Source organism: Bombina bombina, chromosome 11 (assembly GCF_027579735.1).
Source record: "Bombina bombina isolate aBomBom1 chromosome 11, aBomBom1.pri, whole genome shotgun sequence".
NCBI lineage: Eukaryota > Metazoa > Chordata > Amphibia > Anura > Bombinatoridae > Bombina > Bombina bombina.
Genome location: NC_069509.1, coordinates 37,632,270 through 37,704,358, shown reverse-complemented (window position 1 = coordinate 37,704,358; position 72,089 = coordinate 37,632,270). Strand labels below are relative to the sequence as shown.

Here is a 72,089-nt window from a genome sequence, read left to right as displayed (position 1 = left end):
GTATCAGACCCTAAATGAGACGCTATAGCCATGAGGTCCATGTCAGTCATATTTATGTATCTGACCCTAAATGAGACGCTATAGCCATGAGCTCCGTGTCAGTCATATTTATGTATCTGACCCTAAATGAGACCCTATAGCCGTGAAGTCCGTGTCAGTCATATTTATGTATATGACCCTAAATGAGACGCTATAGCCATGAAGTCTGTATCAGTCATATGTATAAAACCCTAATGCCCTAAAGCCAATGACAGCTATAAGACCTCAGATTAGATCCTTGGTACAGCAGCACTTCTATAAGCAAAATGCACACCAAATTAAACCTCATGGTTCTGCAACCCCTCTGTCAGGTGTATATTTTCACCAGACCACAGATCATGGTGCCAGAAAACAAAACAAAAATGCCTTGAGGGGAAGGCAAAAAAACAATAACAACCTATTCTGAATGACAAATGAGATAGAGGGGGGGGCATAGGTTAGTGCTATCAGCTGTGTGCACTGAAGACACTGAAATTTCATGCAAGTATCTGCCTAACTTAGCACCTGAGTTGGCAATTCTAGTATACATTTTAACTTGAGAAAAATAGGCATAATACCAGCATTTGCCACCTCTTGAATTCTCCTCTAGACACCAATGCCTCAGATCTGAATCCTAGTCCTGTATGCACTCTGTCAGCCACAGACACACATCAAACTTTAGCTCAGTCAGAAGGTTCTACAACACCTCTGCAAGCCACAGACTCACATGAGACCTCAGCTTTGTCCCAAGGTACTAGACCACATCTGTCAAACAGAGATCCACATCAGACCTCACCTAAGTTCAAAAGTCCTACTGCACTTCTGTCAGTCATAGACCCACATCAGACCTCACCTCAGTCCAAAGGTCCTATATCCCCCCTGTCAGTCACAAACCCATATCAGATCTTAGCTCAGTCCAAAGGTCCTAGACCATATCTGTCAACCACAGACCGAAAAAGACCTCACCTTAGTCCCAAAGTCCTACAGTACCTCTGTCATTCACAGACCTACATCAGACCTCAGCTCAGTCCAAAAGTCGTACTGCACTTCTGTCAGCCAGAGACCTACATCAGATCACACCTCAGTCCAAAAGTCCTACTGCACTTGTGTCAGACAGATGCCTACATCAGAACTCAGCTCAGTCAGAAGGTCCTATATCCCCTCTGTCAGCCACAAACCCACATCAGATCTCAGCTCAGTCCCAAGGTCCTAGACCACATCTGTCAACCACAGACCCACATCAGACCTCAGCTCAGTCCCAAGATCCTGCAGTTCTTCTGTCAGCCACAGCCCCACATTAGTTGTCAGCTCAGTCCCAAGTTCCTACTTCACCTATCAGCCACAGCCTTACATCAGAACTTAGCTCAGTCCCAAGGTCCTACAGGACCTCTGTCAGCCACAGACCCACATCAGACCTCAGCTCAGTCCCAAGGTCCAACAGCAACTCTGTCAAGCACAGATACACATCAGACGTCGGCTCAGTCCCAGGGTCCTAGGTGAACCTTGTTAGCCACAGACCACACAAGTGGATCAGTGGGTGACCGGGGGTGATCAGGGATTAGACCTCAGATCAGATTTCATAATACCACAGCCCTTATCAGTCATATTATCGCATCAGACCCCAAGCGAGACCCCATTATCATTTAGTCCATGTCAGTCATATTTATGTATCAGACCCTAAATGAGACGCTATAGCCATGAGGTCCATGTCAGTCATATTTATGTATCAGACCCTAAATAACACGCTATAGCCGTGAGGTCCATGTCAGTCATATTTATGTATCAGACCCTAAATGAGACGCTATAGCCATGAGGTCCATGTCAGTCCTATTTATGTATCAGACCCTAAATGAGACGCTATAGCCATGAGGTCCGTGTCAGTCATATTTATGTATCAGACCATAAATGAGACGCTATAGCCATGAGGTCCGTGTCAGTCATATTTATGTATCTGACCCTAAATGAGACGCTATAGCCATGAAGTTCATGTCAGTCATATTTATGTATCTGACTCTAAATGAGACACTATAGCTATGAGGTCCATGTCAGTCATATTTATGTATCAGACCCTAAATGAGATGCTATAGCCATGAGGTCCGTGTCAGTCATATTTATGTATCAGACCCTAAATGAGATGCTATAGCCATGAGGTCCATGTCAGTCATATTTATGTATCAGACCCTAAATGAGACGCTATAGCTATGAGGTCCATGTCAGTCATATTTATGTATCAGACCCTAAATGAGATGCTATAGCCATGGAGTCCGTGTCAGTCATATTTATGTATCTGACCCTAAATGAGACGCTATAGCCATGAGGTCCATGTCAGTCATATTTATGTATTAGACCCTAAATGAGACGCTATAGCTATGAGGTCCATGTCAGTCATATTTATGTATCAGACCCTAAATGAGACGCTATAGCCATGGAGTCCGTGTCAGTCATATTTATGTATCTGACCCTAAATGAGACGCTATAGCCATGAGGTCCATGTCAGTCATATTTATGTATCTGACCCTAAATGAGACGCTATAGCCATGAGATCCATGTCAGTCATATTTATGTATCTGACCCTAAATGAGACGCTATAGCCATGAGGTCCATGTCAGTCATATTTATGTATCTGACCCTAAATGACACTCTATAGCTATGAGGTCAATGTCAGTCATATTTATGTATCAGACCTTAAATGAGATGCTATAGCCATGAGGTCCATGTCAGTCATATTTATGTATCAGACCCTAAATGAGACGCTATAGCCATGAGGTCCATGTCAGCCATATTTATGTATCAGACCCTAAATGAGACGCTATAGCCATGAGGTCCATGTCAGCCATATTTATTTATCTGACCCTAAATGAGACGCTATAGCCATGAGGTCCATGTCAGTCATATTTATGTATCTGACCCTAAATGAGACGCTATAGCCATGAAGTCCGTGTCAGTCATATTTATGTATCAGACCCTAAATGAGACGCTATAGCCATGAAGTCCGTGTCAGTTATATTTATGTATCTGACCCTAAATGAGACGCTATAGCCATGAGGTCCATGTCAGTCATATTTATGTATCTGACCCTAAATAAGACGCTATAGCCATGAGGTCCATGTCAGTCATATTTATGTATCAGACCCTAAATGAGACGCTATAGCCATGAGGTCAATGTCAGTCATATTTATGTATCAGACCCTAAATGAGACGCTATAGCCATGAGGTCCATGTCAGCCATATTTATTTATCTGACCCTAAATGAGACGCTATAGCCATGAGGTCCATGTCAGTCATATTTATGTATCTGACCCTAAATGAGACGCTATAGCCATGAAGTCCGTGTCAGTCATATTTATGTATCAGACCCTAAATGAGACGCTATAGCCATGAAGTCCGTGTCAGTTATATTTATGTATCTGACCCTAAATGAGACGCTATAGCCATGAGGTCCATGTCAGTCATATTTATGTATCTGACCCTAAATAAGACGCTATAGCCATGAGGTCCATGTCAGTCATATTTATGTATCAGACCCTAAATGAGACGCTATAGCCATGAGGTCCATGTCAGTCATATTTATGTATCTGACCCTAAATGAGATGCTATAGCCATGAAGTCCATGTCAGTCATATTTATGTATCAGACCCTAAATGAGACGCTATAGCCATAAGGTCCATGTCAGTCATATTTATGTATCAGACCCTAAATGAGATGCTATAGCCATGAAGTCCATGTTAGTCATATTTATGTATCAGACCCTAAATGAGACGCTATAGCCATGAGGTCCATGTCAGTCATATTTATGTATCGGACCCTAAATGAGACGCTATAGCCATGAAGTCCATGTCAGTCATATTTATGTATCAGACCCTAAATGAGACGCTATAGCCATGAAGTCCGTGTCAGTCATATTTATGTATCTGACCCTAAATGAGACGCTATAGCCATGAAGTCCGTGTCAGTCATATTTATGTATCTGACCCTAAATGAGACGCTATAGCCATGAAGTCCGTGTCAGTCATATTTATGTATATGACCCTAAATGAGACGCTATAGCCATAAGGTCCATGTCAGTCATATTTATGTATCAGACCCTAAATGAGACGCTATAGCCATGAGGTCCATGTCAGTCATATTTATGTATCTGACCCTAAATAAGACGCTATAGCCATGAGGTCCATGTCAGTCATATTTATGTATCAGACCCTAAATGAGACGCTATAGCCATGAGGTCCATGTCAGTCATATTTATGTATCTGACCCTAAATGAGATGCTATAGCCATGAAGTCCATGTCAGTCATATTTATGTATCAGACCCTAAATGAGACGCTATAGCCATAAGGTCCATGTCAGTCATATTTATGTATCAGACCCTAAATGAGATGCTATAGCCATGAAGTCCATGTTAGTCATATTTATGTATCAGACCCTAAATGAGACGCTATAGCCATGAGGTCCATGTCAGTCATATTTATGTATCGGACCCTAAATGAGACGCTATAGCCATGAAGTCCATGTCAGTCATATTTATGTATCAGACCCTAAATGAGACGCTATAGCCATGAAGTCCGTGTCAGTCATATTTATGTATCTGACCCTAAATGAGACGCTATAGCCATGAAGTCCGTGTCAGTCATATTTATGTATCTGACCCTAAATGAGACGCTATAGCCATGAAGTCCGTGTCAGTCATATTTATGTATATGACCCTAAATGAGACGCTATAGCCATAAGGTCCATGTCAGTCATATTTATGTATCAGACCCTAAATGAGACGCTATAGCCATAAGGTCCATGTCAGTCATATTTATGTATCAGACCCTAAATGAGATGCTATAGCCATGAAGTCCATGTCAGTCATATTTATGTATCAGACCCTAAATGAGACGCTATAGCCATGAGGTCCATTTCAGTCATATTTATGTATCAGACCCTAAATGAGACGCTAAAGCCATGAAGTCCATGTCAGTCATATTTATGTATCAGACCCTAAATGAGACGCTATAGCCATGAAGTTCTGTGTCAGTCATATTTATGTATCTGACCCTAAATGAGACGCTATAGCCATGAAGTCCTTGTCAGTCATATTTATGTATATGACCCTAAATGAGACGCTATAGCCATAAGGTCCATGTCAGTCATATTTATGTATCAGACCCTAAATGAGACGCTATAGCCATGAAGTCCATGTCAGTCATATTTATGTATCTGACCCTAAATAAAACGCTATAGCCATAAGATCCATGACAGTCATATTTATGTATCAAACCCTAAATGAGATGCTATAGCCATGAAGTCCATGTCAGCCATATTTATGTATCAGACCCTAAATGAGACGCTATAGCCATGAGGTCCATGTCAGTCATATTTATGTATCAGACCCTAAATGAGACGCTATAGCCATGAAGTCCATGTCAGTCATATTTATGTATCAGACCCTAAATGAGACGCTATAGCCATAAGGTCCATGTCAGTCATATTTATGTATCAGACCCTAAATGAGACGCTATAGCCATGAAGTCCGTGTCAGTCATATTTATGTATATGACCCTAAATGAGACGCTATAGCCATGAAGTCCGTGTCAGTCATATTTATGTATATGACCCTAAATGAGACGCTATAGCCATGAAGTCTGTATCAGTCATATGTATAAAACCCTAATGCCCTAAAGCCAATGACAGCTATAAGACCTCAGATTAGATCCTTGGAACAGCAGCACTTCTATAAGCAAAATGCACACCAAATTAAACCTCATGGTTCTGCAACCCCTCTGTCAGGTGTATATTTTCACCAGACCACAGATCATGGTGCCAGAAAACAAAACAAAAATGCCTTGAGGGGAAGGCAAAAAAACAATAACAACCTATTCTGAATGACAAATGAGATAGAGGGGGGGGCATAGGTTAGTGCTATCAGCTGTGTGCACTGAAGACACTGAAATTTCATGCAAGTATCTGCCTAACTTAGCACCTGAGTTGGCAATTCTAGTATACATTTTAACTTGAGAAAAATAGGCATAATACCAGCATTTGCCACCTCTTGAATCCTCCTCTAGACACCAATGCCTCAGATCTGAATCCTAGTCCTGTATGCACTCTGTCAGCCACAGACACACATCAAACTTTAGCTCAGTCAGAAGGTTCTACAACACCTCTGCAAGCCACAGACTCACATGAGACCTCAGCTTTGTCCCAAGGTACTAGACCACATCTGTCAAACAGAGATCCACATCAGACCTCACCTAAGTTCAAAAGTCCTACTGCACTTCTGTCAGTCATAGACCCACATCAGACCTCACCTCAGTCCAAAGGTCCTATATCCCCCCTGTCAGTCACAAACCCATATCAGATCTTAGCTCAGTCCAAAGGTCCTAGACCATATCTGTCAACCACAGACCGAAAAAGACCTCACCTTAGTCCCAAAGTCCTACAGTACCTCTGTCAGTCACAGACCTACATCAGACCTCAGCTCAGTCCAAAAGTCGTACTGCACTTCTGTCAGCCAGAGACCTACATCAGAACTCAGCTCAGTCCAAAGGTCCTACTGCACTTGTGTCAGACAGAGACCTACAACAGACCGCACCTCAGTCCAAAAGTCCTACTGCACTTGTGTCAGACAGATGCCTACATCAGAACTCAGCTCAGTCAGAAGGTCCTATATCCCCTCTGTCAGCCACAAACCCACATCAGATCTCAGCTCAGTCCCAAGGTCCTAGACCACATCTGTCAACCACAGACCCACATCAGACCTCAGCTCAGTCCCAAGATCCTGCAGTTCTTCTGTCAGCCACAGCCCCACATTAGTTGTCAGCTCAGTCCCAAGTTCCTACTTCACCTATCAGCCACAGCTTTACATCAGACCTTAGCTCAGTCCCAAGGTCCTACAGGACCTCTGTCAGCCACAGACCCACATCAGACCTCAGCTCAGTCCCAAGGTCCAACAGCAACACTGTCAAATACAGATACACATCAGACGTCGGCTCAGTCCCAGGGTCCTAGGTGAACCTTGTCAGCCACAGACCACACAAGCCATCAGCTCAGTCCCAAGGTCATTCAGAACATGTCAGCCACAGATCCACATCAGACCCCAAGCTCAGTTTGAAGGTCCTACAGCACCTCTATCAGTCACAGATCCACATCAGTCCTCAGCTCAGTCCCAAGGTCCTAAAGCACATCTGTCTGCAACAGATCGTAACACCTCAAATAAGACTCCTGACCCTTAACACCATGTTGTCTACATCGGATCTCATCATTTACTCGGTTAAGGAACTAATTTTACAAAGCTGGCTAAAATATTAGACTTGAATTGGAATATGAGAGTTACCCTGAGCATAAGTGGTCAGGCCTCATATTTATATTTTGTCACATTACATTTGTATTATTGCCTTTGCACAAGATGCTCTTTACGTCTTTAGGAGCAAATAGATGTCTGGTCCAGGTATGCCTATTAAAAACAATTAAAATGCTTCCTGTAAAATATATTTCTGCAGTTTTATTTTTGATTATCACTAACATTAAAAAAGAGTCAAATATCTTCCTTTGTCACTGCATTATGTCTGTCTGCTAGGTATATAAGCGTTAATTATAACTATCTGCAGGTGCTGCAAAAGCTAAGGTGCCATTTCTGTTGGAAGTACACCCTCTAGTGTTTGAAAAATAGTATTGCATGTCTAGCAGTCCAATAAGAAGATAGCATTATGAATACAACTATCAACATTGCACATAGTGATTGTTACAAATGAACACAGCTACTATCATATTAGTATAGCGGCAACCTTTGTGCAGGAGAGCTTCCCAAGTGGGTGAGACTTCATACCAAATGGGACCTCTAATAAGTGTGATATGCAACCAGAGAGTAATGCCCAAATGGAAAGCAACAACAACATAGCCTTTTACTAACAAGGATGCTGATCTACAATATTTTACTAAAAACACATACTCTACCAAAAATAATAATATTCTATAAATTAAATATTCATCCAAGGAGAAAGTGCTTCCCAGCTATCAATACTGATCTTACATAGGCAGTAATAGTATGTTTATGGTTTTGACATAATGTGCCGCAATGATTCAATCCTTAAAACTTGCTGAAGTGATTAATACACTACTTGGTTTATTTCCCTGAGGTTCTACAATGATTCACTTTAGTTCCTATAAATGCTACTCGGTTCATATGAGTGACTTCAATCCCTCAGAGTAACACCAACAATGTCCTCAATAAGTGGTCACTAGAACTTACTCTGGTCACAGTGACACTGAGCTCAATAAGTGACAGTGATCACAGTAACTCGTGCTGACCTTAAGGAAGGACCTTAATAAGTAGCAGTATTCTCAGTGACTTACTCTTTCATGAGAAAAAAATATTTTTCAAATTAGTTTTCATTTCCATAATCACAATTGACCTCAATAACTAAAAGTAATGATAGTGACTTATGCTCATCACAATGAGCGACGCTGACTTTAATGAGTGACAGCAACACAGTAACTTACTCATTACAATGAGTGACTATGGCCCTAATACGTTGCAGCAATCACAGTAAGTTACCTTGATCACAATGAGTGGCACTGGTCTCAAATAGTCACGTTAAGTTACGCTTATCACAAGTGGCACTAAAATGATTTAGTGTCAGTACTCACAGTGACATACTCACAATAAGTTACATTGGGCTAAGTGTATAATACAAACTTACTGGAGCCAGTAATTGACACCAAGCCTAATTACTAACATTGATCCCTAATAAACTACCATGGTCACAAAAAAATGACAATGATCACAGTGACATTAAATTTCACTGAAAGGTATATGATGGTGCTGATTGCATTCAGGAGAGAATCTATTGATTTAAACACAATGTTCCTTGACATTTGTCACTAGGTAGTACTCTTGACAATGTGCACACTATGGCTACAACACAACATTTTGAACAGTCACCATTTAACCACTGCTCAGATGATTCTAGCTGCATTTTCACTGCACTGCAGCAATTGTATATACATCATGGAAATTGAAGCCTGTATATTTTCTGCCTCCAGAGAAAACATGATGTCAGACAAATGTTAGTTAATTTCCATGAGAGCATATTTATGTATGCTAATGAGTATGTCTTGAGCACTATATGTATAATATTGTTACAAATAATATTGTGAACACTACTGCCATAAAATGTTCAAAATAAGTGAGCTTACCTCAGTATGCTCTCATGGAAAGGAGCTACATTTCAACAAAGAATACCAATAGAAAATGGTAAATCTGACAACAGATACCAATTTGATTTTTTCTATATGTATTCTCTTTTAGAATTTTTAATTCTGACTTCCATGTTCCCTTGGGTCTAGGAAGCCTCTACAATGAGAAAAAATATTTTTAAAATTTGATTCCATTTTCTTAATCATATGATCTCTAAATGACCTTGAATCTTCCATAGAAAAAAAGAAAATTGGACATGCATCCTCTTTATGGGTATTATCTATAACTGCAGAAGCACTGTAGAAAACAGGGCATAGCTTGGTAAGCTTATTAAAAATCTGAAATTAATGCTTATCTAATTTCCTCTTATTTTATAGACATTAGTCAGAGTTGAGAATAAAGTAAAAATTTTATTTTCACTGCATAACAATATTTGTATGATTCATGTGTGATAAATGTGAAGCAAAAGGTTAGTGGGAGAATAGCCAAATCTACTCCTACCAACATTTTTGGTTTAAGGATTATTTCTGATGGTAAAGAAGCAGTAGAAGGCATGTTCAGCTTTTCTGTAGCTCATATATCTGTTTTCTCAGTTTCTGCATATGTAAATATATATTGTTTGTGAGTTTTAGCCCTGCAAATTCCAGTGTAGCACCTTATTTGAAGAGCATGGGCACCAGGGTCTAACAGATTTAAAGGGACACTGAACCCAATTTTTTTCTTTTGTGATTCAGATAGAGCAATTTTAAGCAACTTTCTAATTTACTCCTATTAACAAATTTTCTTCATTCTCTTGGTATCTTTATTTGAAATGCAGGAATGTAAGTTTAGATGCCGGCCCATTTTTGATGAACAACCTAGGTTGTTCTTGCTGATTGGTGGATAAATTCACCCACCAATAAACAAGCTCTGTCCAGCGTTCTGAACCAAAAAATTGCTTAGATTCCTTCTTTTTCAAATGAAGATAGCAAGAGAATGAAGAAAAATTGATAATAGGAGTAAATTAGAAAGTTTCTTAAAATTGCATGCTCTATCTGAATCACGAAAGAAAACAATTTGAGTTCAGTGTCCCTTTAAATGAAAGCTGACAGGCTGTTTACATGAGCCAACAACAATATAGGGGTTTATTCCAATGCATTAGCAAAGTTTTAAAAGTTAAGGCTATTCCAGTCCATATGAAAACACCATTTTTGCCTGTTTTTTTAATGGCTTCACATTCTGGTGAAAAAAATTAAATGTTCTATTTTCTTTTTAAACAAATTTCTAGCAAACTGCCCTTTTTTACGGTGTGTTTAAACCCTTTACACCATTAGGATGTTCCATGCCGTCCTAACAGCGCTGGGCTTTAATGCCGTTAGGACGGTATGAAACGTCCTACCATATACGGCGTCCTGCAGCTTCCCCCTTTGACATAGGCAAGGATCAGCCCCTTTGACGTAGGCAAGGATTGGCCTGGGGGCGTGTCTAGCAGCTTAGGCAGTCCCCCATGATCCGATCCCAGCCTTGAAATCAAGCGATTGTATTAACAATCGTGTGATTTCATTTTTAATAATAGTTTTTACATCAGAACTTCGTTCCGATGTGAACATTATAGTACTGCCACAATGGGGTTAAGTCCTTCTAAAGGGTTAAACATGTAGTCAAAGTTGTACTCCTTTTAAAGGGACAGTGTAAACCAATTTTCATATAACTGTATGTAATAGACATAGATACTGATCTAAACATCTAGTATAAAACCGTTTAAAAACGTAATTAGAAGCTCCCGATTTAGCTCTGCTGATGAGGTTAGGCTGGGACACCGCTGAGAAAGCAGGAAGAGAAGACCGTCCCCTGCATATGAAAAGAACCATTACACAAACAGGAGGAAGCAGGATTCTGTAGACATCAGTATGCATCTGATACTTTGGGGCTTGGTTAGGAGTCTTAAAATAAGCTTAAATGGACAGGCTATTCCAGAATTGTTATTGTTTAAAATGATAGATAATCCCTTTATTACCCATTCCCCAGTTTTGCTTAACCAACACGGTTATATTAATACACTTTTTACCTCTGTGATTACCTTGTGTCTAGGGCTCTGCAGACTGCCCCCTTATCTCAGTGCTTTTGACAGGCATGCAGTTTAGCCAATCAGTGCAGACTCTTAAATAACTCCACGGGAGTGAGCACAATATTATCTTTATGACACACATGGACTAGTACTGTCTAGCTATGAAAAACTTTCAAAATGCTCAGAGCCAAGATGTGGTTTTCAACGGTTTTAGAAATCAGTTTGAGCCTACCTAGGTTTAGCTTTTCAAAAATACCACCAAGGGAACAAAGCAAATTTGATGATAAAAGTAAATTGGAAAGTTGTTTAAAATTGCATGTCCTATCTGAATCATGAAAGTTTAGTTTTGACTTTACTGTCCCTTTAATGTTATTTAAAAATAAACAAAACTGTACATTGTTACAAAAACACATCCAGACGAGCTATAAAAATGAATCATCTACAAAACAATTATGCAAAGAAAAATCTTGTGTACAATGTCCCTTTAACTACATCTTCCAACTGTCCGTATTTGAGAGGAACAGTCTCTAATTCTGAGCTCTGTCCTGCTGTCCCTCTGAGACAGTATTTTCCGATTTGCAGAATTTCCCTAATCCTCGCCCGCAGACTGTCCCAGACATGCCCACGAACGCCTCCCACCCAAGACACACCCAGCCATGCCTATAGCATATAAGTACATAGTTAATGGGGGGGTATTTATAATTAGTTAACACCAAAACCAAGTGATAGAAATAGAAAGGCAGTTTACATTAATTACTGCCCCTTTAATTTCCAGACTGTCAATACCGACTGGAGAAGTTAAAAGCATAGTTGAGCTTCATTTGGGTGTTAGTCTGTTTCAACTAAAATTCATTCAGTTATAGGTTATATCCCATACTGTTAGGGGAGGTAAAGTAGTGGATACAATGCAATCACCATTTGAACCTAGGTGCTCAAAGGCAGCCTCCTACCTGCAAGCTTCCAGGTAAAATACTCTTGCAGATGATTTCTGGCTAAGATCCCTTATTTCTATAATCATTCATACCGACTGAGAATTCATCCGGTAGCACACTCAGTGATACTCGTATTATAGCTTGTATATCTTGTATGCTACTTAATTCAAATAGTAACAAGCTTAATCAACTGGCGTGCTACATTTAGCCACCAATCAGCCAGCGCTACCCAGGTGCTGAACCAAAGATGGGCCGGCTCGTAAGCTTACATTCCTGATTTTTCAAATAAAAATACCAAGAGAACAAAGAAAATTTAATAATAGGAGTAAATTAGAAAGTTGCTTAAAATTGCATGCTCTATCTGAATCACGAAAGAAAAAAAAAAAGTGGGTTCAGTATCCCTTAAAGGAGTGTACAGAACTTCACCCTATATATTCATTATATTTATGCCTATAGCATGCCTTGACCCCTCCCCTCCCACACTGGTTCCACATCCAAAACCCCAGTGGGCCACAGCCTGCATGTTCTCTGACCTCCCCCTTTCAGGAAAGACATATTTCTATGCTTCATGCAGTCTTTTAAATTCTTTAGTTCACACACATAAGGATTTCACATGATTCTTCCCTGGTTTAGTCAAAAGTTAATCAGTTTTAAACTATGAAAATTGTACTCAATTTAACTAACACAAGAATGGTAATCTATTATTACAATGAAGTATTTAGACATTTCTGTAACGTTCATATAATATTTTGTGCTATAAAATAATGTAAAAAAAAAATGATAACTAGACACAAGTCATGAATTGAACCTGCATGCAAACACATAAGCAATCAGTTAGTGACAGTGTCTCAGTGACAGTGCCCCATTTAGTGACAATGTCTCTGGTACAGTGGCCTAGTTAGTTACAGAGTCTCAGTGACAATGCACCAGTTAGTGAAAGAGTCTCAGTGACAGTGCCCTAGTGACAGTAACTCTGTGACAGTGGCCCAATTAGTGACAGTCTCAGTGACAGTGTCCCATTAAGTAGCAGTGTCTCTGGGACAGTGCCCCAGTTAGTGACTGTATCACTGTGACAATACCCCAGTTAGTGACAGTCTCAATAACAGTGTCCTATTTAGCGACAGTATCTCCGTGATAATGCCCCAGTTAGTTACAGGGTCTAAGGGACAGAGCCCCAGTTAGTGACAAAGTCTTAGGGACAGAGCCCCAGTTAGAGACGGTATCTCCATGACAGTGCCCCAGTTAGTGACAGTCTCAATAACAGTGTCTTATTTAGTGACAGTATCTCTGTGATAATGCCCCAGTGAGTGACAGACTCAGGGACAGTGCCCCAGTTAGTGATAGAATATGTGACAGTTCCCCAGTTAGTGACAGAGTCCCAGGTAGTGACAGAGCCCCAGTTAGTGACAGAGTCTCAGGGACAGTGCTTGGTACTGAAAGTCCCTCTATGACAGAGCCCCAGTAAGTAATAGAGTGTAAGGGAAAGTGCCCCGGGTTAGTGTCAGAATCTGTGACAGAGCCCCAATAAGTGATAGAGTCTCAGTTAGTGACTGTAGTCTCAGTGACAGAGCCCCAGTAAGTGACAGTCTCAGTGACAGTGCCGCAGTTAGTAAAACTGTCTCAATGACAGAGCCCCAGTTAGTGACAGAGTCTCAGGGAAAGTTTCATTGTCTCCATGACAGAGCCCCAGGTAGTGACAGAATCTCAGTGACAGAGCCCCAGGTAGTGACAGTGTCTCCATGACAGAGTCTCAGGGACATAGCCCCAATTAGTGATAGAGTCTCAGTGACAGTGCTTGTTAGTGAAAGTGTCTCCATGACAGAGCCCCAGTAAGTAATAGAGTCTAAGGGAAAGTGCCCCGGGTTAGTGTCAGAATCTGTGACAGAGCCCCAATAAGTGATAGAGTCTCAGTTAGTGACTGTAGTCTCAGTGACAGAGCCCCATTACTCAGTGACAGTGCCGCAGTTAGTAAAACTGTCTCAATGACAGAGCCCCAGTTAGTGATAGAGCATGCGACAAAGCCCCAATTTGTGACAGCGCCTCAGTGACAGAATCTGTGACAGAGCCAAGTTAGTGACAGTGTCTCAATGGCTCCAGCTAACAATAGTACATTAGTACCCCATGATAGTATTTAAGGTATTTACAAAGTCCAAGTTGCTGACAGTGTCACTCCCAAGTAATAAATGGTAAAGTATCGATTAGATATAGTTCCCCATTATAATGGGACCGACCCATGCAATACCAGTTATCCCCACAATGTGGAGCTCTCTCACGCTCAGTTTCCCGCCCCGGACTCCAAACAAGTTACTCACATCACATCTGTAAGAAACTACCGTCACGTTCAAACCTTATAGGGATTGGACCACCCCGGCTGCCGTACCACCTTCCTGTATTCTCGCGTCTCCATAGCAATGAGAGACGCAGCCCAAATATCGCGAGATGTGAGTGGTAGCTCAGCAGAAGATTGTAAATACTGCTGGGGTATTATGCCGAAGGTATTAGTGATTTCTGGTGTCTAATATGGGTATTAGTGATGTGTAATATGGGTATTAGTGATGTGTAATATGGGTATTAGTGATGTCTAATATGGGTATTAGTGATGTGTAATATGGGTATTAGTGATGTCTAATATGGGTATGTGATGTCTAATATGGGTATTAGTGATGTGTAATATGGGTATTAGTGATGTGTAATATGGGTATTAGTGATGTGTAATATGGGTATGTGATGTCTAATATGGGTATTAGTGATGTGTAATATGGGTATTAGTGATGTGTAATATGGGTATTAGTGATGTGTAATATGGGTATTAGTGATGTGTAATAGGGGTATTAGTGATGTGTAATATGGGTATTAGTGATGTGTAATATGGGTATTAGTGATGTCTAATATGGGTATTAGTGATGTGTAATATGGGTATTAGTGATGTCTAATATGGGTATTAGTGATGTGTAATATGGGTATTAGTGATGTCTAATATGGGTATTAGTGATGTCTAATATGGGTATTAGTGATGTGTAATATGGGTATTAGTGATGTCTAATATGGGTATGTGATGTGTAATATGGGTATTAGTGATGTGTAATATGGGTATTAGTGATGTGTAATATGGGTATTAGTGATGTGTAATATGGGTATGTGATGTCTAATATGGGTATTAGTGATGTGTAATAGGGGTATTAGTGATGTGTAATAGGGGTATTAGTGATGTGTAATATGGGTATTAGTAATATGGGTATTAGTGATGTGTAATATGGGTATTAGTGATGTGTAATATGGGTATTAGTAATAGGAGTGTTAGTGATGTGTACTAGGGGTATTAGTAATGTGTAATATGGGTAGTAGTGATGTGTAATATGGGTAGTAGTGATGTGTAATAGGGGTATTAGTGATGTGTAATATGGGTATTAGTGATGTGTAATATGGGTATTAGTGATGTGTAATATGGGTAGTAGTGATGTGTAATAGGGGTATTAGTGATGTGTAATATGGGTATTAGTGATGTGTAATATGGGTATTAGTGATGTGTAATATGGGTATTAGTGATGTCTAATATGGGTATTAGTGATGTGTAATATGGGTATTAGTGAGGTGTAATATGGGTATTAGTGATGTGTAATAGGGGTTTTAGTGATGTGTAATAGGGGTTTTAGTGATGTGTAATATGGGTATTAGTGATGTGTAATAGGAGTGTTAGTGATGTGTACTAGGGGTATTAGTAATGTGTAATATGGGTATTAGTGATGTGTAATATGGGTATTAGTGATGTGTAATATGGGTATTAGTAATGTGTAATAGGGGTATTAGTGATGTGTAATATGGGTATTAGTGATGTGTAATATGGGTATTAGTGATGTGTAATATGGGTAGTAGTGATGTGTAATAGGGGTATTAGTGATGTGTAATATGGGTATTAGTGATGTGTAATATGGGTATTAGTGATGTGTAATATGGGTATTAGTGATGTCTAATATGGGTATTATTGATGTGTAATATGGGTATTAGTGAGGTGTAATATGGGTATTAGTGATGTGTAATAGGGGTTTTAGTGATGTGTAATAGGGGTTTTAGTGATGTGTAATATGGGTATTAGTGATGTGTAATAGGAGTGTTAGTGATGTGTACTAGGGGTATTAGTAATGTGTAATATGGGTAGTAGTGATGTGTAATAGGGGTATTAGTGATGTGTAATATGGGTATTAGTGATGTGTAATATGGGTATTAGTGATGTCTAATATGGGTATTAGTGATGTCTAATATGGGTATTAGTGATGTCTAATATGGGTATTAGTGATGTCTAATATGGGTATTAGTGATGTCTAATATGGGTATTAGTGATGTGTAATATGGGTATTAGTGATGTCTAATATGGGTATTAGTGATGTCTAATATGGGTATTAGTGAGGTGTAATATGGGTATTAGTGATGTGTAATATGGGTAGTAGTGATGTGTAATAGGGGTATTAGTGATGTGTAATATGGGTATTAGTGATGTGTAATATGGGTATTAGTGATGTGTAATATGGGTATTAGTGATGTGTAATAGGGGTATTAGTGATGTCTAATATGGGTATGTGATGTCTAATATGGGTATTAGTGATGTCTAATATGGGTATGTGATATCTAATATGGGTATTAGTGATGTCTAATATGGGTATGTGATGTCTAATATGGGTATTAGTGATGTGTAATATGGGTATTAGTGATGTGTAATAGGGGTATTAGTGATGTGTAATAGGGGTTTTAGTGATGTGTAATAGGGGTTTTAGTGATGTGTAATAGGGGTTTTAGTGATGTGTAAAATGGGTTTTAGTGATGTGTAATAGGGGTATATTAGTGATCGTGTAATAGAGTGTTAGTGATGTGTAATAGGGGTGTTAGTGATGTGTAATATGGGTATTAGTGATGTGTAATATGGGTATTAGTAATATGGGTATTAGTGATGTGTAATATGGGTATTAGTGATGTGTAATAGGGGTTTTAGTGATGTGTAATAGGGGTATATTAGTGAGGTGTAATAGGGGTATTAGTTATCGTGTAATAGAGTGTTAGTGATGTGTAATAGGGGTGTTAGTGATGTGTAATATGGGTATTAGTAATATGGGTATTAGTGATGTGTAATATGGGTATTAGTAATATGGGTATTAGTAATATGGGTATTAGTAATATGGGTATTAGTGATGTGTAATATGGGTATTAGTAATATGGGTATTAGTGATGTGTAATATGGGTATTAGTGATGTGTAATAGGGGTTTTAGTGATGTGTAATAGGGGTATATTAGTGAGGTGTAATAGGGGTATATTAGTGAGGTGTAATAGGGGTATTAGTGATCGTGTAATAGGGGTGTTAGTGATGTGTAATAGGGGTGTTAGTGATGTGTAATATGGGTATTAGTGATGTGTAATATGGGTATTAGTGATTTGTAATATGGGTATTAGTGATGTGTAATAGGGGTTTTAGTGATGTGTAATAGGGGTTTTAGTGATGTGTAATAGGGATATTAGTGATCGTGTAATAGGGGTATTAGTGATGTGTAATAGGGGTATAAGTGATGTGTAATAGGGGTATTAGTAAAATGGGTATTAGTAATGTGTAATATGGGTATTAGTGATGTGTAATATCGGTATTAGTAATATGGGTATTAGTGATGTGTAATAGGAGTGTTAGTGATGTGTACTAGGGGTATTAGTGATGTGTAATATGGGTAGTAGTGATGTGTAATAGGGGTATTAGTGATGTGTATTATGGGTATTAGTGAGGTGTAATATGGGTATTAGAGATGTGTTATATGGGTATTAGTGATGTGTAAGATGGGTATTATTTATTTGTAATATGGGTGTTAGTGATGTGTAATAGGGGTATTAGTGATGTGTAATAGGGGTATTCATGGTGTGTTATATGGGCATTAGTGGTGGTGTGTAATATGGGTATTAATGATTCCTGTTGTGTAATATGGTTATTAGTGTATCAGAGCAGGGGTATTAGAGCTGGTATTAGGGATTGTATCGGAGCAGGGGTATTAGAGCTGGTATCAGGCATTGTATTAGAGCAGAGGCATCAGAGCAGGTATTAGGAATTATATTAGAGCAGGGGTATTAGAGCTGGTATTAGGGATTGTATCAGAGCAGGGGTATTAGAGCTGTTATTAGGGATTGTATCAGAGCAGGGGTATTAGAACTGGTTTTAGGGATTGTATTGGAGCAGGGGTATTAGAGACAGTATTAGGGATTGTATTAGAGCAGGGGTATTAGAGCTGTTATTAGGGATTGTATTAGATCAGGTAATAGGAATTGTATCAAAGCAGGGGTATTAGAGCTGGTATTAGGAATTGTATCTGAGCAGGGGTATTAGAGCTGGTATTAGGGATTGTATTAGAGCAGGTATTAGGGATTGTATCTGAGCAGGGGTATTAGAGCTGGTATTAGGGATTGTATCAGAGCAGGGGTATTCGAGCCGGTATTAGGGATTGTATTAGAGCAGGGGTATTAGAGCAGGTATTAGGGACTGTATCTGAGCAGGGGTATTAGAGCTGGTATTAGGGATTGTATCTGAGCAGGGGTATTAGAGCTGGTATTAGGGATTGTATCAGAGCAGGGGTATTAGAACTGGTTTTAGGGATTGTATTAGAGCAGGGGTACTAGAGCTGTTATTAGGGATTGTATTAGATCAGGTAATAGGGATTGTATCAAAGCAGGGGTATTAGAGCTGGTATTAGGAATTGTATCTGAGCAGGGGTATTAGAGCTGGTATTAGGGATTGTATTAGAGTAGGGGTATTAGAGCTGGTATTAGGGATTGTATCGGAGCAGGGGTATTAGAACTGGTTTTAGGGATTGTATTGGAGCAGGGGTATTAGAGCAGGTATTAGGGATTGTATCAGAGCAGGGGTATTAGAGCAGGTATTAGGGATTGTATCAGAGCAGGGGTATTAGAGCAGGTATTAGGGACTGTATCTGAGCAGTGGTATTAGAGCTGGTATTAGGGATTGTATCAGAGCAGGGGTATTAAAGCTGGTATTAGAGATTGTATCAGAGCAGGGGTATTAGAGCCGGTATTAGGGATTGGATTAGAGCAGGGGTATTAGAGCAGGTATTAAGGATTGTATCTGAGCAGGGGTATTAGAGCCAGTATTAGGGATTGTATCAGAGCAGGGGTATTAGAGCAGGTATTTGGGATTGTATTAGAGCAGGGGTATTAGAGCAGGTTTTCGGGATTGTATCAGAACAGGGGTATTAGAGCTGGTATTAGGGATTGTATCAGAGCAGGGGTATTAGAGCAGGAATTAGGGATTGTATCTGAGCAGGGGTATTAGAGCCGGTATTAGGGATTGTATTAGAGCAGGGGTATTAGCGCCTTATTAGGGATTGTATCTGAGCAGGGGTATTAGAGCAGGTATTAGGGATTGTATCTGAGCAGGAGTATTAGAGCTGGCATTAGGGATTGTATCAGAGCAGGGGTATTAGAGCCGGTATTAGGGATTGTATTAGAGCAGGGGTATTAGAGCAGGTATTAGGGATAGTATCTGAGCAGGGGTATTAGAGCCGGTATTAGGGATTGTATCAGAGCAGGGGTATTAGAGCTGGTATTAGGGATTGTATCAGAGCAGGGGTATTAGAGCAAGAATTAGGGATTGTATCTGAGCAGGGGTATTAGAGCCGGTATTAGGGATTGTATTAGAGCAGGGGTATTAGCACCGTATTAGGGATTGTATCTGAGCAGGGGTATTAGAGCAGGTATTAGGGATTGTATCTGAGCAGGGGTATTAGAGCTGGCATTAGGGATTTTATCTGAGCAGGGGTATTAGAGCTGGTATTAGGGATTGTATCAGAGCAGGGGTATTAGAGCAGGTATTAAGGATTGTATCTGAGCAGGGGTATTAGAGCAGGTTTTAGGGATTGTATCGGAGCAGGGGTATTAGAGCTGGTATTAGGGATGGTATTAGGTATTGTATCTGAGCTGGGGTATTAGAGCTGGTATTAGGGATTGTATCTGAGCAGGGGTATTAGAGCTGGTATTAGGGATTGTATCTGAGCAGGGGTATTAGCGCTGGTATTAGGGATTGTATCAGAGCAGGGGTATTAAAGCTGGTATTAGGGATTGTATCAGAGCAGGGGTATTAGAGCAGGTATTAGGGATTGTATCAGAGCAGGGGTATTAGAGCTGTTGTTAGGGATTGTATTAGATCAGGTAATAGGGATTGTATCAAAGCAGGGGTATTAGAGCTGGTATTAGGAATTGTATCTGAGCAGGGGTATTAGAGCTGGTATTAGGGATTGTATTAGAGTAGGGGTATTAGAGCAGGTATTAGGGAATGTATCTGAGAAGAGGTATTAGAGCTGGTCTTAGGGATTGTATCTGAGCAGGGGTATTAGAGCTGGTATTAGGGATCGTATCTGAGCAGTGGTATTAGAGCTGGTATTAGGGATTGTATCAGAGCAGGGGTATTAGAGCTGGTATTAGGGATTGTATTAGAGCAGGGTTATTAGAGCAGATATTAGAGATTGTATTAGGGCAGGGGTATTAGGGATTGTATCTGAGCAGGGGTATTAAAGCAGGTATTAGGGATTGTATTAGAGCAGGGGTATTAGAGCAGTTATTCGGGATTGTATCAGAGCAGGGGTATTAGGTATTGTATCAGAGCAGGGGTATTAGAGCAGGTATTAGGGATTGTATCAGAGCAGGGGTATTAGAGCAGGTATTGGGGATTGTATCGGAGCAGGGGTATTAGATCTGGTATTAGGGATTATATCAGAGCAGGGGTATTAAAGCTGGTATTAGGGATTGTATTGGAGTAACATACATAGTAACATAGTAGATAAGGTTGAAAAAAGTCCATCGAGTTCAACCTATACAAATTTATAATACTTACAAAAGCTCCAGTTAAGCTTAAATAACCCCACTAAAAGGTGACTCATTTAACACTAGCAATCATATCCATGAATCTTGTTTATATACAGAAATGTATCCAGACTATTTTTAAATGTATCTAGGGTATTGGCATTCACTACCTCCTTTGGTAATGAGTTCCACAATTTTATTGCTCTTACAGTGAAAAAACCTTTCTGTTGCAGGAGATTAAATCTCCTTTCCTCCAACCTTAAATTGTGACCTCTTGTCAGAAACATTTTTCTAGGAATAAACAGAGCTTCTGCCTTCTCTGAATTTGAGCCTTGAATATATTTATATAAAGTAATCATGTCACCTCTCAAGCGCCTTTTTTCTAAAGAAAACAGACTCAGTTTGGCTAGCCTCTCCTCATAGATTAATCAATCCCCTTGTTAGCTTTGTGGCCCTTCTCTGAACTTTTTCTAGTTCTGCAATATCTTTTGTTGCGATCGGTCCCCAGAACTGCACTCCATACTCAAGGGGAGGTCTTACCAGGGCTTTATATAGTGACAGAATTATGCTTTCCTCCCTTGAATCAATGCCTCTTTTAATACATGCTAGTATCTTATTAGCCTTTGAAGCCGCTGCCCTTCATTGTGCCCCCATCTTTAACTTGTTATCTATTATTACTCCCAAATCCCTTTCCTCCTCTGTTTGGCTAAGTCTTGTCCCATTTAAAAAATAAGTTGCCTGCTTATTTTTACTTCCAAAATGTAGAACCTTTCATTTTTCCGTATTAAATCTTATTTTCCATTTACTTGCCCATACTTATAATTTTTGCAGATCCCTTTGTAATGAAAGTTCATCCTGCTCTGACCTAATGACCTTACTTAACTTAGTATCATCTGCAAAAATAGAGATGTCGCTATTTAATCCTTGCTCCAAGTCATTTATAAAAATATTAAAAAGAACGGGGCCCAGTACTGATCCCTGGGGGACTCCACTGATTACCTTTATCCAATCTGAGTATGATCCATTTACTACTACTCGTTGCTTCCTATCTTTTATCCAGTTATTTATCCATGAGCTAACATTTTCAGCTATTCCCAGTCCCTTAATTTTGTGCATTAATCTCTCATGTGGCACTGTATCAAATGCCTTTGCAAAATCTAAGTATATCATATCAACTGATTCCTCTTTATCTATATTTTTACTTACTTCCTTGTAGAATCTAATTAGATTAGTTTGACATGATCTATTTCTCCTAAAGCCATGCTGATTAGAACTCATAATCTTGTTTACACGAATATGCTCATCAATATAATCCCTTATAATCCCTTCAAATATCTTCCCCACTATTGATGTCAGACTAACTGGTCTATAGCTTCCTGGATCATCCCTGCTTCCCTTTTTGAAGATTGGCACCACATCAGCTTTGCGCCAATCCTGGGGTACCATGCCTGAGGATAATGAGTCTTGAAAAATTAAAGGGACATGAAACCCACATTTTTTCTTTCATGATTTAGAAAGAGAATGCAATTTTAAACATCTTTCTAATTTACTTCTATTATCTAATTTGTTTTATTCTCTTGATGATCTTTGCTGAAAAGCATATCTAGATATGCTCAGCAGCAGCTGATTGGTTGCTGCACATAGAAGCCTCGTGTGATTGGCTCACCCATGCACATTGCTTTTTCATCAAATAAGGATATCTAAAAAATGAAGCAAAATAAATAATAGAAGTAAATTGTAATGTTGTTTAAATTTGTATGTTCTATCTTAATCATGAAAGAAAGATTTTGGGTTTAGTGGCCCTTTAAGAGTAGAGGTTTGTCTATAATAGTGCTAAGTTCCCTTAACACCCTTAAGTGTATTCCATCTGGGCCTGGAGTTTTATTTACCTTAATATTATCCAGTTTTTTCCTGATATCCTCTAGACATAACCCAGTTAATGGTATGGACTTAATGGTATTAGAGCCGGTATTAGGGATTGTATCAGAGCAGGGGTATTAGAGCTGGTATTAGGGATTGTATTAGAGCAGGGGTATTAGAGCTGGTATTAGGGATTGTATCGGAGCAGGGGTATTAGAGACGGTATTAGGGATTGTATCAGAGCAGGGGTATTAGAGCTGGTATTAGGGATTGTATCAGAGCAGGGGTATTAGAGCTGGTATTAGGGATTGTATTAGAGCAGGGTTATTAGAGCTGGTATTAGGGTTTGTATCAGAGCAGGGGTATTAGAGCTGGTATTAGGGATTGTATTAGAATAGGGGTATTAGAGCTGGTATTAGGGATTGTATCGGAGCAGGGGTATTAGAGCCGGTATTAGGGATTGTATCAGAGCAGGGGTATTAGAGCTGGTATTAGGGATTGTATTAGAGCTGGTATTAGGGATTGTATTAGAGCAGGGTTATTAGAGCTGGTATTAGGGATTGTATTAGAGCAGGGTTATTAGAGCTGGTATTAGGGTTTGTATCAGAGCAGGGGTATTAGAGCTGGTATTAGGGTTTGTATCAGAGCAGGGGTATTAGAGCTGGTATTAGGGATTGTATTAGAGCTGGTATTAGGGATTGTATTATAGCAAGTGATTAGAGCTGGTATTAGGGATTGTATCTGAGCAGGGGTATTAGAGCTGGTGAGGGTTTGTATCATAGCAGGGTATGAAGTTTCATGGGGAAGGGGTATTGGTGTTGTGAGTAACAGGGTACCAGTATGAGGTTATGGAAGTATTTCTACCCAGTGTGTGTAAGTGCTGGTGTATTTGGGAAGTGGTTGCATAGAGTATAAATGCTGTAACCCACCACTCTGTGTGTATTAGTTCTATTAATGTATATTCTGTCTTCTTCCCCAGGATCCAAGAGGTCGCAGAGCAGATGGCTGTGAGTGTTATTAACATTTATTGCCCTCTGGGACGTATCTACAGTGTGTGTTTTGTCTTATCCCTCCCTCAGTTCCTTCTACTACTGATTGTCCCATCACCCCTTTTATGTAATTGCTGTTTTTTTGCTGTTCTGCAGGCGCTCACGTTCCCAGCAGTCTCACCAAGAGCCACGGCAGTCTCTGAACTGAGCATCCCGCTACCAGCCGTCATCTTACTGGCGGTCTCGCTGTACCTTATTGTGCTGTTCTTTCTTCTCCTGATACACCAGTGCCTGCAGGTGACGCCTGATGTGCTCTGTAACATATGTACCTTATTGTCATAAGCCTAAATACCAACCATGCTACATAGTGTTACTAACTGTATAAAACTGGCAGGGATATAATATGTGAACTAAACCTGTTAGTATTGAGTCATCTCTATCTCTCTATCTCTATATCTCTCTCTATCTCTATCTCTCTCTCCATCTCTCTCTCTCTCCATCTCCACACTTGTTCCGATGTAGGCACTTTAGCCCTGACACGAAAGGGTTAAAACAACAAATATTACCTTTCTGATTACTGTACTATTTTTCAGAAATCCAAACCTTTTCCGCTCCCAAGCCGTTTGGCTAAAGGGTTTCCTACCTGTATTATGAATTGTACTATTTATTTGTTCTTTTTAATTAAACGAGATGAAAGTGTTTCATTTTTATGTTTGCAAACGGATTTCCTTGTCCATTTAGATCCACTTACTTTCAATAGCAATTTAAATAGCTTTCACTTTTTCTTTATTTTTATTTTTTTAGTGCTAGTAAAAGATTTGTAACATATCTAAATGATGCTGATGTAAAACAAATCAACTTTGTTTTACTAATGATGATCAAATGTTTGCTTTTTCCTGCACATAGTTTATTTAACTTAGATGGCATTTTAATAGCAGTCACCTAACAGCAAGCAATAGCCCTGGGTGCTGGCACCTCCTAGTGGTAGACTGACAGCACTGCCAATGAGAGGGATATGTTGTGTCACAAAATGTAAAATGTTGCTGGTTTGGGGTTCCTAGTGAAAATGTATTTGTCTTAACACGCTGACCTCCATCTTTCTCTGCAGGCACGTGATTGTTGTCCTTCCTGTTTCGGTTGGCAGAAGGTGGGAGAACTGGGTTTGTGTGACATGTGCATTAGCTGCGCCCAAACGTGTGATTGTAGGATGCCCTCCCCCGCACATGTCATGGACTCTTGTTGCCCCTCCAATCCAGTGAGTGCCTGGCTGCTTATCCATATGGTTGCCAGTGAGATTCACACACATCTTCATAGCCGTTTTGTTCTCTCATTCTACTGTCAGTCTGTCCTCTTATTCTACTGTCAGTCTGTCCTCTCATTCTACTGTCAGTCTGTCCTCTTATTCTACTGTCAGTCTGTTCTCTCATTCTACTGTCAGTCTGTCCTCTCATTCTACTGTCAGTCTGTCCTCTCATTCTACTGTCAGTCTGTCCTCTCATTCTACTGTCAGTCTGTCCTCTCATTCTACTGTCAGTCTGTCCTCTTATTCTACTGTCAGTCTGTTCTCTCATTCTACTGTCAGTCTGTCCTCTCATTCTACTGTCAGTCTGTTCTCTTATTCTACTGTCAGTCTGTCCTCTCATTCTACTGTCAGTCTGTCCTCTCATTCTACTGTCAGTCTGTCCTCTCATTCTACTGTCAGTCTGTCCTCTCATTCTACTGTCAGTCTGTCCTCTCATTCTACTGTCAGTCTGTCCTCTCATTCTACTGTCAGTCTGTCCTCTCATTCTACTGTCAGTCTGTCCTCTCATTCTACTGACAGTCTGTCCTCTCATTCTACTGTCAGTCTGTTCTCTCATTCTACTGACAGTCTGTCCTCTCATTCTACTGTCAGTCTGTTCTCTCATTCTACTGTCAGTCTGTCTTCTTATTCTACTGTCAGTCTGTCCTCTCATTCTACTGTCAGTCTGTCCTCTCATTCTACTGTCAGTCTGTTCTCTTATTCTACTGTCAGTCTGTCCTCTTATTCTACTGTCAGTCTGTTCTCTCATTCTACTGTCAGTCTGTTCTCTCATTCTACTGACAGTCTGTCCTCTCATTCTACTGTCAGTCTGTTCTCTCATTCTACTGACAGTCTGTCCTCTCATTCTTTTGTACTTTTTCTCCATTATGCTGTTTCTCTCTTCTTCAACCTGTGCTGTCTGGCACTCTTGATTTCTCTCTCCCTCTCTCTCTCTCTCTCTCTCTCTCTCTCTCTCTCTCTCTCTCTCTCTCTCCTTGCTTTCTCTCTTCCTTTCTCTCTCTCTCTCTGTTCTTTGCTGTCTCTCTTTTTCTTTTTGTGCTTGCTGTCTCTCCTGCTTACTACCCTCTCTGTACTTCTTGTCTCTCTTGCTTTCTCTATTAATGCATGCTATCATTCTTGCTTCTTCTTTTCTCTATTACACACTTTTTTGTCTTCAATGCTCTCTGTCTCTCTTGCTATCTTGATTCTCACAGTCTCTGTCTCTTGCATTTTGGCAGCTCCTCTCTCAGGTCTGCTTTACATGATTTCTGTCTCTATTAATTTCTCTCTCCTTGCTGTCTCATTGTCTCCTTGCCATAGTCTCTTAGTCTCTTAGTCTCACAGAGTCACTAATGCTCACTGTCTCTCTTAGTCTCACAGAGTCTCTAATGCTCTCATTCTCACGGCTTACTAATGCTCACTGTCTCTCTTAGTCTCACAGAGTCTCTAATGCTCTCATTCTCACGGCTTACTAATGCTCACTGTCTCTCTTAGTCTCACGGAGTCTCTCATTCTCACGGCTTACTAATGCTCACTGTCTCTCTTAGTCTCACAGACTCTCTAATGCTCTCATTCTCACAGCTTACTAATGCTCACTGTCTCTCTTAGTCTCACAGACTCTCTAATGCTCTCATTCTCACAGCTTACTAATGCTCACTGTCTCTCTTAGTCTCACGGAGTCTCTCATTCTCACGGCTTACTAATGCTCACTGTCTCTCTTAGTCTCACAGAATCTCTCATTCTCACGGCTTACTAATGCTCACTGTCTCTCTTAGTCTCACGGAGTCTCTCATTCTCACGGCTTACTAATGCTCACTGTCTCTCTTAGTCTCACGGAGTCTCTCATTCTCACGGCTTACTAATGCTCACTGTCTCTCTTAGTCTCACGGAGTCTCTCATTCTCACGGCTTACTAATGCTCACTGTCTCTCTTAGTCTCACAGAATCTCTCATTCTCACGGCTTACTAATGCTCACTGTCTCTCTTAGTCTCACAGAATCTCTCATTCTCACGGCTTACTAATGCTCACTGTCTCTCTTAGTCTCACAGAATCTCTCATTCTCACGGCTTACTAATGCTCACTGTCTCTCTTAGTCTCACAGAGTCTCTCATTCTCACGGCTTACTAATGCTCACTGTCTCTCTTAGTCTCACAGAGTCTCTCATTCTCACGGCTTACTAATGCTCACTGTCTCTCTTGCTCTCATTCTCACGGCTTACTAATGCTCACTGTCTCTCTTGCTCTCATTCTCACGGCTTACTAATGCTCACTGTCTCTCTTGCTCTCATTCTCACAGCTTACTAATGCTCACTGTCTCTCTTGCTCTCATTCTCACGGCTTACTAATGCTCACTGTCTCTCTTAGTCTCACAGAGTCTCTCATTCTCACGGCTTACTAATGCTCACTGTCTCTCTTGCTCTCATTCTCACGGCTTACTAATGCTCACTGTCTCTCTTGCTCTCATTCTCACAGCTTACTAATGCTCACTGTCTCTCATGCTCTCATTCTCACAGCTTACTAATGCTCACTGTCTCTCTTGCTCTCATTCTCACAGCTTACTAATGCTCACTGTCTCTCTTGCTTTCATTCTCACAGCTTACTAATGCTCACTCTCTCTCTTGCTCTCATTCTCACAGCTTACTAATGCTCACTCTCTCTCTTGCTCTCATTCTCACAGCTTACTAATGCTCACTCTCTCTCTTGCTCTCATTCTCACAGCTTACTAATGCTCACTGTCTCTCTTGCTCTCATTCTCACAGCTTACTAATGCTCACTGTCTCTCTTGCTCTCATTCTCACAGCTTACTAATGCTCACTGTCTCTCTTGCTCTCATTCTCACAGCTTACTAATGCTCACTGTCTCTCTTGCTCTCATTCTCACAGCTTACTAATGCTCACTGTCTCTCATGCTTTCATTCTCACAGCTTACTAATGCTCACTGTCTCTCTTGCTCTCATTCTCACAGCTTACTAATGCTCACTGTCTCTCTTGCTCTCATTGTCACAGCTTACTAATGCTCACTGTCTCTCTTGCTCTCATTCTCACAGCTTACTAATGCTCACTGTCTCTCTTTGTCTCATGGAGTCTCTCATTCTCACAGCTTACTAATGCTCACTGTCTCTCTTGCTCTCATTCTCACAGCTTACTAATGCTCACTGTCTCTCTTAGTCTCACAGAGTCTCTCATTCTCACAGCTTACTAATGCTCACTGTCTCTCTTGCTTTCATTCTCACAGCTTACTAATGCTCACTGTCTCTCTTGCTTTCATTCTCACAGCTTACTAATGCTCACTGTCTCTCTTGCTCTCATTCTCACAGCTTACTAATGCTCACTCTCTCTCTTGCTCTCATTCTCACAGCTTACTAATGCTCACTGTCTCTCTTGCTCTCATTCTCACAGCTTACTAATGCTCACTGTCTCTCTTGCTTTCATTCTCACAGCTTACTAATGCTCACTGTCTCTCTTGCTTTCATTCTCACAGCTTACTAATGCTCACTGTCTCTCTTGCTCTCATTCTCACAGCTTACTAATGCTCACTGTCTCTCTTGCTTTCATTCTCACAGCTTACTAATGCTCACTGTCTCTCTTGCTTTCATTCTCACAGCTTACTAATGCTCACTGTCTCTCTTGCTCTCATTCTCACAGCTTACTAATGCTCACTGTCTCTCTTGCTCTCATTCTCACAGCTTACTAATGCTCACTGTCTCTCTTGCTCTCATTCTCACAGCTTACTAATGCTCACTGTCTCTCTTGCTTTCATTCTCACAGCTTACTAATGCTCACTGTCTCTCTTGCTCTCATTCTCACAGCTTACTAATGCTCACTGTCTCTCTTGCTCTCATTCTCACAGCTTACTAATGCTCACTGTCTCTCTTGCTCTCATTCTCACAGCTTACTAATGCTCACTGTCTCTCTTGCTTTCATTCTCACAGCTTACTAATGCTCACTGTCTCTCATGCTTTCATTCTCACAGCTTACTAATGCTCACTGTCTCTCTTGCTCTCATTCTCACAGCTTACTAATGCTCACTGTCTCTCTTGCTCTCATTGTCACAGCTTACTAATGCTCACTGTCTCTCTTGCTTTCATTCTCACAGCTTACTAATGCTCACTGTCTCTCTTGCTCTCATTCTCACAGCTTACTAATGCTCACTGTCTCTCTTGCTTTCATTCTCACAGCTTACTAATGCTCACTGTCTCTCTTGCTCTCATTCTCACAGCTTACTAATGCTCACTGTCTCTCTTGCTTTCATTCTCACAGCTTACTAATGCTCACTGTCTCTCTTGCTTTCATTCTCACAGCTTACTAATGCTCACTGTCTCTCTTGCTCTCATTCTCACAGCTTACTAATGCTCACTGTCTCTCTTGCTTTCATTCTCACAGCTTACTAATGCTCACTGTCTCTCTTGCTTTCATTCTCACAGCTTACTAATGCTCACTGTCTCTCTTGCTTTCATTCTCACAGCTTACTAATGCTCACTGTCTCTCTTGCTTTCATTCTCACAGCTTACTAATGCTCACTGTCTCTCTTGCTCTCATTCTCACAGCTTACTAATGCTCACTGTCTCTCTTGCTCTCATTCTCACAGCTTACTAATGCTCACTGTCTCTCTTGCTCTCATTCTCACAGCTTACTAATGCTCACTGTCTCTCATGCTTTCATTCTCACAGCTTACTAATGTTCACTGTCTCTCTTAGTCTCACAGAGTCTCCCATTCTCACAGCTTACTAATGCTCACTGTCTCTCTTGCTCTCATTCTCACAGCTTACTAATGCTCACTGTCTCTCTTGCTCTCATTCTCACAGCTTACTAATGCTCACTGTCTCTCTTGCTCTCATTCTCACAGCTTACTAATGCTCACGCTCTCATTCTCACAGCTTACTAATGCTCACTGTCTCTCTTGCTTTCATTCTCACAGCTTACTAATGCTCACTGTCTCTCTTGCTCTCATTCTCACAGCTTACTAATGCTCACTGTCTCTCATGCTTTCATTCTCACAGCTTACTAATGTTCACTGTCTCTCTTAGTCTCACAGAGTCTCCCATTCTCACAGCTTACTAATGCTCACTGTCTCTCTTAGTCTCACAGAGTCTCTCATTCTCACGGCTTACTAATGCTCACTGTCTCTCTTGCTCTCATTCTCACAGCTTACTAATGCTCACTGTCTCTCATGCTTTCATTCTCACAGCTTACTAATGTTCACTGTCTCTCTTAGTCTCACAGAGTCTCCCATTCTCACAGCTTACTAATGCTCACTGTCTCTCTTGCTCTCATTCTCACAGCTTACTAATGCTCACTGTCTCTCATGCTTTCATTCTCACAGCTTACTAATGCTCACTGTCTCTCTTAGTCTCACAGAGTCTCTCATTCTCACGGCTTACTAATGCTCACTGTCTCTCTTGCTCTCATTCTCACAGCTTACTAATGCTCACTGTCGCTCGCGTATACTCATCTCTTCTTGCTTGCTCTCCCTTTTTTCCCAATGTATTTGTTCTTGATTACAGTCTATCAGTTTCTCTATTCTCACAGTGCCTCTCGGTTTTACAGAGCTGTCCCAGCTGCAGCGGTCTCTCGTGCTGTCCGCTCTGTGACTTTGCATGTACATATCAGCCTCCGGACTGCAATCCCATCAACTGCATTTGTTGTGAGATCAAACTCCGGTGACGAAGCAGCGGTTACCTCCCAGCAGCCAGACCTGTACAGCCTTCTCTATGTGTCAAACAACTCTCTCCTCTCTCTAGCACTCTCATTCATTTCCTCTGTGTCATCTCCAGCACCTACTGGTCGCTAGCGCTTACTTAATGTATATTTAGGTGGGTTCCTTTACTGTGTGAGGAGGGACTCCATCCTGATGTCCGCAGTCATTCTGGTCAGGTGCTGCATCCGTTATGGGCATCCAGGATCACTTAAAGGGTTTACTATGTGTCTAGTACTATCAAAGGGGTTAAATAGATAGTCAAAGTTACCCTCCTGGAATATGGCACAAATTAAACATACACATACATGCTTTTTTTAATTTGCTCACCAGCTGTATTCTTATCGGGAGTATCACAGGACAACAACTTTAACTAAGGGCTCGATTTACCAAAGTCCTACGGCTGCAAGAGCTCACAAGAACTTGCTCGCCGTAATTTATCAAGCAGCGATCACCAGACCGCCGCTTCCTTAACCTCTTTGCCACCTCTAAGGTGGGGAAATTCAATCTCCGCGGTCGAGTCCGACCGAGAAGATTGACAGCTCCTGCCCGCGCGTGATTGGCTGTGCGCGGGCAGGGGTGTGGGATTGCACGCGAGTGCAAAATTGCACTTGTGTGCAATGGTGATTGCCTGCGGGTGATTTCGCCCCGCCTCAGCTTTGATAAATCTAGCCCATGTTTAATCCCTTTGTAGGTGTTAAACACATAGCATAAAAATGTAATATGTTTAAAAATAATATTCTCTTATGAAGCAAAGCATTTTATTTTAACACCAGAATTTATATTTAAAGTGAATGCAAACTTGAGCATAGTCGCTCAAGTCATAGGGTAGAATTTAAAAAATGAAAGAGACTTTCATTCATCAAATGAAGTGTAGGATATACTTCTCTTCTGAGATTTGTACCTTGTAATGCCAGAACCATAAGCGCCGTTCCTCCGCCCGCCATATTCGTCAATTGATTGACTGATGATCCACCAATCGTTGTTCCCCCCCCCCCCCCACCACCAATTGTTTCCCCCTCCCCCAAAGGGACTGAACGCTCCGGGGGGAAACAACGATTAGTGGATTGCAGATGAGTCATCTGTCAATCAATTGACGAATATGGCGGGCGGAGGAACGGAGCTTTTCGTTCTGGCATAAGAAGATACAAATCTCAGAAGAGAAGTATATACTACACATTTCATGAATGAAAGTCTCATTCATTTTTTCAATTCTATCCTATGACTTGAGCGACTATGCTCAAGTTTACATTTACTTTAAGCAAAGTGCAGCTGGTTGGTCCCTTCCTGCATTTATCTGTAGGTTTTGTAAACGGTTATATGCACCCATGGTTCTTAGTCGTCTTGTACACTTACCAGGTCAGAAATAAAGGATCTCCCTAATCGAGCTCAGGTAAGTCCATGTGACTGAGTCATAAAACCAGGTAAATCCTTTAATGGCTGTAACAGTCCCTTTATTTGGTTCTGTGTCCCAGCAGTGCATCCCCAGCATACTATGTTATTGCAGTTTATAAATGCAGAGTATTAATAAAGGGAGCATTAACTCTGAGATGGGTGCCGTGTACACGCGCCCAGTGACGGTCTCTGAGCTTACACAGCTGCTGATTGGTAGGTACGCCCTTGGCAAGCTAATGTCCGAGAGCGTACTTACAAGTCAGAGGCTACATACTCTCTCAGATCAGTGGTTTAAGAGTTGCCAATCTTAGTGTTAAAGAAAAAAAGTCTGTTTTTTTTTTCTTTTCTTATCACACTTTTCATTTTGAAGTGTTAGAATATTATAGGGATATTCTGATACAAGAGACATGATCTCATTATTTAGAGTATGTTAGTTTTGCGTTACTGACCTTTGCTTACTAAATCTAACCAACACAAAGGGGTGAAAATATGGCGGGTGATGGGCAGATACATGCAACTGCAATTTCTGATTGGATCAACAATAGTTATTGGAACAGCACCAACCTGTAGATACCTTTTGAGTGTGCGGCTCTGCTACCCCCAGTAGATAGATATGATTTGCAATAAAGTCCAGTACTGCTCACATACAAGTACCCCGACTTAGTCTCTTTTATTGGAGAGAAACACAAATGTGATGTTTCAGGCTATACACAGTCCTTACTCATGAGTAAGGACTGTGCATAGCCCGAAACGCATGAGTAAGAACTGTGTATAGCTCGAATCGCATAAGTAAGGACTGTGTATAGCTCGAATCACATGAGTAAGGACTGAGTATAGCCCGAAACACATAAGTAAGGACTGTGTATAGCCTGAATCGCATGAGTAAGGACTGTGTATAGCCTGAATCGCATGAGTAAGGACTGTGTATAGCCCGAATCACATGAGTAAGGACTGTGTATAGCCCGAATCGCATGAGTAAGGACTGTGTATAGCCCGAATCACATGAGTAAGGACTGTGTATAGCCTGAATCGCATGAGTAAGGACTGTGTATAGCCCGAATCACATAAGTAAGGACTGTGTATAGCCTGAATCGCATGAGTAAGGACTGTGTATAGCCTGAATCGCATGAGTAAGGACTGTATATAGCCCGAATCACATGAGTAAGGACTGTGTATAGCCTGAATCGCATAAGTAAGGACTGTGTATAGCCCGAATCACATGAGTAAGGACTGTGTATAGCCTGAATCGCATAAGTAAGGACTGTGTATAGCCCGAATCACATGAGTAAGGACTGTGTATAGCCTGAATCGCATAAGTAAGGACTGTGTATAGCCCGAATCACATGAGTAAGGACTGTGTATAGCCTGAATCGCATGAGTAAGGACTGTGTATAGCCCGAATCACATGAGTAAGGACTGTGTATAGCCTGAATCGCATGAGTAAGGACTGTGTATAGCCCGAATCACATGAGTAAGGACTGTGTATAGCCTGAATCGCATAAGTAAGGACTGTGTATAGCCCGAAACACATGAGTAAGGACTGTGTATAGCTCGAATCGCATGAGTAAGGACGGTGTATAGCCCGAAACATTACATTTGTGTTTCTCCCTAATAAAAGAGACCCAGTTGGGGTACTTGTATATTAGTGGTGCAGGACTTTATTGCAAATCATTTCTGATTGGATCGCTAGCCATGGTCTACTTGGAAGCTGCAGTGCAAAAATTAAATATTCTAACAAAATTAGTAATCATATCTTTTGCACAAGAATGTCCCTTTGTCATTTGGAAACATTTGGCATTGTTTAAATGCTGCAGGGTATATGGAACTCTTTCTCTGCTCCGTTTTTGTATTATAACTTTATTCAAGCACAAAATGTTGTTCTCTGTCTCTTACTCTCTTTTGCACTTTTGTGGTGTTCACCTGTTATGTCTTTTTTTTATTTCCCTAACTTTTATGTGAAATCTGTATATATTTGTACATGTGTTTACACATGAAATTATTTGTATTTTGTTTATAATCAAAATGTGTTTTACAAAATAAACAAACTTTTTTTGTATGAATTTTTTTTCTTTCCGCTGAACAATTATTTTAAACTTAAAAATAAATAAATAAGACAATTAATCCAATGACACACAATATATTTAATATACAGTATAACTACTTTGTAGCATGTTACCGGGACAGGTCAGCTGCATGGTATGGAAAGGGATTTAATTTGTACTACTTTCTGTTTAAAATATATTATGAAAACATTAAAAAAATGTTTTGTACTCTTTTTTTTTTTTTTAAATGATAAACAAAAAGCTTCAGCTCATATAAATGGGAATATTTCTATGAATTTAATCACAAGTACAAGTGAAGTAGTTATATATGAGTAGCTAGTCCCCTTCTTCTCATGGAGCCCGGATAGCTCAGTCGGTAGAGCATCAGACTTTTAATCTGAGGGTCCAGGGTTCAAGTCCCTGTTCGGGCGGCTGCTGCTTTTTGTTTTCTTCATATAAAAATACATTTTGTAAATCATATTTTTGAATTTATAAAATTATATATTTACGAACTGAATATTTTTTTTCACCTTTTAATCATTTCTTTAAAAAAATAAAAATACTTTGTAATACGGTAGTAAGAAAACAGATGCTGATTTAATAAAATTCCAGCAGGTGGCGCTGCAGCATCCTTACATTCCACCCTTTAGAATCAGATTATGTTGACATTTAAACCACAAATGTTGCTCCCCTCTTGCTGTTCATTTGCTATGTGTTTAAAATATACTAAGTCATTATAACCTATCAGTTGTGTAACATGGGCAAGATCTGCAAGAAAAAAAAGCTTTTGTAAAAGCTATTGGAGCTTGAAATGAATAATAAATAATAATATATTGTTAATATGAGGTTAATTCTCCAGTCAGTGTTATGAAATTGCTGAAACAGGAGATGATGACAGTTATTGCATTTGCTTGAAATGTGTGATCAAGCATTTTAGTTCCTACTATTTGCAATAATCCTTCTTATGTAATTGCCCCAGTGGCTAATAGACATACTTTTTATAGTTTAGTGTCATAGGTGATTATTCTGACCCTATGCAGTAATTATTATTGCACCAGCACTCTCTTCTTACAATCTGTTTGACCCCTATAAAGGGGTTAGTCTCATATTTAAAATCCAGCTCAGAACCCACAATGCATTGCTGCTCCTGAGAAAGATAGGGGCAGTAAACCAATCAGATTTGACATATGCATGTATCCACCAATCGCTGGCTGTGTCTCAGTCTGCAGAGATCCTCATGTACTGTTAAAAGGATGTGCTCTAATTTGTTATAGCACCTAATTCTATCACTTGTGATTATATAACTCTTTGTTTAACCCTGCAAAGGGGTTAAACACATAGATAAAATACCACTTGGGACCCGCAGTGCATTGCCTCTCCTGAGCAGAAACTGCCACAGAGCCAATCAGCAGCACTAATCACCCAGCTGGGTCGTTGCTGGGGTTAAACACAGAGTTGCAGCATTACTAGTAATAAAATGACAAACTCTAGTGAATTAGAGCATGTCACTTTATCACTATATTATCCCTTTAAAGGGACATTAAACGGTAAATACACATTAGACATACTAATGTATTCAAAGCAAAGATTAGTCTTAGAATAATATGTAGATGTCATTTTTACAATTGGTTATTTTAATATTGAAAATATAAGTGTAAAGATTTAGTTTCTATAAAGTACTTTCATTTCTATAAAGTAATGGTTGCTGCCATGTTTGAACTAGTTTTCTATTTATCTCTGTGCAATTGCCTGGAAAGTTGTTTTATTGCCTGATTTGTATCTGCCCCTAATTCTCTTCAGCAGGCAAAACAGATAAGAGGCAACTTAAGTACAAACATGGCAGTGTCCCATTACTTTATAGAGACTCAGTAGAATTTAGAAAATCAACCATTTTTAGGGAGAAAAAATAAAAAATGAAAGTATATTGCAAATTTGTTTTAACTGCTCAATTAAACATTTTATATCATACTATTAATGACCCTTTAACTGCTTTCCAGGGGCTTTAAACACCCAATTACCAAATAATACCAATGTAAAAGGACTTCTGTTGTCTTGCAATAAACAGAACAGCTGATTGTTTTACAGTAGCCTCAGTCAAACTGGTCTCATTACTAAAGGGCCGCTCAAATCAAAATAAACTTTCATGATTCAGATACAGCAGCAGTTTTAAAGGGACAAGTCTAGGCCAAAATAAACTTTCATGTTTCAGATAGAGCATGTGATTTTAAACAATTTCCCAATTTACTTTTATCACCAATTTTGCTTTGTTCTCTTGGTATTCTTAGTTGTAAGCTTAACCTAGGAGGTTCATATGCTAATTTCTTAGACCTTGAAGGCCACCTCTTTTCAGAATGCATTTTAACAGTTTTTCACCACTAGAGGGTGTTAGATAACACTGTGCTCATGCATGTGAAGTTATCTGGGAGCAGGCACTGATTGGCTAGGCTGAAAGTCTGTCAAAAGAACTGAAATAAAGGGGGCAGTTTGCAGATTCTTAGATACAAGATAATCACAGAGGTTAAAAGTTTATTATTATAACTGTGTTGGTTATGCAAAACTGGGGAATGGGTAATAAAGGGATTATCTATCTTTTAAAACAATAACAATTCTGGTGTAGACTGTCCCTTTAAGACACTTTCCAATTTACTTCAAATTTTGCAAAATCTTTTTATATTTACCTTTTCTGGGGAACAATATCTTACTGAGCATGTGCACAAGCTCACAGGGTATAAATATACTGCTTAATTGAAATTCAGATTAAGTGCTATTGCATTGTGTTTTTATTATGCACTTGTTAATTATGTAATTCTACTGCATTGAGTGCATCTAGCCACTGTTATTATTTTGTAGTCTGTTCTGCTGTTATATCACTCAAAGGCCTCTCACATGGATTTGTATCCATGTTTATAACTGCAGATATGTCTAGTTTATTTTCACTGTGTTAATGCTGTGTGGATCCTATCACAAACAATACATTAGAAAAAAAAACAAATACTACAATGTTATTATTCTTGAACTCATATTTACTAGTTTAACAAAAAACCATTTTTATTTAAAATAAGAAAGTTGCAACCTCTAATTTATGATCTGTAAAGGAAAACACTTGTTATTTGTATTTTGGTTCTGTAAGTTTTCCACATACCCAAGACCATGTAAGGTTGATACATTTAATAACAAATTCTTTATTCTTTGTTTTCCTAGTTGGCAGCACATAGCCATGTGTCACTTGTCAGATGTGTCACTTTGTTCTAGAAGACAAGACTGCCCTTTAGATGTCCCATGTGCTTAGTTATTTATACCCCATCCATGTGAACTGGTTAAATTAACCTAAACATTCCTACGTACAGCAAGTCACAATCAGTTATCACGCTGCCGCTGAGAAGGGGTTAACACAAGAGCTATAGGTCACCTACCTGCTCTACAGAAGTTGTAAAATCACATTCAATTTTAGGAAGTGAAGGGTTAATTTTTTTTTATTTAAAGGGCCCAACAAGTCGAAACATCACATGATCTAATTTATTCTTTTAAGACTATCTATCCTACACTACTGTGCGTTTAACCCCAGCAAAGGGACCAGGACCCGCGGAGCACTGTTGGTCCTGAGCAGAACCTGCTAATCCAATCAGCAGCGCTAGACACACGATTCAGATGTGCAACTAGTCTACTGAGTGTTTTTAACCCCTTTGCAAGGTTTAAACACACTGTAGTGAATGGTCGGTGTCGCTAGTCGTTAAATTACACGCTCTAACAAATTCGATCATGTAAGTTTTCGGCTGTTATGGCTCTTTAACATTTCCTACTGCCCAGCTGTTTTTATTGGTTAGTTCTTCTGATACTTATTGTACTATAACGATATTAAAGAACTGCAGAAATGTGTGCGCTGTGCTGGGAATTCCCAGGGTAATCAGGCTGGAAGTGTGCTCAGTACACACAGCACAGAGGGAAGGCCCTTGAGTACAGACGTGTGAGATCAGCTCAGCTCCTGAGAGGGCCGGGGAGAGCGCAGCCGGCTGATTAGACTAATTACGTGCTGGGCTAAGGCATTAATAGGTCCCTGCGTAACCCAGTGCAGCACACCTCAGAGACAACTGTGCAGCTTATTGAAACATGTGGGATGTGAATATTGATCCCAGGTTATCAGGACAGTGCAGAGATTCTGTCTAATGATTTCCTGACTGCACGTTATCAGGACAGGCTTAGACAGAGCGGCTGCTTAAAGGCATAGTCTAGTCAAAATTAAACTTTCATGGTTCAGATAGAGCAACAATTTTAAGCAACTTTCTAATTTACTCCTATTATCATTTTTTTCCTGTTCTCTTTGTATCTTTATTTTTATGTAAGTTTAGAAGCCAGCCTATTTTTGGTTCAGCACCTGGGTAGCGCTTGCTGATTGGTGGCTACATTAAGACACCAATCAGAAAGTGCTACCCAGGTGCTGAACCAAAATTAGTCCGGCTCCTAAATTTGACTTTTCTGATTTTTCAAATAAAGATACCAAACGAACAAAGAAAAAAAATGATAATAGGAGTAAATTAGAAAGTTGCTTAAGGGGACACTAAAGGATATATTAGACGAGAAGAAGGGGACACTAAACCCAATTTAATTATTCAGATAGAGCAACAATTTTAAGTAACTTTCTTATTTACTCCTATTATTAATTATTATTAATTCTCTTGCTATCTTTATTTAAAAAGCAGGAATGGAAAGCTTAGGACCCATCCCATTTTTGGTTGAGAACCTGGGTTATGCTTGCTTATTGGTTTGCTAAATGTAGCTACTAATAAGTAAGCCCTTTTCAGGGTGCTAAACACAAAATGGGCTGTCTCTTAAGCTTTAAATTCCAGCTTTTTAAATAAAGATAGCAAGATAACGAAAAAAATTGATAATAGGAGTAAATTAGAAAGTTGCTTAAAATTGCTGCTCTATTTGAATTATGAAAGTTTAATTTTGACTAGACTATCCCTTTAAAGTAAGGTGACCTTCTGACTGCACATTATTACGACAGGTTTAGACAGTTTTGGTGTCTAATGTAGGGTGAACTCTTGACTGCACATTTTCAGGACAGGCTCAGGCAGAGCTTGTATCTAATGTAGGGTGACCTCCTGACTGCACATTATCAGGACAGGCTCAGATAATATTTGTGTCTAATGTAAGGTGATCTCCTCACTGCACATTATCAGGACAGGCTCAGACAGTGCTGGGTGTTAAATGCAGGTTGACTTCCTGACTACACATTATCAGGACAGGCTCAGACAGAGCTGGTGTTTAATTTAGTGTGACCTCCTGGCTGCACATTTTCAGGACAGGCTCAGACATTGGAGGGTCACTGTTTATTGCAGCCTGGACCTTCTGACTGCACATTATCAGGACAGGCTTAGACAGTATTTGTGTCTAATAAAGGGTGACCTCCTTTCTGCACGCTATCAGGACGGGCTCAGACAGAGCTAACTGCAGTACAGGCTCAGACCATGGTGGGTCACTGCTTATTGCAGTTGGGGACTTCTGACTGCACATAATCAGGACAGGCTCAGATGATGTTGGGTGTCTAACATACAGTGACCCTTTCTGGCTGCAGATCATCAGGACAGGCTCACACAGCGCTGGGTTAAGTGAATTCCTGACTGTACTTTATCAGGATGAGTGTACTGTGGTTTGTGCCTAATGTAAGATCGTCCCAAGAGCAGTTTATCAGGACAGGCTCACACAGCGCTGGGTTAAGTGAATTCCTGACTGTACTTTATCAGGATGAGTGTACTGTGGTTTGTGCCTAATGTAGGATCGTCCCAAGAGCAGTTTATCAGGACAGGCTCACACAGCGCTGGGTTAAGTGAATTCCTGACTGTACTTTATCAGGATGAGTGTACTGTGGTTTGTGCCTAATGTAGGATCGTCCCAAGAGCAGTTTATCAGGACAGGCTCACACAGCGCTGGGTTAAGTGAATTCCTGACTGTACTTTATCAGGGTGAGTGTACTGTGGTTTGTGCCTAATGTAGGATCGTCCCAAGAGCAGTTTATCAGGACAGGCTCACACAGCGCTGGGTTAAGTGAATTCCTGACTGTACTTTATCAGGATGAGTGTACTGTGGTTTGTGCCTAATGTAGGATCGTCCCAAGAGCAGTTTATCAGGACAGGCTCACACAGAGCTGGGTTAAGTGAATTCCTGACTGTACTTTATCAGGATGAGTGTACTGTGGTTTGTGCCTAATGTAGGATCGTCCCAAGAGCAGTTTATCAGGACAGGCTCATACAGCGCTGGGTTAAGTGAATTCCTGACTGTATTATCAGGATGAGTGTACTGTGGTTTGTGCCTAATGTAGGATCGTCCCAAGTGCAGTTTATCAGGACAGGCTCAGACAGTGCTGGATACTGTGGGGTGAAGTCCTAACTGCACACTATCAGGACATGTTAAACAGTGCTGGGTAACTAACAGGAAAAGCTGTACTCTCATAGGTGGAAAGTTAAAATCCTTTATTAGGTGAAGAGCACTTATGTATCTGCTGTTTCAGAGTCTCCTGTGTGCAGTTTATCAGGACAGGTTTATTCTTTATTGCAGAAAAAAATCTGCTTGGTTTGGCTCTGCAAAACATTTGCACTTGCTTTCTTTTTATTTAATCAGCCACCCCATGAACACATACACACACACACACACACACTAGCACACATATGGGCACACACACACACTAGCACACATATGGGCACACACACACTAGCACACATATGGGCACACACACACACTAGCACACATATGGGCACACACACACTAGCACACATATGGGCACACACACACACTAACACACATATGGGCACACACACATGCATACACACACTAGCACATATATGGACACACACACACACACACACTAGCACACATATGGGTAATGGCACACACACAGACACTAACACACATATGGGCACACACACAGTAGCACACATATGGGCACACACTAGCACACTTTTGGGCACACACACAGGCATACACACACACACTAGCACACGTATGGACACACACACAGGCATACACACACTAGCGCATATATGGGCACACACATTAGCACACATATGGGTAATGGCATACACACACTAGCACACATATGGGCACACACACACACACACTAGCACACATATGGGCACACACACATGCATACACACACTAGCACATATATGGACACACACACTAGCACACATATGGGTAATGGCATATACACACTAGCACACATATAGGCACACACACACTATCACAACACACTAGCACAAACACATATGAACAGAACACTCCCACAAACGTATGTATGTGTGTGTGTGTGAGTGTGTGTGCGTGTTTAAGCATGTGTATGTCTGTGAGCATGTGTGTGAGTGATTGTGTGTGTGGTGTGAGTGAGTGTGTATGTGAGCGTGTGTGTGAGCATGTGTGTGTGAGTGAGCGTATGTGTGAGCATGTGTATGTGTGTGTAAGTGAGCGTGTGTGTGAGCATGTGTATGTGTGTGTGTGTGTGTGGTGTGAGTGAGTGTGTATGTGAGCGTGTGTGTGAGCATGTGTGTGTGAGTGAGCATGTGTATGTGAGTGTGTGTGTGTGTGAGCATGTGTATGTGTGTGTAAGTGAGCGTGTGTGTGAGTATGTGTATGTGTGAGTGAGCGTGTGTGTGAGCATGTGTATGTGTGTGTGAGTGAGTGTGTGTGTGAGCATGTGTATGTGTGTGTGCGTGTGTGTGAGTGAGTGTTTGTGAGCATGTGTATGTGTGTGTGTGCATGTGTATGTGTGTGTATGTGTGTGTGTGAGTGTGTGTGTGTGTGTGTGTGTGTGTGTGTGTGTGTGAGCATGTGTATGTGTGTGTGAGTGAGCGTGTGTGTGAGCATGTGTGTGAGCATGTGTATGTGTATGTGAGTGAGTGTGTGTGTGAGTGAGCGTGTGTGTGAGCATGTGTATGTGTGTGTGCGTGTGTGTGAGCATGTGTATGTGTGTGTGAGTGAGTGTGTGTGTGAGCATGTGTGTGTGTGAGCATGTGTATGTGTGTGTGTGTCTGAGCATATGTATGTGTATGTGTGTGAGCGTGTGTGTGAGCATGTGTATGTGTGTGTGCGAGTGTGTGTGTAAGCATGTGTATGTGTGTGTGTGTGTGTGTAAGCATGTGTATGTGTGAGTGAATGAGTGTGTGTGTGAGCATGTGTATGCGTGAGTGAGTGTGTGTGTGTGAGCATGTGTATGTGTGTGTGTGTGTGTGAGTGAGCGTGTGTGTGAGCATGTGTATGTGTGTGTGAGTGTGCGTGTGTGTGAGCATGTGTATGTGTGTGTGAGTGAGTGTGTGTGTGAGCATGTGTGTGTGTGAGCATGTGTATGTGTGTGTGTGTCTGAGCATATGTATGTGTGTGTGAGTGAGCGTGTGTCTGAGCATGTGTATGTGTGTGAGCGTGTGTGTGAGCATGTGTATGTGTGTGTGCGAGTGTGTGTGTAAGCATGTGTATGTGTGTGTGTGTGTGTGTAAGCATGTGTATGTGTGAGTGAATGAGTGTGTGTGTGAGCATGTGTATGCGTGAGTGAGTGTGTGTGTGTGAGCATGTGTATGTGTGTGTGTGCCTGTGTATGTGTGTGTGAGTGTGTGTGTGTGAGCCTGTGTATGTGTGTGTGAGAGTGAGTGTGTGTGTGTGAGCATGTGTATGTGTGTTTGTGAGTGTGTATGAGTGAGTGAGTGTGTATATGCATATTTGTGTGTATGTATGCCTGTGTGTGTGTGTGTGTGTGTGTTTGTGTGTGCGTGTGTGTGCGTGTGAGGCTGAGCACCAGGTGCACAAGCGCACAGCTAAACACATTGGGTGAGCCTATGACAAAAGGCATATGTGTGTAGCCACCTCTAAGCAGTTAACTCCAAGTAGTTCATTGCTGCTCCTGAACCTACCTAGGTATTTTTAAACAAAGGATAACAAGAGAACAAAGCAAATTAGATAACAGAAGTAAAATGTCTTGTGTTAAATGTTCTGATCATGAAATATATAAACAACATTGATATCTGTTTGTGTCACGTCACTAGCACACAGCGTTGGCAGTTTTGCCTGTCCTTATGTTTCATATGTTAATTCTTCATCAGCTCATTATTTAGCAGACATAGCAGACCTTTTGATATCAGATTGGCTAGTGGCACAGGCCAGCTGGCAACCAAAAGGTCAGAGTGTCTGGTACAATAAGGGCAGCTGAAACCACACTGCCACTTCACCTTGACGAGTCCCCAGCGTGGCCGGAGAATGTCACCCTCTCTCAGATTACACATGCCATCAGCCCAGCTTCTATATTTACTCCTTGTGAGAAAAGGTCAGAGGTTCCCCCTGAAGGTCACACTCAGATACCAGGGAAGGAGGCTTTATAAAGTGCACGAGCACACAAAACCTGCTACTCAGAGCTGAGTGTCACTGAACCACTAGCTGACTGCACATTGTCCAGGTAAGTACAGGGGACAGGGGCAGAAGTGTAACTAGAGGCTGTCAGGCCCAGAGTGAAGTCTGAGCAATACCCCCTCCTGCATGTGCTCAAAGTATATCTGTATTTACTGATATCTAGATATGATATGACATGGGCTTAATACATCAGTATCCTCGTTAGATAGTTCTGAGATTAAGCAATACCCCCTCCTGCAAGTATATCTGTATTTACTGATATCTAGATATGATATGACATGGGCTTAATACATCAGTATCCTTGTTAGATAGTTCTGAGATTAAGCAATACCCCCTCCTGCATGTGCTCAAAGTATATCTGTATTTACTGATATCTAGATATGATATGACATGGGCTTAATACATCAGTATCCTTGTTAGATAGTTCTGAGATTAAGCAATACTCTCAACAGGTAAATATATTGTTTTAAATGTAGCATTTGAACATTCAAATATTTAATTTGCTATAGTTTATATTCAAAATATGTGGGACATTTGAAGCTGTATATGAGTATCAAACCTCAAAATAGATATCAGTATTAACAAATTATGGTTCAAATCTATTGAGAGAAAAAAAGTTGATAAACCATTGATAATAGATAGATGATATGTCATGTATAACATAATTGATAGATGATAGATATATTATAGATAGATAGAGATAGATAGACAGATAGAGAAATAGATAGAGATAGATGGATTAGATAGAAGATAGATAGATAGATAGATGATAGATATATATAAAGATAGATAGATAGATAGATAGATAGATAGATATATAGATATAAAGATAGATAGATAGATAGATATAAAGATAGATAGATAGATGGATAGATGATAGATAGATATAAAGATAGATAGATAGATAGATAGAACATTAACAGTATACAAGAAGTGAGGAGTCTTTAATAGAAAGGTATATACTAAACTGAAAGTCTATGCTGTAGAAAGTTGAATTAAAGCACAAGTAAGTGTTAGTAATGTTTACTTTGTGCTGATTTGCATATAATGTTGCAGAGATGTGATTATGTGTGGGGTTTAGGGGGTTCTAGACTATTACATTTGGGGCACAAAATTGTCTATAATAGTGCAGGGGGTGTAGTTGTAAAAGCTCATTATCTACTGCCCTAGCTAGTATTATTTATTGTGTTTAGATCCCTCTGCTACCCCTTCACTCCTTGCTGTGTGTAGAGCTCAGGGCATGTAAATTATCAGCTTGCAGCTGGCACTTGTCATGTACAGACTGCCATAGAAACAGACAGATAGAGGGACACATCACTCCCCCCACACACACACACACATTCACACACATGTACATGCACACACTCATATACACGCACGCACACACACATGTACACACTCATATGCACACACACATGCACGCACATATACACGCACACACATGTACACGCACACACACATATACACACGCACAAACATATTCACACACGCACACACACAAATATACAGACACATATACACACACACGCACGCACACACATATACACACGCACACACACACATATACACACGCACACACATATACACACACACACACACACACATATATATATATATATACACACACACATATATATACACACACACACACATATACACACACACATATAAACAAACGCACACACACATGTACACGCACACACATGTACTCGCACACACACATATACACATATACACACATATACACACATATACATGCACACACACATGTACACGCACACGCACACACATATACACACAGGCACACACACATATACACACACACACGCACCCACACATGTACACACACACACACACACATATACACATATGCACACATATACACATATACACGCACACACACAAGTACACGCACACACATATACACACAGGCACACACATATACACACGCACACACACATGTACACACATGCACACACACCCCCACACACGCACTCCAAACAGCTTCTGCATTTAGTGCAAGTTATACTGATGTATTATTTTCTGGTTTACAAAAAAAAATCAGGGAGTCTGTTTTATTCAGCAATGCCACAGATCACAGCATCCTATGGGCAAAATAAAGTCAGATGTCATTTCACAACTTAGTACAAAAGAAAAAAACTGTGCAGAACAGTAGCTGTCACATATCAGCAAGGGCTGCTGGGAGATAAAGCCGAATACTTTCTCAGACTGTTATTTTTAACCTTTTAGATGCCAGAGAGGACTGACCTCTCATATATCCAGTGAGTTCATGTTATTATATGTGAGTGCTTAATGCACATTTAAAAGGGACATTGTAGTGTAATAATAAAATGCTTTAATCCATTAGAACCTTGTATTATTAAGTGAATCCTCACTGGTAACTATTTGTTTAACTCTTTTAAAGGGGTTGGCGCTATGTTAAAGTTGCAGTCACATTGCTTTGACACTTTAGAACAGGGCAAGGCCAGTGATCCAATCAGGAGAGAAATACTTATGTAGCAGACAATCACAGGGTTAGTGACAATTGCATGGGTTAAACACATAGGTTGAAATGATGCATGAATCAGAGCCTTATATTATTGATTTAATGTTATGACCCTTTAATAGATGTGATATTGTAATGTTAGGTTACTATTCCTGAAGTTGTGCCTCCTGTTTCTCCCCAGTTCCCCCTCCCCATAACTAGGCCCAACCTCCCTCTCTGTCTGGGGCGCTGCCTGGACAAAGCCCCACACTGTATGTTGTACGTGAGCTCAGTCACACAAGCACAGAACTTTACCGTCATTATTTCTCACAAGTATCTAAGTTAAAAGAAACAGTACAACAATTATTTGTTTGTCATGTGACTCACTGTTATTATTTTGTGAAAGTGTGAAACAATGAGGTAGCTTCTATAATTCTATCCCATATTGATTAAAGACTGTTGGAAAACAATATGCACCTTGTACACCTTGTATATTACCCATCTGGGTATAAGTACCCCTGGCATGAACCTCTCCATTGCACAGCAAGGAAATGATACTCTAAAGGTATAGCTGTCACTAGGTTGTGTGTAAAGGTTAATAGTTCTCAGACATTCTAGAAAATATTAGGATATTCATCCTCTGTCACTGAATATCGTCTTAAAGGGATACTAAACCCTTATTTTTTCTTTCATGATTCAGATAGAGCATGCAGTTTTAAGCAACTTTCTAATTTACTCCCAATTATGACTCTCTTCATTCTCTTGCTATCTTTATTTGAAAAAGCAGAAATTAAGGTTAGGAGCCAGCCCATTTTTGGTTCAGAACATGGGTAGCGCTTGCTGATTGGGGACTACATTTAGCAACCAATCAGCAAGTGCTACTCGGGTGCTGAACCAAAAATGGGCCTGGCTTTTAAGCTTACATTCCTGCTTTTTCAAATAAAGATAGCAAAAGAACTAAGAGAAATTGATAATAGGAGTAAATTAGAAAGTTGTTTAAAATTGCCTGCTCTGTCTGAATCATGAAATAAATAATTTGGGTTTAGTGTCCCTTTTAACTGTGTCTTTCTTTCTATCTATCTATCTCACTGTCTTTCTTTCTTTCTCTCTTTCTTTATTTCATTATTTATTTATTTTTCTCTCTCTTTCTTTCCTGTATGCTAGGATGAGTATATCATGTAATTTTGTATTTATGTGTCAGTCATAAATAGTAACACATTTACACTAAAAAAATCTAACAAAAGCATTCTTACAAATTAACAGTGACACAGTGACACACACACACTGTCAAATTCAGTCTTACACAGACACACACACTGTCACATTCACACTGACAGTGCCACACACTGTCACATACACATTGACAGTGCCACACACTGACACACACACTGTCACATTCACACTGACATAGAGACACGCACTGTCACATTCACACTGGCACAGTGACACAGTGACACACACGGTCACATTTACACTGGCACAGAGACACACACTGTCACATTCACACTGGCACAGTGACACACACACTGTCACATTCACACTGACACAGGGACACACACTGTCACATTCACACTGGCACAGTGACACACACGCTGTCACATTCACACTGACACACACTGTCACATTTACACTGGCACAGTGACACAGAGACACACACGGTCACATTCACACTGGCACAGTGACACACACACTGTCACATTCACACTGACACAGGGACACACACGGTCACATTCACACTGACACAGTGACACACACGGTCACATTCACACTGGCACAGTGACACACACGCTGTCACATTCACACTGACACACACTGTCACATTTACACTGGCACAGTGACACAGAGACACACACGGTCACATTCACACTGGCACAGTGACACACACGCTGTCACATTCACACTGACACACACTGTCACATTTACACTGGCACAGTGACACAGAGACACACACGGTCACATTCACACTGACACAGGGACACACACGGTCACATTCACACTGACACAGTGACACACACGGTCACATTCACACTGGCACAGTGACACACACGCTGTCACATTCACACTGACACACACTGTCACATTTACACTGGCACAGTGACACAGAGACACACACGGTCACATTCACACTGGCACAGTGACACACACGCTGTCACATTCACACTGACACACACTGTCACATTTACACTGGCACAGTGACACAGAGACACACGCTGTCACATTCACACTGACACACACTGTCACATTTACACTGACACAGTGACACAGTGACACGCACTGTCACATTTACACTGGCACAGTGACACAGAGACACACACGGTCACATTCACACTGGCACAGTGACACACACACTGTCACATTTACACTGGCACAGTGACACAGAGACACACACGGTCACATTCACACTGACACAGTGACACACACGGTCACATTCACACTGGCACAGTGACACACACACTGTCACATTCACACTGACACAGGGACACACACACGGTCACATTCACACTGACACAGTGACACAGTGACACGCACTGTCACATTTACACTGGCACAGTGACACAGAGACACACACGGTCACATTCACACTGACACAGTGACACACACGGTCACATTCACACTGGCACAGTGACACACACACTGTCACACTCATACAATAATATGCATGATGTTTAGCTTTGTAGTTATGTTTTTCTACCCTCCGAATGTTAAAGGTTTAGAACCAAAACTGCAGGTCCTTGTCCACCTGTTTAGTTTGGTCTTAGTCAATTTGTCTCTCACGTTATATTTGTTACTCTATTTTCACATTCCTACAGACAAGATAGGGCCCAGTTTTACGCTGTCTGTGTTTTTGTGTGTCGCTTCTGTTTTGTCCGAGTTCAGCTGACTGGCAGATTCCTTGTGGCTCACTGTAATCCCCAAACACAAGGATTTGTCCAAACTTTTCTTCCTGTCTGTACTGCAAAACCCCTTGGGGCAAATTCTGCAGCCACACACCCATATCATACGACACACGCACAACACAACGCACCTCTTGCTGCACACCCTGCACACATCAGATCTGCTTTATTGTCTGTAAATCAAGAGGAGCAGAGGGAAGTCTAACAAAATGTATACTCACTCAAACTCTTTCCTATACACTTTTATTTGAATAAACATCCTAGTGTAAAAATAAAACACTGAAATTCATAAGAGCATTTTATCTTAAGCAAATTGTTCTATTTTACTGCAAAGGGTTAAAGGGAAACTCAAGTCAAAATTAAACTTTCATGATACAGATAAAGCAGTATTTTTAAACAACTTTACAATTTACTTCCATTAACAAAATATGCAGTCTTTTTATATTTACACTTTTTAAGTCACCAGCTCCTACTGAGCATGTGCAAGAATTCACAGAATATACGTATATGCATTTGTGATTGGCTGATGGCTGTCACATGATACAGGGGGATTGCTAATAGACATAACTGACATTTGTCACATTCAAATCTACTACTCATTTGAAGTTCAGACTAAGTGCTATTGCATTGTCTTTTCATTGTGCATTTGTTGATTATGCACATTTACTGTATTTACTGGTCCTTTAATATTTACACAGTCAGAGTTGTGCACCTGTGCACATCCAGATGATGATACAGTTAGCAAATGAGAAGCGAGCATACATGCGTATGTAGCAACCAATGGCTGTATCCTGATCTTTAACAGATTGGAGGTGCCACAGGACTGAAACTTTACATATCTAACTCTTTTGAAGAAGTTAAACTACACAAAGTAACAGAAGGGAATTTATTTAAAATAAAATGCTCTAACTAGAGAATTCTGTTCACTAAAATGCCTCTTCACCTGTTTCTTTAACTTGACTGAGGTCCATATGCGCTATCCAAACCAATATGGCGTCACATTACTGTACTTGTAGGGTGGGCAGACATTACCTGCTTGACAATGCAAAACAATGACAAATATCTAGTAAGAATATTGCTCATTTAAATGTTGTTTATACAATTCCAGTGTAGCCCATCGTGTATAAAGTATGATTACCCCCCACACTGCTTGTTCATATAAACACCCATCAGGTTATTTGCCAAAAAGGCCTCAATGATAATATCTTGATATCACTAATAGACCTGGACACACATAGAATGTGCCTTCTGTCGTGTATGGCTGGCCTGTCTCTGTCTCACACGCACACACACGTCTACTAGATCTCACTCTGTGTATACATAATGTAAGTCTCTACACACATATACACACACACACACATATACACACACACACACATATACACACACACACATATACACACACACCCATACACACATACATCTACTAGATCTCACTCTGTGTATACATAATGTAAGTCTCTACACACATATACACACACACACACACACACACACACATATACACACACACACACACACACACACACACATATACACACACACACATATACACACACACCCATACACACATACATCTACTAGATCTCACTCTGTGTATACATAATGTAAGTCTCTACACACATATACACACACACACATATACACACACACCCATACACACATACATCTACTAGATCTCACTCTGTGTATACATAATGTAAGTCTCTACACACAAACACACATACATACACACACATACTAGATCTCTGTGTATACATAATGTAAGTCCTACACACAAACACACACATACACACACACATCTACTAGATCTCACTCTGTGTATACATAATGTAAGTCTCTACACACAAACACACATACACACACACACACACACACATACACACATCTACTAGATCTCTGTGTATACATAATGTAAGTCTCTACACACAAACACACACACACACACACACATACACACATACACACATACATACACACACATACTAGATCTCTGTGTATACATAATGTAAGTCCTACACACACATACACACACACATCTACTAGATCTCACTCTGTGTATACATAATGTAAGTCTCTACACACATACACACACACACATACACACATCTACTAGATCTCTGTGTATACATAATGTAAGTCCTACACACAAACACACACACATATAGTAGATATGTGTCTATACACAATGTAAGTCTCTCTACACACACACTAACATACACATCTACTAGATCTCTGTATATACATAATGTAAGTCTCTACACACATACACAAACACACATCTACTAGATATGTGTGTATACACAATGTAAGTCTCTGCACACACACACTAACATACACATCTACTAGATCTCTGTATATACATAATGTAAGTCTCTACACACATACACAAACACACATCTACTAGATATGTGTGTATACACAATGTAAGTCTCTGCACACACACACTAACATACACATCTACTAGATCTCTGTGTATACATAATGTAAGTCCTACACACATACACAAACACACATCTACTAGATATGTGTGTATACACAATGTAAGTCTCTGCACACACACACTAACATACACATCTACTAGATCTCTGTATATACATAATGTAAGTCTCTACACACATACACAAACACACATCTACTAGATATGTGTGTATACACAATGTAAGTCTCTGCACACACACACTAACATACACATCTACAAGATATATGTGTATACACAATGTACACACACTGGTAATCTCTGTCTCATTCCTAAACAAGAGGGGCCTTTCTCACACATATAAATGTTTACATAATATAGTTCTACACATACATGCATAGAGACTGGTGCTCTCGCAAACACACACACATGACTGCCTCTCTCTCACAGCTATAATTGAGGGTCCTGCCACATATATGGAATTGCACACACTTATGTGCACACACATTCAATATGCACTCACATGCATCTGCACGCACAAATCTGTGCACATGGCTCTATACATGCACTCACATGCATCTGCACGCACAAATCTGTGCACATGGCTCTATACATGCACTCACATGCATCTGCACGCACAAAGCTGTGCACATGGCTCTATACATGCACTCACATGCGCCATCTGCACGCACAAAGCTGTGCACATGGCTCTATACATGCACTCACATGCATCTGCACGCACAAATCTGTGCACATGGCTCTATACATGCACTCACATGCATCTGCACGCACAAATCTGTGCACATGGCTCTATACAGGCACTCACATGCATCTGCACGCACAAATCTGTACACATGGCTCTATACATGCACTCACATGCGCCATCTGCACGCACAAAGCTGTGCACATGGCTCTATACATGCACTTACATGCATCTGCACGCACAAATCTGTGCACATGGCTCTATACATGCACTCACATGCATCTGCACGCACAAATCTGTGCACATGGCTCTATACATGCACTCACATGCATCTGCACGCACAAATCTGTGCACATGGCTCTATACAGGCACTCACATGCATCTGCACGCACAAATCTGTGCACATGGCTCTATACATGCACTCACATGCATCTGCACACAAATCTGTGCACACACATTCATACATGCACTCACATGCATCTGCACACACAAATCTGTGCATATGGCTCTATACAGTCACACATATGCATCTGCACGCACAAATCTGTGCACATGGCTCTATACATGCACTCACATGCATCTGCACTCAAATCTGTGCACACACATTCATACATGCACTCACATGCATCTGCACACACAAATCTGTGCACACCATTCATACATGCACTCACATGCATCTGCACGCACAAATCTGTGCACATGGCTCTATACAGGCACACATATGCATCTGCATACACAAATCTGTGCACATGGCTCTATACAGGCACACATATGCATCTGCACGCACAAATCTGTGCACACACATTCATACATGCACTCACATGCATCTGCACACACAAATCTGTGCATATGGCTCTATACATGCACACACAAATATGTGCACATTGCTCTATACATGCACACACAAATATGTGCACATGGCTCTATACAGGCACACATATGCATCTGCACACACAAATCTGTGCACATGGCTCTATACAGGCACACATATGCATCTGCACACACAAATCTCTGCACATGGCTCTATACAGGCACACATATGCATCTGCACGCACAAATCTGTGCACACACATTCATACATGCACTCACATGCATCTGCACACACAAATCTGTGCATATGGCTCTATACATGCACTCACATGCATCTGCACACACAAATCTGTGCATATGGCTCTATACATGCACACACAAATATGTGCACATTGCTCTATACGTGCACACACAAATATGTGCACATGGCTCTATATATGCACTCACATGCATCTACACACACAAATCTGTGCACGTGTCTCTATACATGCACTCACATGCACACTGATAATGTCTGTCACACTCTGGCTATCTCTAACACTTGGATGCATCCTACAGTCAGCTGGCTCCATCTACAAAGGTCAGATCTATTCCTGGCCTGCAGACTGAGGCTCGGTTTCTGTCACTCAGCAGCTGCTAAAGGACATTCTCATTGCATGACAATATTTATGGGGTGGCCTTTAGATCAGGGGCCTAACATGCCCTGAGCTGATCCTATAACCTTATATTAGATCAGTGTTTTTCAACCAGTGTGCCGTGAGAGATCCTCAGGTGTGCCACGGCAGACTGATAACAGTGTGACATATTTTTTAAACTTTGCTTGTTTTTTACTCCCAATGCAGGGGTAGTTTGTAGGAGGCATGGCATAACAGCACAATACATACAGTTGTGTGTGTTTGTGTGTATGTGTATATATATATGCTGTATTAGGCTACAATGTGTGATTTTTTTTAAATTTTGGGATGGTGGTGTGCCACAGGATTTTTTAATGTAAAAAAGTGTGCCACGGCAAAAAAAGGTTAAAAATCACTGTATTAGATAACGTTTTAGCCTGGAACACTGGACTTTGGGAGACTATAAAGTGATTGCCTACAGTGCACCCCTTACAGGAGGGAAAATATTCTCTCCAATGTCAAATGTCTTATCTAGAGCACCGGTAATCTGAGTAAAGTGCCTGCTTACACTATATATGGGATTCCAGCCTGTATACTATGGTCTCTGTGTGTCCTGACATCTGTCCAAGGTACATGGGTTCAACCACACAACTTTTACAAATGTCCACATTAATGGACATGAAAGTGTTTTTTTTAATGTACAGCAGTCTGTGGGTGTCAAAATGGGAAGGAAATGTCCCCCACCCCCCTTGAATTTTACTCACTATATCTAAGCATAAACATCAACTTCCAATGAACCATGATTTTAAGTGATCTGCAGCACGTGTTTACAATAAAAACCCTCTTCTGTTACACTAATATTACGCTTGGGGTGTATCACTAATATTACGCTTGGGGTGTATCACTAATATTACGCTCGGGGTGTATCACTAATATTACGCTCGGGGTGTATCACTAATATTACGTTCGGGGTGTATCACTAATATTACGCTCGGGGTGTATCACTAATATTACGCTCGGGGTGTATCAATACCATAGACATATTTTTGGAATATACTTATTATGTTTGCAAAAATTCTGCTATTAAAATGTTCACTACTAGACAGGTACGCTTAAAGGGATAGGAAAGTCAAAATTAAGCGTGCATGATTCAGATAGAGCAGGTAATATAAAGACACTTTTAAATTCACTTCTATTTTCAAATGTGCTTTGTTCTCTTAGTATCCTTTGTTAAAAAATGAATACGCACAAATCATACACTAGTGGGAGCTGCCTGCACACATTTGTCTCTTGTGATTGGCTAAATAGATGTGTTCAGCTTCCTGTCAGTAGGGCAATGCTGTCCCTTCAGCAATGGATAACAAGAGAATGAAGACAATGTGATAAATAGAATTGGAAAGTTCTTTAAAATTGTATCTAAATCATAAAAGAAAATGTTGGGGTTTACTATCCCTTAAAGGTAAGCTGCCTCTGCAACGTAAGCCAGGTGTATGCGCACTGCCTCCTGCACATGCGTATACCAGTGTCGCTTTATTCTTTGCAGGAGTAGGGAGATAATTCTACATAGCATAAGGCTGCAGTGGTGCATGTTACAAATGATCACTCAGAGCACCTGCATAAGCAAAAATGCTGACATGGGGTCATATCTACAGCTTTTATAAAATATATATATTTTTTTTAAGTTGGAACTAAAACATAAATGCATTCTATTCTTGTTTAACTATTTGTATGCTCAGTTATAATGGCAGCTAAGGGGGTTTATGACTTAAATGGTGTAGCAAAGCTGAAGGCCTATCTGAAGTTAGATTATTTCAGGTTTTTATATGTTTTATGTTGATTAAAAAAGCAAAATAGTGATGAAATTAACGTGAAGCGTTGGTGGTATAGTGGTGAGCATAGCTGCCTTCCAAGCAGTTGACCCGGGTTCGATTCCCGGCCAACGCAGCAAATATTTTTTTTTTGTGTTGCTATATTAATATAATAATTATTCAAATTAAAGCCTAACTATTGTTAAATATAAAATATATAAGTTACATATAAATGACTTAATTGTGTCAGATTGTTGCTGGTGTAAAAGGATTAATGAGTGACAGTAATGTGATACAATGTATCTATGCTAACGAGCCAGGGCTGCAGGAAATGCTCTGTTTAGGGTGGGGCAGGTCAGATTTCCTCCTGGTGTATAGGAAGGTCAGATAGTCTGCTGTAGGTATGGGAGGGAGGTGCCCTGCTGAGATCCTCTCTAGGTATCTGCAGAGAAGTGAGATGCTCTGCAGCAGGGCATATAATGGCTGCCGAGTGACGTTATACATATGAGGCAATGTGAAGTAACATCAGTAATAGCAGGAAGTGTGTGAGAGATGTCACGTCTGCCCGGGATGACTGGTCCCTCTGTGCAAAATCACACACCCACTCTAGGTGTTGTAGTGTGTGATGTAAAGATAGATGGCATCATGGTAGGGGTACATATACAGTATATAGTATATAGATAATACGTGTGCCTGATGTATATGTGTCAGTGCATAGTATGTGAGTATGTGTGATGTATAGATGGTAGGGTACATATATATAGTATATAGATAACGTGTGCCTGATGTAGTATATATATATATGTGTGTGTGTGTGTATGTGTGATGTAAAGATAGATGGTAGGGGTACATATACAGTATATAGTATATAGATAATACGTGTGCCTGATGTATATGTGTCAGTGCATAGTATGTGAGTATGTGTGATGTATAGATGGTAGGGTACATATATATAGTATATAGATACGTGTGCCTGATGTAGTATATATATATATGTGTGTGTGTGTGTATGTGTGATGTAAAGATAGATGGTAGGGGTACATATACAGTATATAGTATATAGATAATACGTGTGCCTGATGTATATGTGTCAGTGCATAGTATGTGAGTATATATATATATATATGTGTGTGTGTGTGTGATGTATAGATGGTATATATGTGTGTGTATGACAGTATGTGTGATGTATAGATAGATGGTAGGGGTACATATACAGTATATAGTATATAGATAATACGTGTGCCTGATGTATATGTGTCAGTGCATAGTATGTGAGTATATATATATATGTGTGTGTGTGTATGTGTGATGTATAGATGGTAGGGTACATATATATATAGTATATAGATACGTGTGCCTGATGTAGTATATATATATATGCGTGTGTGTGTGTATGTGTGATGTATAGATGGTAGGGTACATATATATAGTATATAGATACGTGTGCCTGATGTAGTATGTATATATATATATATATATGTGTGTGTGTGTGTGAGACGTATAGATGGTAGGGGTACATATATATATAGTATATAGATACGTGTGCCTGATGTAGTATGTATGTATATATATATATATGTGTGTGTGTGAGATGTATAGATGGTAGGGGTACATATATATATAGTATATAGATACGTGTGCCTGATGTAGTATGTATATATATATATATATATATATATATATATATATATATATATATATATATATATATATGTGTGTGTGTGTGTGAGATGTATAGATGGTAGGGGTACATATATATATATATATATATATATATATATATATATATATAGTATATAGATACGTGTGCCTGATGTAGTATGTATATATATATATATATATATATATGTGTGTGTGTGTGAGACGTATAGATGGTAGGGGTACATATATATATAGTATATAGATACGTGTGCCTGATGTAGTATGTATATATATATATATATATATATATATATATATATGTGTGTGTGTGTGTGTGTGAGATGTATAGATGGTAGGGGTACATATATATATAGTATATAGATACGTGTGCCTGATGTAGTATGTATATATATATATATATATATATATATGTGTGTGTGTGTGTGAGATGTATAGATGGTAGGGGTACATATATATATATAGTATATAGATACGTGTGCCTGATGTAGTATGTATATATATATATATATATATATATATATATATGTGTGTGTGTGTGTGTGAGATGTATAGATGGTAGGGGTACATATATATATAGTATATAGATACGTGTGCCTGATGTAGTATATATACCCACTCTAGGTGCTGTAGTGTGTGATGTAAAGATAGATGGTAGGGGTACATATATATAGTATATAGATACGTGTGCCTGATTTATATATGTGCATAGTATGTGAGTATATATATATGTGTATGTGAGACGTATAGATGGTAGGGGTACATATATATAGTATATAGATACGTGTGCCTGATTTATATATGTGCATAGTATGTGAGTATAATATATATATGTATGTGTGATGTATAGATGGTAGGGGTACATATATATAGTATATAGATACGTGTGCCTGATGTAGTATGTATATATATATATATATATATATATATATATATATATATATGTGTGTGTGTGAGACGTATAGATGGTAGGGGTACATATATATAGTATATAGATACGTGTGCCTGATGTAGTATGTATATATATATATATATATATATATATATATGTGTGTGTGTGTGTGTGTGAGACGTATAGATGGTAGGGGTACATATATATATAGTATATAGATACGTGTGCCTGATTTATATATGTGCATAGTATGTGAGTATATATATATGTGTGTGTGTGAGACGTATAGATGGTAGGGGTACATATATATAGTATATAGATACGTGTTCCTGATGTATATATGTGCATAGTACGTGAGTATATATATATATATGTGTATGTGTGATGTATAGATGGATATAATGTGTCTATATGGATAAATGACATGAGGGATTTGTGTGTCACATTTAGTGCAACACATCTATACAGAGATAAGCACTATACAGGGTGACGTTATTATATAAAGTAACATACGTCATCATATTATGCATAGCATACACAGTATATATTAAGGAGTCTCAGACCCCATTTACAAACAGAACAGATTATCAGGATGTCTGATCCATATGTGATGTGGGGTTAAATAGACTGCTCCCGTGACCTGCTGTCAGTGGGCCATAAAGAAGCCGTCTCTATAACTAACTGTCTCTTTACTATATCATGGCCGCCTCTCATCATCACTAGAGCTCTATTCCTGATTGGCCACGCGCATACAGTGTCCCCGCCCCCTGCCCTTGATACAAGAAGTTCTGATTCAGACCCTTCAGCATCAGTTTAACCGGAAACACCAAGCAGGTGAGAGCTTCTGCAGGGGCAGATAAATATCGTTATATAGAGGCAGGCGCCCTCATGACGGGTGTAGTATAGAGCACAGGGAGGCAATGCTTGTGGGTAACCGGCTGGTGATTAGGGAGCAGCAGCTATATAAGGGGGACGGTGATGAGATTAGCACAAGGGCCCTGTGAGTCACTGGTAGGATGCAGCCTCAGCTGCTTTTATCCTGTGTAGGCGGAACCGCTAAGCAAGTGTCTCATTTTAACCTCTGGGCTCCCTGTTAGGTACTTACTGGGTTAACTGTAAGACTGTGATGAGTGACCACTGTGCTATAGGTGCCTTGTGTAGAATAGAATGCTCTGCAGGGTTTCTACTGTGCTGTAATTCTTTGTAGGTTCATGGAATGGGTTAACCAGCCTGTTGTGATGCTCTGTAGATCATTACCATGGTATTAGTTACCTGTGGGGCTCTGTACCAGTGTGCAGTGATGCTTTGTAGGTTCATGGAATGGGTTAACCAGCCTGTTGCGATGCTCTGTAGATCATTACCATGGTATTAGTTACCTGTGGGGCTCTGTACCAGTGTGCAGTGATGCTTTGTAGGTTCATGGAATGGGTTAACCAGCCTGTTGTGATGCTCTGTAGATCATTACCATGGTATTAGTTACCTGTGGGGCTCTGAATGGGTTAACCAGCCTGTTGTGATGCTCTGTAGATCATTACCATGGTATTAGTTACCTGTGGGGCTCTGTACCAGTGTGCAGTGATGCTTTGTAGGTTCATGGAATGGGTTAACCAGCCTGTTGTGATGCTCTGCAGATCATTACTATGGTATTAGTTACCTGTGGGGCTCTGTACCAGTGTGCAGTGATGCTTTGTAGGTTCATGGAATGGGTTAACCAGCCTGTTGTGATGCTCTGTAGATCATTACCATGGTATTAGTTACCTGTGGGGCTCTGAATGGGTTAACCAGCCTGTTGTGATGCTCTGTAGATCATTACCATGGTATTAGTTACCTGTGGGGCTCTGTACCAGTGTGCAGTGATGCTTTGTAGGTTCATGGAATGGGTTAACCAGCCTGTTGTGATGCTCTGTAGATCATTACCATGGTATTAGTTACCTGTGGGGCTCTGTACCAGTGTGCAGTGATGCTTTGTAGGCTCACGGAATGGGTTAACCAGCCTGTTGTGATGCTCTGTAGATCATTACCATGGTATTAGTTACCTGTGGGGCTCTGAATGGGTTAACCAGCCTGTTGTGATGCTCTGTAGATCATTACCATGGTATTAGTTACCTGTGGGGCTCTGTACCAGTGTGCAGTGATGCTTTGTAGGCTCACGGAATGGGTTAACCAGCCTGCTGCGATGCTCTGTAGATCATTACCATGGTATTAGTTACCTGTGGGGCTCTGTACCAGTGTGCAGTGATGATTTGTAGGCTCACGGAATGGGTTAACCAGCCTGTTGTGATGCTCTGTAGATCATTACCATGGTATTAGTTACCTGTGGGGCTCTGTACCAGTGTGCAGTGATGCTTTGTAGGCTCACGGAATGGGTTAACCAGCCTGCTGCGATGCTCTGTAGATCATTACCATGGTATTAGTTACCTGTGGGGCTCTGTACCAGTGTGCTGTGATGCTTTGCAAGTCTCTGAACAGGCTGTGCAGGGAAAACTGTCTGCTCTTAAAGCCCCATGGTGTGAATTAACACTGTATAGACTGATTCGATTCACTGCATGACATGGGTTAATGGAGTTTATACACAATTATATATTAGCTATGTTATGCTTTGTATAGGTTGTTGGCATACAGTGGGTTAACCAAGTGTGTGTCAATGCTGTACAGATCTCTGGCATGTGATGGGTTAATGTCAAGCCTCTGCAGGGAAACCCCTGAGTGGAGAGATGCTCTGCGTTTCTTTGCTAGGCCTGTAGGATAGGGGATGTAATGCTGCCTCTGATTTGCTTCATCATTTCCTTGTGCTAAAGAGGAAGCCCTCCTACACCCTCCCCCTTCTTTTGACATTCAGTGTTCTGCAGCAAGGCTGGCTTTTAGCTTCTGAAATACTAAAGGTAACCACACACCTATTGATGCTACCTCTGTGCTTGTACCACAGCACGTAGCTTGTTTTGATCTGGCTTTAGTTGAACGCTTGCCCTCTAAGTCTCCTTGACGGCTTTAAATACCCTGCAATCGATATGGGGGGGGGGGGGGTTTGACAGTGAAGGATGATATCCAGATCACTGTACAATAGCCTGATGCTAATAACTGCAAGGAGAAGGAGAGGTTTTATAGCCGGCTTGCAGGGGCAGTGAATATTCTCTAGGTGTGTTGCAGGTATTTTTATATAATCTGGCAAATTGTCACACCCAGACCTTAAAACTATTATACTCAGAAATGCATCCAAGATTCCTGGTAGCCTGAAAGATTAATTATCCCATAATACTGCGTCAGACAAAACCAAGGAGCCACTTTAATTCTGGCTCTAAACATATTGGCATGTCCTACAGCTAATTAAATGCAAATACACGTGCACATGGCCTCTTAAAGTTGTTAACCCATTTATTTAAGTAATACTTCAGTGTAAAAAAAAAGCTTAATTGGTGTGTGTATATGTGTCTATCTCTCTCACAATTCCACTTTTATTTTTTTTATTATTAATAATAACTTTCCTCATCTGGTGCAGATCAGAGCTAGTTTGCAGGGGTTAAACATAGTATTATATGGGGATTTGTGTAAAAACAATCTAGTTAGACAGAATATATCCCTTTTGCTATATTTTCATGTGTAGATGTCCTCAGACCTACTAACTCATTGTACTTGAGTATACGTATTCAGCAGCTCTGACGCTTGTGCTTGAGTATACGTATTCAGCAGCTCTGACGCTTGTGCTCAGGCTAAGTATATTTGTGCTCTGTCCTTTTATTTAATGTTTACAAACACCAGCAAGTATGTTCTTCGTTTCCTGTATGATAAGTTGCAGCCATAAATATCTATTTCTACCCTATGTTCTGGGGTAACATCCTCTATATTGTGGGCCAAGATAAAATATTAAAGGGATATGGAAACCCAAACTTTTCTTTTGTGATTTAGACAGAGCATAACATTAAAAAATTCCAATTTACTTCTATTGTCAAATTTGCTTCTTTCCCATGATGTTGTTTGTTGAAGAGATACCTAGGTAGGCATCTGGATCACTACATGGCAGGAAATAGTGCTGCCCTCTAGTGCTCTTGCAAAACTGCTGCCTTATAATGCTCCAGAAATGGGCTGACTCCTAAGCTTTACACCCCTGCTTTTCAACACAATACCAAGAGAACGGAAAAGTTTGATAATAGAAGTAAACTAGAAAGTTGTTTGTAAAATTGCATGCTCCATCATATCACTTAAGTACCAACATCTCCGTATATTAGACTTTAAAATGTTCCTGGTTACCCATCTTAGCAGCTAAACTGTGACATTGTGGCACAATGCAGACGCTACTGTTAATACTATGGATACCAGAACTAAGGATTACAATGATGTGCCGGTAGCCATGTTGTGTCTATGGTGAGATCTCTGCTGCAGCAATATTGCTGGTCCAGGGAGACTACTTTAGGACTATGTTCCATACCTCTGTACCAGAACATCTCCTTGGTTTTCTGTGTAACTGACATTTCTCTGTTCCTTCCCTGCAGAGCACAGCACCATGCCTCACGAATACCCCGCACTGACCCCTGAGCAGAAGAAAGAGCTCCATGATATTGCAAAGCGTATCGTAGCCCCAGGAAAGGGCATCCTAGCTGCTGACGAGTCCACAGGTCAGTGTGGTTGAACTCTGTGTTGTGGGGGGTATTTCACTGCCAAGGGATTAAGTTTATTGTGGGATAATGTTCTATGTGCAGCTGTGACATGATGAATATTACATGGCGCTTTATCGGTCTGATGATTATATTCAGACTTTACATCTTTCTACTTGAGATTACTTTTTTTCTTTCTTTAGGACTCCCCTTCGCTTATCCTCTGACATTATGGCATCTTGTTGTGGAGAGCTAGTGAAATCAGTATAAGTATTTGTAGAGACCCAAAACCCCAAAATTTTACTTTTATAATTCAGAGAGAGCATGCATTTTTTTTTTTTTTTTAAACGACTTTCTAATTTACTTCTATTACATTTTCTGTTCTTTGTATCTTTTGTTGAAAAGCAGGGATGTAAAGCTCAGGATCATGCATGTGTCTGGAGCACTATGGCAGCAGTTTTTCAAGAATTTAATTATTTGTGATAGCCCTACACACCTGCACTATTTCCTGCCAGGTAGTGCACTAGACACCTAAACTAAAGTCTCCAACAAAGCAGATTTGATAATAGAAGTACATTTGGAAACTTATTTTGTATTATTTGTATGCTCTCTCTGAATCACAAGAGAACTTCTAGGTATCCTACCCTTTTAATAAAGTATCGTGTAATAAAAACATTACAAATATATTTATTCATGTGATAGTAGGCAGTCTGTGGATCTGGAGAAACGTGATACTTGCTGGATTTCTCTGCAGTACACACTAGTCTATAAAAATGTATAATTCAGCCAATCCCAAAGGAATCTGCCCCCAACATGAAACCTGAAAGGTCGCCCATCAGGTACAGCTGTAACCATTTACAGTATTTAAATGTTTTTATGTTGAAACCAATGGAAATGTCATGTTTGTGCAAAACCCATCCCTAGGAAACTGTAGCTCACTGGCTGATAAGACAACTCCCATGCTGGAATACATTTTTAAATACCCTCTTGGATGAAAAAAAAATGATAATGTTCCTTACAATATGAAACCACTGAACTATTTTTAACAAAGCTCACTATCCAATTTGGCATTAACCCTTTGGATGCATGAGATGGCTGCAATGTGTAGTGTGCTAATGTTTAATGAAGAATCTGGGGATGATATCTTTAATCGCCTCCTTTTGATCTGTCTTTAGGCAGCATAGCTAAGCGCCTGAGCTCCATTGGGGTGGAGAACACAGAGGAGAATCGCCGCTTTTATCGCCAACTGCTCTTCACAGCTGATGAAAGGGTTAACCCCTGCATCGGCGGTGTCATCACCTTCCATGAGACACTGTACCACAAGTCTGATGACGGCACACCCTTTACCAAGGTCATCAAGGATAAAGGTGCCGTTGTTGGCATCAAGGTAGGTTGACAATACTGTATGATCGGTAATGTCATGTTGGTGTGTATGTTGTAATGTATAACTCTGATCCTTGATATTTCCTCCCTACAGGTAGACAAAGGTGTTGTCCCCTTGGCTGGAACAAATGGAGAGACTACAACCCAGGGTAAGCACAATGGGGAGGGGCATGGTTAATGTTGCTGAAACAGGAAGTGAATAATTTGTTTGGCTGTATCTAAAGTATCCTGGCAACCAGATAGTGAACATCTTGTGTATACTGAGTTCTGTGACATTGCGCTGCAAGATCGAAGACTAGGGTTAGAAAGTATATTTATAGCAGAATATCCCATTTCATTAGCACATTCCTTACAACGTAGTCTATAACAATCCTATAAGAAAAGTTTTTATAATTTTTTTTATTTGTATTTATCTACAAAATTCACTATATTAAGTCAGAGGATTTTTGTTGAGCCATTTTGAAAAGCATTTCTAAATGATTGTAATTGACACATGTTCAAGTCCTGCAAAGTAGTTGGTTATGTTTCTAGGCCACTCCAAATGAGGCTACAGTTGGCCAACGAGACGTAGGAATACCTGCATATGCTACAATCACTGACCATATCCTCCTCCTTGAGCAGAATTGGGGTTTGCAAGGAATACCACTTTTGAAGGAGATAAGCACAGAGCATTTTCTTACAAAATACTCAGTTTCGTTGGTAAATGAAGGGGGATATTTACTTTTACACTAGAATGTCCTTTTGATACCAGATGGGGCTGAATTATATTGCAAAGCAGTTCTCTCTGGCATCCAATTGGTTAATGGGAGCCGGCTCACCCCCCCAGTAGTTTACTTTTGTTATTTTGGCAGTTGCTATATTGACATTGGGGCAACATTCCAGAACCGTTTCTGACACTCCTATTGTATTGTGAATTCTATTTATTCTCCTCATATTTATTGTTAATGCAATTAGGACTTGCAGAGAATGTTCTTCACAAACCTCTAATTCCTGGTACTCTTAGGACTGGACGGACTGTCTGAACGATGTGCCCAGTACAAGAAGGACGGTGCTGACTTCGCCAAATGGCGCAGTGTGTTGAAGATCTCAGAGCACACTCCATCTCACCTTGCCATCTTGGAGAACGCAAATGTGCTGGCACGTTATGCCAGTATCTGCCAACAGGTAACTATGTGTAATATGTTAGAAAGTCCAAATAATATGAATAAAAATCTCTGTGCACTAATGCACACTTTTTTGCATTGTAAAAGACCCTTAGTACTGTACACACGTTATGTTTCTGCTTCATTACTTGCAATTTGACCCTCAATAACTTGTCTCTCAGTGAGTGTACAGTGTTATGCATTGTCCTTCAATTTTAATCTACACAGTTTATCCTTAGTGTAACCTGTATACACCCTTCTGTGTCCCTACAGAATGGCATTGTACCCATTGTGGAACCTGAGGTCCTTCCTGACGGTGAACATGACCTGAAGAGATGCCAATATGTCACAGAGAAGGTAGGTACGGTCTATAGCTGGGTGAGAGCTGTCTGGGTTTGTTTGCAGAACTGTGCAGTGATGATTTCTGTGCACACAGGTCCTGGCTGCTGTATACAAAGCTCTTAGTGACCATCATGTGTATCTGGAAGGAACCCTGCTGAAGCCCAACATGGTGACACCTGGACACGCATGCACCAAAAAATACACCCCTGAAGAGGTTGCCATGGCAACAGTCACTGCCCTGAGGCGCACTGTGCCCCCTGCAGTCTCTGGTAAGGAGGGGAAGAGCTGAATAATGTAATTAAAGGGACAGTTCACCCAAACATTTTCTTCCCTTTAAATTGTTCCAAATTATTCATTTTACCTGCTGAAGTGTTTTAAATTGTTTACAAGTAGCTCCTTTACCACTATTTTGGCATTTGAAATATCTGATTTTTAGCCTATGGTATCCCAACCTATACTGAAAGTTTCTATACTACAGTATATTCTATTGAATAGCCTAAGTAAACACAGCCAGCAGAAGAGATTACACTCTCAGTAGGGTGCAGGATAGTTAATTAATAAAATGATAATTTTCCATTGTTCTCTCCAAGTATTGAGCTTTAGTTTTTTAGACAAATATGAGGAAGCAAGTGTGTGTATATAAAGTGATAACATAATGAGATCTGATATTAACTGAAGCTCAACCCATTGTAATTGGCCGTGGTTTAAAAGCACAAAACCAGCTACTTCATATACACAAACCTGAAAATGCAATTTCTCATACATTTTATACTCTGCATCTGGTATAACAAGTAATTGAGAATACATTCGTATAGAAACAATTTTACAGTGTACTGTCCCTTTTTAAGGTTGCTCACTCATGTCATTTTTCTCATCTAGGTATCACTTTCCTCTCTGGAGGACAGAGTGAGGAGGAAGCCACCGTGCACCTCAATGCTATAAACAAATGCCCTCTGCACAAGCCCTGGCCCCTGACCTTCTCCTATGGCCGGGCCCTTCAGGCATCTGCCCTCAAAGCTTGGAGTGGCAAGAAGGAGAACGTTAAGAACGCCCAGGAAGAATACACCAAGCGTGCCCTGGTAAGAATAAAACCTGATGTCACATATGGTCACTTGCCATAAGATGGCGACCTTGAACAAATGCCACATACACACTCTAACACTCTAACATTAAAAAAAAATAAAGTGGCTTGATTCTTTCTCTCTGCTGAATAAACCAACTCTGTTATAGTTGTCCATATCTGCAAATGAGCAATAGATTCACGGAACCCAGATGCACAAAGCTGGGCACTACATATTTATTTTTAACTTAAAGGGACAGTCTACACCTTAGTCATCTTAGTCTTACCTTATAGTCTCCTGCACCTTTTTCTATATTATGCAGCAGGAACATTAAAGTTACAATAAAACTAATATTGTTTCTGGCAACTATGAAATAGAGCCAAGCTCTGCCCACTGATGACATCATGATCTGGGCTGCATATGACATCCAATCACAAGACTCACTAGTTTGGGTTCAGCATAGTGCCTAGAAGTAGGCCAGATCGTGATGTCATCAGTGGGTGGAGCTTGGTAGACATTTCATTTTGGCCAGAAACAATATTCATTTTAAAATAACTTACTGTTCTGGGTGCATGAGGTGATTTCCAGCTTAATCTAAGGTAGACCTTAGTCATCTTAAAGTCTTAGACTGTCCCTTAATCAGCTTTTTGTTTTCAGATACAACCTACAGGTTTTTGTTTTTTCTACTATATAAAAGTATTGTTGAATATTTTAAGAATTGTTTGTTTTCTTGTGTCCTTTCTTTAGGCAAACAGCCTTGCTTGCCAAGGCAAGTATGTGCCCACCGGCCAGGCAGGAGCTGCAGCCGGAGATTCCCTGTTTGTATCCAACCACGCTTATTAAATTATGTACAAAGTCGTCTTGTAGTCTCGCCAGTGTTGTGGCTTCTTCCAAGCATATTATGTGAGGTCCCTCTGTAGAGCAAAAAGCCATTTCCTGATAGATCTCTGCAGAGTTTCACCGTTAGCCTTCCCTGCATTGGAGAGAGATTGCAGAGCGTTGCTCTGTAAAATCCCGAATGGACCTGCGTCAGGTGTGACTGAGGTGTGACACAGATCGGTGTGCGTGTTGTGTGCGCATGTCTTTGTGCTTTGTCCAATGTGTGTACTCGGCTCTGAGTCATTTATCTGTCACTGCTGGATAAATATCAATAAAGCAGATAACGAACCACAGACCTGTGTGCCAGTTTTTATTCTAAGGGCTTTGTAAGCATAACCTGCAGAAAATCTGAACCTTGTCAAAAAATTTTTTTTAATATACATTAAGTGCTCTTTTATTATGAAATTATAGTGTATTAAAGGGACATTAAACACTTTGAGAAGGTAATATAAAATGATAAACTGTAATAAAAAAAAAAAACTCTGCAATATACTTTCATTATTTTGCCCCCTTTTCCTGCAATTCCATTCTGAAACTGTGAGCTTTTCAGTTTCTGTTAGAAATGGAAGTGCAGAACACAGTTACATTCCACACAGCCATTGGCTGCACACTCTAGTGACCTATTTATAACTGTCCCTAATTGGTCATAGCAGAGTAGGTAACCTAAGTTACAACATGGCAGCTCCCATTTGTTTTATAGACACTAAAACTTTACACTTATTTTGTCAATATTTATACAGCTAATGAAACATTAAAAAGTACATCGACATGTTATCCGACTAAAATTTTCTTTTAATGCACCATTCAATCCAGCATTTATTTGGTGTTTAATAAGAGGAAAATCGGGCCACAAAAAGCACATTTACCGTATCTTCTATTTCTACCCCCTCCTGGGTTTGCATTATTTTATGGAAATGTTTTCATTTAAGTTTGGTGTGTAGATTTTTTTTTTTTTAGTGCCCTAAGGACGCTGAGTTTGGTAACTGTTACATAATGGAGTTAGAGAAACCAGTTTCACAACATGTTACATTATAGCTGTAGCAACTGAGGAAGCAAACACCACTAGAGTTCTAATAGCCAATCTATTCTATGCTTAAAGGGATACGCAAGTCAAAATTTAAACTTTCATGATTCAGATAGAGCAGCAATGTTTGCTAATTGCTCTGATTAACTGTTTCACTGCTGAGCAGCTCACAAAACTGGCCTTAGAGGGAACACTGGTTATGTCTAGGGGGATATCAGGAAAAACTGGATAATAAGGTAAATAACTCCAGGCACAGATGGAATACTCCCAAGGCTGTAACGGGAATTTAGCACTGTTCTAGATAAACCTACTCTTAATTTTTCAAGATTCTTTATCCTCGGGCATAGTATCCCAGGATTGGCGTAAAGCTGATGTGGTGCCACTCTTCAAAAAAGGAAGCAGGGATGATCCAGGAAGCTATAGACCAGTTAGTCTGACAATAGTGGGGAAGATATTTGAAGGGATTATATTGATGAGCATATTCGTGTAAATAAGATGAGTTCAAATCAGCATGGTTTTATGAGAAATAGATCATGTTAAACTAATCTAATAAGATACTAAGAGGAAGTAAAAATATAGATCAAGAGGAATCAATTGATGTGATATACTTAGATTTTGCAAAGGCGTTTGATACAGTGCCACATGAGAGATTAAAGTGCCATAAAACAGGTTGAGATCTGTGCATATCCTAAAAGGGCTAATTAATTTAAAAAAGTTTGCATAAAAAATTGCTGGCAAGTATTTAAATTTTTTCAAAAATAAGAAAAATTAATTGCATAGCTAAGCTGTCTGGAGCATCCAACTCCACCCCTATTATCAGTGTTTAGACACAGGCATTGTATTTCAACTAAATTCAGTTTCTAGGCAGGCTCCATCAGATAATCCCTATTCTCTTTTGCATTCTACCAAAAGATAAACATAGATACAGTCATAAAAGGAATTGTGTGGGGGAGTTAGAGTTTTACAATTCAGAAACTAAAAAGAAAGGGTTAATGGCGAGGCACTGCAGTATAAATTTGCAGGTAAAGTAATATAAAGTACATATATGTTGTGTCTATCCCAACTTGTTTGAGGTCCCTTTAAGGGACTGGGAATAGCTGAAAATGTTAGCTTATGGATAAAAGATAGGGAGCAACGAGTAGTAGTAAATGGATCATACTCGGATTGGACATAGGTAATCCGTAGAGTCCCCCAGGGATCAGTACTGGGCCCTGTTCTTTTTAATATTTTTATTAATGACTTGGAGCAAGGATTAAATAGCGACTTATCTATTTTTGCAGATGATACTAAGTTAAGTAAGGTCATTAGGTCAGAGCAGGATAAACTTTCGTTACAAAGGGATCTGCTAAAATTAGAATTATGAGCAGGTAAATGGAAAATGAGATTTAATACGGGGAAATGCAAGGTTCTACATTTTGGAAGTAAAAATAAGCAGGCAATGTATTTTTTAAATGGGACAAGACTTGGACAAAAAGAGGAGGAAAGAGATTTGGGAGTAGTAATAGATAACAAGCTAAAGATGGGTGCACAATGCAGGGCAGCGGCTTCAAAGGCTAATAAGATACTAGCATGTATTAAAAGAGGCATTGATTCAAGGGTGGAAAGCATAATTCTGTCACTATATAAAGCCCTGGTAAGACCTCACCTTAAGTTTGGAGTGCAGTTCTGGGGACCGATCGCAAAAAAAGATATTGCAGAACTAGAAAAAGTTTAGAGAAGGGCCACAAAGCTAATAAGGGGAATTTAAGCTATGAGGAGAGGCTAGTTGTTTTCGCTAGAAAAAAAGGCGATTGAGAGATGACATGATTACTTTATATAAATATATTCAAGGCTCATATACAGAGATGGCAGAAGCTCTGTTTATTCCTAGAAAAATGTTTGTGGCAAGAGGTCACAATTTAAGGTTGGAGGAAAGGAGATTTAATCTCCTGGCTGGAAACAAAATAAATGCATATGATTGCTTGTATTAAATGGGTCAACTTTTAGTGGGATTAATTTAATTTTGTTGTAAGTATTTTAGATTTGTATAGTTTGAACTCTATGGACTTGGGTCTTTTTTAAACCTCATCTACTATGTTGCATGATACAGGAGGAGTGGAAATAGACCTAACTTTAAAATGTTGTCAGAGAAAAATGTTTGAAAAATCTACTATTCATTTTGAAGTTAAGGGTAAATGCTATTGCATTGTCTTTTTATCATGAATTTGTTGATGTAAATCTACTGTATTTTACGGACCTTTTTAAACTAATCCAACCATACTGCAATTTGTGAGATGGTCTTGATGAGAGCTGTTTTCTGCCCCCCTCCTTCCCCTATTTATATCTAATATTTGACTTCCTGGCCCAATTTAAGAAATTTAAAGGGACATGAAATCCAACTTTTTAAAAAAAGTGTTTTACTTATGTTCTCAATTTTGTAGACCAGCATATCTAGGTAGCTGGCATGTGCACATGTCAGCAGCAAACATTGCTGCTATCTAGTGCTCTTGCAAACCTATAACACTGCTGCCATCTAGTACTTCAGACATGCACACTCCTGAGCCTACCTGCTTTTCTACAAAGGATACCAAAAGAGCTAAGTATATTTTGATAATACAAATTGAAACTTTTTTTTTTACAATTCTACTTTGAAATATGAGATAAAAAAGGTCCCTAGATTATGCTGTACATTTAACAGGTGCATTAATTGTTTCTTTCATTTTAGAAGATTGTGATTTTGAAGGAACTTAAAACCACTTTGTAATTACAATACTTTTCTGTAGTCTTGTAATAAATATACTGGCTGCGTGTGAACACTTTCTAAATACATTTAGTGCAGTTGCCACAGTATTGTTGGTTAGCAGAATCGCGTTGTCTTGCAGTATCATATTCCCTCTGGTGAAGCCTATCATGGGCACATATGGGAAAGGCTTGTGAAAGGGACACTGAACCCAATTATTTTCTTTCATGATTCAGATAGAGCAACCATTTTCTGACCGTTTGGGACAAAGGCTATTTTTACATTTCTGCAGTGTGTGTGTTTAGCTGTAATTTTCCTCTTACTCATTTACTGTACCCACACATATTATATACACTTGTTCTTACCATTAAATGGACTTTCTAAAGATACCATTATTGTCATCATATCTTATAATTTACTATATTTTTTTTATAAAATATGAGGAAAAAATGGAAAACTATTTTTTTTTTTCAAACTTTGACCTCCAAAATCTGTTACACATCTACAACCACCATAAAACACCCATGCTAAATAGTTTCTAAATTTTGTCCTGAGTTTAGAAATACCCAATGTTTACATGTTCTTTGCTTTTTTTTTGTGCAATTTATGGGGCAATAAATACAAGTAGCACTTTGCTATTTCCAAACCACTTTTTTTCAAAATTAGCGCTAGTTACATTGGGACACTGATATCTGTCAGGAATCCCTGAATATCCTTTGACATGTATATATTTTTTTTTAGAAGACAACCCAAAGTATTGATCTAGGCCCATTTTGGTATATTTCATGCCACCATTTCACCACCAAATGCGATCAAATAAAAAAAAATTGTTCACTTTTTCACAAATCTTTTCACTAACTTTAGGTTTCTCACTGAAATTATTTACAAACAGCTTGTGCAATTATGGGACAAATGGTTGTAAATGCTTCTCTGGGATCTGCTTTGTTCAGAAATAGCAGACATATATAGCTTTGACGTTGCTTTTTGGTAACTAGAAGGCCGC

General features: G+C 39.9%; 2 protein-coding genes and 1 non-coding gene across 4 annotated transcripts; all 3 read left to right on the top strand.

Moving 5' to 3' along the window:
- The first annotated feature begins 14,600 nt into the window (after nucleotides 1-14,600).
- On the top strand, nucleotides 14,601-31,365 carry LOC128642506 (uncharacterized). Its single transcript, XM_053695287.1, has 5 exons — nucleotides 14,601-14,671; nucleotides 23,855-23,882; nucleotides 24,021-24,161; nucleotides 24,973-25,119; nucleotides 30,692-31,365. Exons 2-5 carry the CDS (start codon nucleotides 23,877-23,879, stop codon nucleotides 30,806-30,808), a joined length of 411 nt encoding a protein of 136 aa, XP_053551262.1. The 5' UTR covers nucleotides 14,601-14,671; nucleotides 23,855-23,876; the 3' UTR covers nucleotides 30,809-31,365.
- Nucleotides 31,366-43,552: 12,187 nt separating this feature from the next.
- On the top strand, nucleotides 43,553-67,636 carry ALDOA (aldolase, fructose-bisphosphate A). 2 transcript variants are annotated; one of them, XM_053694339.1, is made up of 9 exons: nucleotides 43,553-43,709; nucleotides 62,435-62,557; nucleotides 63,712-63,927; nucleotides 64,018-64,068; nucleotides 64,923-65,083; nucleotides 65,335-65,418; nucleotides 65,498-65,672; nucleotides 66,283-66,482; nucleotides 67,212-67,636. In XM_053694339.1, exons 2-9 carry the CDS (start codon nucleotides 62,446-62,448, stop codon nucleotides 67,305-67,307), a joined length of 1,095 nt encoding a protein of 364 aa, XP_053550314.1. In that variant the 5' UTR covers nucleotides 43,553-43,709; nucleotides 62,435-62,445; the 3' UTR covers nucleotides 67,308-67,636. The 2 variants fall into 2 exon arrangements, with proteins under 2 accessions (XP_053550314.1, XP_053550315.1); XM_053694340.1 differs by lacking the exon at nucleotides 43,553-43,709 and adding an exon at nucleotides 46,097-46,197.
- On the top strand, nucleotides 55,461-55,532 carry TRNAG-UCC (transfer RNA glycine (anticodon UCC)). The gene has a single exon. It is a non-coding gene; the product is annotated as a tRNA-Gly (tRNA).
- Nucleotides 67,637-72,089: the final 4,453 nt, after the last annotated feature.

Bases quoted from the DNA above. Each gene is read 5' to 3' on its own strand.
- LOC128642506 (XM_053695287.1), top strand. The intron at 24,162-24,972 runs GTGACGCCTGAT...CTTTCTCTGCAG, and splicing joins TGATACACCAGTGCCTGCAG to GCACGTGATTGTTGTCCTTC. The intron at 25,120-30,691 runs GTGAGTGCCTGG...TCGGTTTTACAG, and splicing joins CTTGTTGCCCCTCCAATCCA to AGCTGTCCCAGCTGCAGCGG.
- ALDOA (XM_053694339.1), top strand. From the start codon at position 62,446: ATGCCTCACGAATACCCCGCACTGACCCCTGAGCAGAAGAAAGAGCTC. The intron at 62,558-63,711 runs GTCAGTGTGGTT...ATCTGTCTTTAG, and splicing joins AGCTGCTGACGAGTCCACAG to GCAGCATAGCTAAGCGCCTG. The intron at 65,084-65,334 runs GTAACTATGTGT...GTGTCCCTACAG, and splicing joins ATGCCAGTATCTGCCAACAG to AATGGCATTGTACCCATTGT.